The 69,952-nt window shown below is 53.9% G+C and overlaps 1 protein-coding gene across 1 annotated transcript; it reads left to right on the plus strand.

Moving 5' to 3' along the window:
- Positions 1 to 2,952: 2,952 nt before the first annotated feature.
- MDGA1 (MAM domain containing glycosylphosphatidylinositol anchor 1) lies at positions 2,953 to 59,376 on the plus strand. Its single transcript, XM_039235253.1, has 17 exons — positions 2,953 to 3,024; positions 33,049 to 33,188; positions 38,004 to 38,178; positions 40,774 to 40,970; positions 41,787 to 41,919; positions 42,162 to 42,431; positions 44,508 to 44,837; positions 47,204 to 47,500; positions 48,276 to 48,560; positions 50,192 to 50,343; positions 51,194 to 51,371; positions 51,627 to 51,650; positions 52,670 to 52,822; positions 53,319 to 53,453; positions 57,849 to 57,979; positions 58,173 to 58,281; positions 59,025 to 59,376. Exons 1-17 carry the CDS (start codon positions 2,958 to 2,960, stop codon positions 59,114 to 59,116), a joined length of 2,868 nt encoding a protein of 955 aa, XP_039091184.1. The 5' UTR covers positions 2,953 to 2,957; the 3' UTR covers positions 59,117 to 59,376.
- The last annotated feature ends 10,576 nt before the right edge of the window (positions 59,377 to 69,952 follow it).

The following is a 69,952-nucleotide window of genomic DNA, read 5'->3' on the forward strand; positions in this document are numbered from 1 at the left end:
GAGGGTATCCTGTCTGCGGTATCTGGCCTTATGATGGGTATCACTCCTCCATTCGTTTAACAAACCTTCAGCTGTCATCTTCTGGGTGCTCAGCACTAAGCTGGATCCCCTAACGCAGCCTTGGATCCACGGGAAAGGAAAGAGAGAGAAGTGGGGGAGGGGGGAGGGATGAAGAAGGAGCAATCAGTTGGAGGTGGGCTGGAGAATGAGTCTTCAGATGTTTCCGGATGGACAGAAAAGGAATTGAGGAGGTGTCAACTGATGGCAGCCCCCGCCCCATGGGGGCCAGGTATTCCATCCAACACCTACTGCCGCCGGGACACGTTCTCCGTCCTCCCGTGAGCAGTCCCTTGAGGGTCAGGGGAGGAGGGCCCTAGCAGGAAATGGACCTGGGGAAGCGGTGTGTTCTCATTTTTTTTAAGTGTATGTAGTAATTTACATGTTGAAAAATTAAATCTTTTTTGGTGTAAGTTCTTTGAGTTTTGGTAAACGCAGAGTCGTGGAACCACCATCACAGCCAAGATACTGAACAGTTCCGGAGGGTGGGGGAAGGAGGTTAATAATCTCCTCGCTTGTTAGCTGACCGCGCTCCCACGGGCCACCCTGATACAGTCCTCGCGCACAAGCCGAGATAAAAAATACGGCGACAGGTGAAGCAGGTGAGATTAGCAGGACCCGGGTAGGGGGACGCGGTCGGAGACGGAGGGGAGGCAGCCCTCCCGGCCTTGCAGCCTACGCCCCCTCCCTGCTGGCGTTTGGGAGGAGCGCTCTGCCCACCCCAGCTCTGGGAGGCGGGGTGAGGTAGCGGAGTTCCGGAGTGCCTGACGCCCGCAGCTGGAACGGGCCCGGGGCTTGGCTGCCGGAAGAGAGTGCGCCCCTGGGGCGCTTGGGGGCGCCTGAGGTCCTACGGAGAGGCAGGATGGGGAGCGAGAGGGGCGAGCTGGGGAGAATGTGGGTGGCCTAGGGGAGCTCCGGTGGCGGGGTCCTGCGGACAAACCTGTTGGCAACCTGTGGGCCCACGCTAGGGCTGGAGCTCTAAGCGCGCGCCCTCAGCCCGGGGCTCAGCCAGCTGCTCCGGCGGTGGCCCCCACGCCCTACGCAGGGAGAGGCCGAGGCTGCCTGGAAAGGGGCGGGGGCTCGGCCGGGGGCGGAGGGACTCCCGGGCCGCGCAGACAGCCCTGCAGACCCACAGCAGGCGGCCGGCTCGCGCGCCTGCAGGACCCCAAAAGACGCGGGCCCTTGGCCTTTCCCTCTGACCCCCGCTTTAGTTCCGACCACCAGAAGTGCAAAACATTTACAAAGTGTGCGGTGCCCCGCAGGCTTCGGTCCCCAGGGCGAGCGGCCGTGGTTGCCCCGCGAGCGTACTGGAATCGGTGTGCCCGGCTCGGCAGCCAGTCTGGGTGTGCAAGGGCGGGCGAAGAGCGAGCGTGCGAGCGCGCGGCTGCAGAGCCCGCGCCGAGACCCACGTCCCTCCGCCACTGTCTTCGGGATAGATGGATCCATTTCTGCTTTCTGACATTTTCCTGCCGGGGGGGTGGGGGGGAGGAGAGAGGGAAAGAAGGGGGAGGGGCAGAGAGAGAGAGAGAGAGAGAGAGAGAGGAGAAAGCAGAAAGCAGGCAGTCTGCTTCCCCCAGCCCTGTTTTGTTTTCTCTAATTGGTCCTGGGGGAGGCGAGGAAATTGGACAGAGGCTGGGCCGGGCGAGCTGGGCTGCCTTTAATTGGCTCCTTTTTTTAACTGGAGGGGAATCAAACAGGAGAGCGAGCGACAAAGGGTGGGAGAGCGAGAGACCGAACGAGGAGACGCGAGGAGGAGGGAGGAGGAAGGGAGGGAGGGAGGCGGGGGGAGCGCGGAATGAAAAGCTCCGAGGGGGGAAAAAGCAGCACAGCGAAGCCCAAGTTGCCGAGCGAGCGGAGCGCTCCCGCGGCCGCGAGCCCAGCGGCCGCCGCGCCCGGGAGCCCGGCCCGGCCCCGCCCGCTCGGGGCCCCCGCCGGCCGAGGCCGCCGGGCGGGGGCGGGGACGACCAACTTGGGGCGCGGCGCAGCCCGGCCCTCCGGAGAGCATCGAGCCCGGGAGCGCCACGGCCGCGGCCAGACGGCGGGAGCGCAGCGCGGAGAGCGGAGGCGGCGAGCGGCGCCCGCGCCGCAGCCCCGGCCTCGCCGAGAGCGCGAATATTTTTCAAACGACTCAAACTTTCCTCCTTTCCCCGCTTTCTGGGGTCTCTCTTGGCTGGAATTGCTCGCCTGCTTCCCGCCGGGCGCCGGGGCGCGATTCCTCCCCGGGGTTCCTCGGTGGCTCGGTTAACTTCGCGGACCTGGGGACCCGCGGCTCTCGCCTCTCGGCCGAGCCCAGCCAGCGCTTCTCCCCCGCTCAGGAGGGCCGGGGCCGGGGCTCCTTCGCCGCCAGGAGGGCGCCCAATCCGGCCCCCTTGGGTCGGGCTACTGAGACCCCAGCACCCGCAGCAGGACTGGAGACAGCGGATTAACCCGAGCGAAGCCCGGGCCTTCCAGCCCCCGCTCCGCGGAGGGGCGTCCGCTGGGCGGGGAAAAAGACAAGTTTGTCAGTCGTCGGTGGCCTGTTGGATCGAAGAGCCCCTGCCGCCGCAGAGGGGTCCCCGGCGCCCAGCACACAGAACAGACAGACCTGGGGACCCGAGGCGGATCAGCGGCCGGGCTCCTCGGGCCGGGGCGCTGGCTGCTGCGCCGGGCGCGCCAAGGCACCCGGGGCCGGGCCAGCGCCCCCTGCGTCCCCACGCGGGCAGCGGCCCCGCCGGAGGAGAAACCCGGGTCGCCGCCGCAGCCACCGCCGCCTCCTCAGTTTCCTGGTCTCCGTCGCCGCCCCCTCCGTCGCCTCTTGGGGAAAGGGGGGACGCAGGGGGCTTCGCGGGGCCCCGGCGGATGCGCCCCCAGCCACCTCTCGGGCTGCGCCGCCTCGCGGGGATGAAGCACGGGCCGTGAAGATGGAGGTGACCTGCCTTCTACTTCTGGCGCTGATCCCCTTCCACTGCCGGGGACAAGGAGTCTACGGTAAGAGCCCGAGTCCCGCTCCACGCTGGCTTAGCACCGCGCGGAAACTTTGCAAGAGGCGCAAAGTGCGCGCTGCCGGGGTTTGGTGGGGACCCCGGCTCCGACTCTGGAGTGGATGCCCGGGTCCCCGCCCTTTTCAGGGCGCGAGGAGATCGAGCTAGCGGTTTCAGAGCACGGAGACCGGTGGTAGGGTCTGGCGCGAAGTCGGGGATGCCAGGGGGTGGTGCCCACTTCCTCAAACCTTGCCAGGGGCAGGAGTGACTTGAAACCCTTGGGAGCACCCAGTGGGCTCGGGAGATCCCGACTGACCCCAAACCCGGGCCTGGGGCAGGGACTTGCACGGAAACCTAGTCCTACCCTGGCTCGGCCTCCGGAGTAGAAGCCGAGCGATGCACGATCCGGAGTTGCGCGCTGCTTGCGGGTGAGCTGACTGCCTGCACCGCGGTCGCTCGGCGGGCTCGCCTTCCCCGCTCTCGCCGCCGCTTCGCTTCTTTTACTCGCTTCTTGACTGCCAGAGCGGTTGCCAGCATCCCCTGGATTGGGCGCCTAAAACCCCGGCATCCGTTTTCGGATCTAGCCTGAGCCAATTCTTCCTGTACCCGGTTCCCAGCTACAAAACCCCAGCCCCACCTTCCTTCTCAGTGAGCGCGTACACGGACACATTCAGCCACCGTCCCCAGGAAACGCAAACACGGCACGCACCCATCGGGCTACGTGTTCAAACTCTGCCTCCTGCCACGCAGCTTTGCTTCTGCGTTCCTACGCCTCGCTCTCCGGCGCCAAGGGGACTCTGGCTGGTTACCCCTCTCCTGTCTCTCCTGCGGGTGTTCCGGGGAAACGTCCTGAGAGCAGGCATCATCTGCCCAGGATCACCGGGGCTCACCACTCTCAGGGACCCTCCCTCTGAGTTCTAGCAGGCTTCAATGCCCTGACCTTACAGCACAAGTCAGTCAGTCTCAGGGCCTGGTGGCCCTTACTCTTTGCCTTCTGACTGCAGGGTGGTCTGCGTAGGTCACTTTTTAATAATATATAGCTGGGTTGGGGAGGGTTCCCGTCCCTCTGTCGCGGGTGCAGGGCCTAATTGTTCATCTTTAGATCGGGGGAGAGTTTGACCTGTTCTGTTGGTGTGGAGGCAGAGGCATTGTCCTCCCAGCTGCCAGCCAGGGGTGCAGATGCTAAATGCCTTGCCTCCTGGTACCTCGCGAGAGGCAGGGGTGTCCTGAGGGGTGTCTGGGAGGTGACATGCTCCTGGCTGTACGCAGCTAGCTGGCTTGGGCTTAATTCCTTGGGGAGGCTGGCCCAGGCATCTGGCCAAACTCTGCTCTTAATTAGTTTGTGTGTCTCTTTCTGCCTGGCCCTTTACATAGGCCAGAAGAGGAAGGAAGGAGAAGAATGTAGCAGGGACCGAGAGAGGCTGGGTTGTGGGGAGGAGGCCACTGAGCTGGCCCCAGAAGTCTCCCCAGGGCAGAGGAAGACACGAGAGGTCTGGAGGGGGGGGGGGTGTCCTTTTTCTTCTTTCTCTCCAAGGTTTTCTTGTAGCTTCACTGCATCCTTAAGAGGTGGCCTAAGGATGAATGTCACTGAGGTCTTTACCTCCTCACCACACCCCAGGGTCTCTGAGAGTGACAGAGAGCCCTCACTATTCCTGGCGGTCCTCTACTCTGCCCCTCCCCCCAAGTGCCCTTGGGCAGATCTGGTGAACCTGTCTCCCCGGTCATCCCTCTCCTTCGTCACCTCTGCTTTTCCAGGCTTCTCGAGGGCTGCACAGGGTCCATGTTGGGGAAGCCCTTCTGAGCCTTGCCTGGAAACCCCAGCAATGAGGGCAGGGGTGGGGTGGGGTGGGGAATATGGGCGGTGGTGTCTGTGCACCCTGATTTCAGAGTACTGGGGAGGCCAGGATTGAGCCATTGGCTTCTCTGTCTCCCATTTTCTGTATTTTCTCCTCCGTCATGTGCCTGGAAACTTAGAGTAAATCAAGGCGAGCTGGGTGTACTGGGGCTCTTGGGGGACAGTCTTTGCATCTTCCCTTTGAGGCATTGGCTCCAGGGCAGGCTGGGGCCTCAGGGAAATTGCAGAGTGGAGCATCTTTATTGAGGTAGTTGGGGAAGAGGTTAAGATCTAGTATGAGAAGGAAGATGGCAGGAGGTTGCTGAGTTCTTTGTGATGCTAGAAGCTTTGGCCAGAAACAGCAGAAAGGGGAACTAGGTGTAGAACTGTAGTCCTTCTGCCCACGCCTCCCCCCACCACGGTTTCCCTCTCTGCCGAAAGCAGGTGAAGCAGCTTGCGAAAGAGTAAAGTGTAGGGGTGAGGGATGGCCACTTGTGTCCATCATGGTATCTTGGCATCCAGTGTGGTGGATGTGCAGGAGCTCGGCAAATGTTTGCTGTGGGAATGAAGGGCCATGGTTGGGGTTTGGGGGGAGGTTGAGCAATGCTTTTTGAAATTCTTTCTCCCCAAGAAGTCTGTCCAGGATGTTTTCCAGCAGGGTGGTTGGGGCACACTCTGAGGGGCTCTGCTTTAGGGAGAACCACAGAGTCCTAGGCTGGCAGCCATAGGGGGACCTCAGAGTGGAGGAGAGAGAAGAGGCTGAAAGCCCAGTGCTGCCTTGGCAGTGAGGAGGGAGACAGGTTTTAGTCAAGGCACAAAAGAAAACTGTGTGTCCTGGGAGGGAACCCCAGGCCCCTTCTCCTCTGGCCCAGGCCTGGCAGGTTCACATGGAGGTTGACTCGAGAGGGCAGAAGGACAGGAGGGCAAAGCCGGCACGATCTACCTTGGGCTGTCGGTCTCTGTTGAGGCTGGTAGGAGGCAAGTGTCCAGAGCCCTACATTGTGCTTCTTTCCAAGGTCCTGTTGCCGGGCTCTGAGGTCTGCTGTCTGCAGTAGGGCTGGGGAGGTGCTCTCAGTCTGGCCAGGTGGCTTCCCTCCTTTGGGGCACCGATGCTACAGCAGCCCAGCGATGGACCAGATGGTCCATTTGGAGCGGATCCCCTCTTCCCTCCCTGCCTCCCAATCTCCTGGCCCCGTTTGTTGTCCTCTGTGGTGGATCCTGCAATCTGTTTTCTGGCTGGCCAGGGGGGTGGGCTGGCCCCAGAGGACTACTTCTGGAGCAAAGGCAGTAGCCAGGTGATAGAGGAAAGGTATCCTGTGTGTGGATAGCATCAGAAAACACCCGCTCCTCCCTCCTGGCTTCCGCTCCTCTCTGCAGCCGCCGGACTCCCAGCCAGGGCAGGTCAGTGGGATTCCACTCCCTTACAAAAACACAGCAAACCTCTGGATTATTTAATATGCAGGAGTAGGAATTGACATTATCCTTAAGACAGGTTGTTTGCAACTTACTGGTGGAAGTCAAAATATTTCACCAAAGGTGTCATCAGAAACTACTATCCTATGCTAATTTTTGTGGGAACATGAAGACAGATGTTGAATAATTTGACAAGAGCAACATAGCTTACAGAATTATCACCAAGTCAGGTTTTTTTCCCTCCTCTGAGGGGTGCAGAGAAGGAATTTCAGGAAGTGTGTCTCCCAGTGCCATCTTCTGGGTGTTGATCCTGGCTGTGAGCACTCTTGGGATTTTTCACTAGAGTTTCTTCAAGTCTTGAGACGGGCTGTCCAGTTCGAAGTCTCCCCCTGGAGAAGGCATGGCATCAGAAAACGGGTCTCCTGGGGCTAACAGAAGGCTCGAGGGGTTTCTAAACGTCCTCAAGAAGGTTCCAGCCTCTGTCCTTCCTTTCCAGTTATAGAAACCGTATGAGAGAAGGAGCCTTGTGCCTGCAAGTCAAGCTGGTTTCTTTGCCTTGCCAGCATCGTCTCCCCACACCCCTGCACCTTTCCCCATTGAAGCTGATGTCGGCCCCTGGGCCAGCCTGAGAGGGCTCCCCAGGCCCAGCAGCGAGGCTGGAGAGCCCCACTTAGGGTCAAGATCTGCACGGTGTCCCGTCCTACACTGCAGGCAGGGAATGTGTGTTTCATGGGTGGATGGGGGGTTGGTTAGAGAGGATTTTATTAGCCGGGAAAGCACCCTTGAGGGAGTGTATTGGGGACATGGCAAGGGCCCACTTGTAATTGGCCAGGCTTGGCTGTGAGTTGCTGGGGCCGGGTGGCAAAGCCTCATTTAGAGCCTGGTATTAGCTCTGCTTTGCTAGAACAGGGAGGAACAGGCTGGGGGGGGGGGGGAGGGAGGAGGTTGGGGGGGTGGAGTGCTCCATAGGGAGAATGGAAGGAGCTAATCACAGCCGCCAAGGCCCGGCAAATGAATGATGCAGGAAATCAATACCTGGGGGCGGGAGTGGAAATCGGGCTGTGGTAACCTCAGCTTCTCCAGCTGCCCGGGAGGCGCGGGTGGGCCTGGGAGTAGTGAGACAGGCTGAAGTGTGAAGGACCCCTCTCTGCCATCTCCTCCTCCCTCCCCGTGACTTCTCTGCCTTTCTTCCCCCCAACTCCTACCTTCCATCTCCATGTTGGGTCAGGAGAAGGCCCCACCCCTCAAGGGCAAGGGGCCTGGGAGTTAGGGCCCCGGGCCTCTCAGTCCTGGCGGAACATTGCTCTGCCCCCTACCTGCCTCGGAAACCTGAGCCTGACCAGGCCCTAGGTGCAGGGAGTGTGTGTGGCTGCCCCGGGGGCCATACCCGAGGCTGCTGGCACTGCCGCTCCAGATGTGGCCAGCAGGGGGAGGGCTTGGCCACTACATTGCCTTTCCTGGGCTTCCTGGGCCTCAAGCCTCCGGTGGGATGAGCGTTATTCCAGTGCCTCAGCCTGGGGTCTATGGGGGTTCCCTAGGGCCTTCTGAAGCTCCAGGCCCCCTCCACCTCCTACATACCCACCCCAGTGTCCCAGGGCATTTGCCTGTGGCCAAAGGCACTCTTGCTGCACCCTTTGCCACAGGAGAGCTCTGCAGTAGGGCTCAGCTGGGTGGGATCCCGCGCAGGTGGGGCGGTGTGCAGAGCCGGGACCCTTTCCCTCGTAGAGCTGCCTCTTTGTGAACCTGGGGTGTGGCCCCTGTTCTTCATCTTCCTCCCCTTCTCAGAAGACTCTGCTTTGCAGGCACACATCTGCCCACGACAGGAACTAGGTATTAAGGGCCCCCACTGCATTTGAATGCCAATACAGGAGGCAAGAGCAGTGCTTAACACGGAAGAATCTTTTTTATTTATTTATTTTTAAATGTTTTATTCATTTCTAGGAGAGAGCGAGACAGCGTGAGCAGGGGAGGGTCAGAGAGAGAGAGGGAGATACAGACTCTGAAATAGGCTCCAGGCTCTGAGCTGCCAGTCAGCACAGAGCCCGACACGGGGCTCAAACCCACGAACTGCGAGATCATGACCTAAGCGAAAGTCGGAAGCTTAACCGACTAAGCCACCCAGGCGCCCCCGGAAGAATCTTTTTTAAACAATGGAATTGCTCCTCCCCACCTGCCCTGAGTCAGTGAGTACCACGTGCTCTTTGCAAAACAATCAGGATACAAAAAATCGTAAGGAAGAAAGTAAACCTCGCTTGACATCCCATCCAGCATTTGGTGATGCTTCTTTCAGCTATCCTTTATGCAAAGAGGAATGACTCTTTTCAGGAGAATCAACTGTTATTACAACAAACCCTCATAGGGAGTAAGTGTCACGTGCCTTACTCAGTGCTTGTATGCCTCTGGTTCCCGTAAGGTTCTGCATGTCTTGTTGTCCCCATTTAAGAGAAGAGGAGACAGAGATTCCAAGACTTTAAGTGACCTGCTCAAGGTTACACAGCTGGTAAGAAGTGGCCGTGAGACTCCATCCCCGGGGACCTTCTGATTTGGGGGTAAGAAAGATGGAGGGCTTATTGTGGCAAAGGCAGGGAGGATAAAGAACCCGGTCTGTGTGGGGAGTAATGAGTCTCTCACTTGGGCTGGAACACCGGTGGAAAAGGAATGGGCAGTTAGAGTTTGGCACAGCAAAGGAACAGTCATAACAACGGGTAAGGTTTACTGCCTGGGCTGAGATCACAAATGTGCAGTCACCACAACCCTTAGACTGAGTCATCATCAGCCCATTTTACCAAGAAGGTAAACTGGGGGCTCAGAAAGATGAAGTCACCTGTCTGAGTGCTAAAGCTGGGCTCAAACCCAGATTGGATTACGGAGCCTGTGTTTGGGAATCCTGGAATCCTGGGGAGGGGGAGAAGCTGTCAGGAAGGTCCTGAGAAGAGAAATGGGTTGATGTCAGCCATACATCAGGCTGCTGTGTAGCTGTGTGCTTTGAAGAGGATTTAGATGGTTAGGAGGAGGGAGACTGGTTGGGAGGTCCCGCGGTTGTCTGGGGAATTCATAGGGAGAACTCCATCCAGGGTGGTGGCTGTGAGAATGGGCAGGAGGGCATGGGTACAAGAACTACGAGGAGTAAAGACTCTGTATGGAACACGAGATATCTGGCGAGAGAAATAAGCTCCCAGAGTTTGCATTCACATTGAGGGGAGACAGATGGTAAACAATAAACAAGTATACAATGCATTCTATGGTGATGAGTTCGATGAAAACGGGGAAAGGAGCTAAAGGGACAAGGAGGGGTAGACTGTGGTTCAAGTTCACATACAGTGGCTGGGAGGCTTCCTTGTATAGGTGCCACCGGCACAGAGATCTAAAGATGCCGAGGGAGGAAACCCAGTGGATATCTGCAGGAAGTATACTCCAGGTGGGAGATTAGCCAGTGCAAAGGCCCTGAAGTAGGAGCATGCCTGGCCTGTTTAGCAACAACGAGGAGTCCAGTATGGCTGGAGCAAAGTGAGAGATGGGGAGGGGAGGAGGAGTTGGGGCTATAGAGTTAGTGGGGCCAGGCTGTTTGCAGCCTTGAAGGCGATGTAAGGTTGTTGGCTTGTATTCTGAGAGATGTGGGGAGCCACGGGAGGGTTTTGAGCAGGAGAGAGACATGAATTGACACCTTTTTAATAGAATCCCTCTAGCTGCCGTGTGGAGAATGGACTGTGGGAGGGGGCGGTTGGGCGTGGGGGAAGGGATCCAGTTAGAGATTGTTGGCAAATGCAAGAAATCAGACTGTACAATCATTAGCCTCCAAAAGTGCTTCAGGAAGAACACAGGCAAGAGCTGGGACTGAAAATGGCTCTGAGGTTTGACACACAAGGTCAGGGTCAAGGCCACCCAAGTCAGACCGGTTTAGGGCAATGGAGTGACGTTGTTACGAGCTTGGAATTTGGGGTAAGAAGCCAGGTCCAAACCCCGGCTCTGCCCTGCACCAGCCTTGAGGGCCTGAAAGGTTACATCAGCTTTCTCAAGCATGGCGTTTCTGCTTGTCAGGTGGAGAGAGTCGAACCCAGTGCATGAGTTTGTGACAAGCGTGCAGCGGGAGAGGGCCCGGGAGCCCTGAGCACTGTGCTCCGCACTCAGCAAGGCCTCCACAAGTCGCTTTATTCTAACGACAGTACCAGTGCGGTTCTGAACTCCGTGGGATTCTGGTGTGTGGTGTGTGTGGGCCATGTTGGTGGGGTGAGTGGGGTTCATGCTCAGGAGGGAGAGCATTCTGAAAGAGGCAGATTTGCACACGTGGATTTATGAGCACAGAGCAATGTGGGTTGAAATCATGAGTGGCCTAAAATTGCCGAGGGGAAGAGAGAGTGGAGTGAGGGCACTGGGCGGAGACCAGCACCTTGGGGGTGGAAGGGATGAAGAGACAGAGTAGGTGGCATCAGGAAGGAAGGGGGAGATCTAAGAGAGGACAGGGACCGGAAAGCCAGGAGAAGGGACGGGGTCTGTGGGAGGAAGGGCCATGTGAGGTGGAAGAGGAAACGGATGAAGGCCGTCTGGGGACTAGGAGGTTGGCAGAGAGGCAGCAGGGCTCCTCAAGATCCTCTGGGGATTTTGTGAAACTGCAGGTGCTGATTCAGGGGGTCTGGGGCTGGGCTGAGATTCTGCATTTCCAACAAACTCCTGGGTGTGATGCCCATGCCGCCGGTCCAGTCGCTCTTTGGAGAGCAAGGGCACACAGGACGAAGGTTGGACTCAAGCGGCAGACTTGGGCTGGAGGGCCAAGTAGGTAGCTTGCTGCCTGTGAGGGGCTGTGGCCCGGTAGCCTCACTTCCGAGCCTCAGTTTCCCTATCTGGAAGGCCGGTTTAGGCACGCTCGCCTCTTAGGATTCCCGGGAAGCCCGACAGTGATCATGCTTTGCAAGCTCTCAGGCGAACTCTGGGGACTCTGTTTCGCGAGAGCAGAGGGGGAGGCGGGCAGATGGTAGGGAGCCCCGGGTGTGGGTGGCGTGTTGCAAGCAGGAGGTGCGGGCTGCGCTTTTGAGAGACGTGGCGGGCCAGGGAGGGCCTCGACAGCATTTCCTGCTCCCCTTGCCTGGCCTTCCGCCTGTGGGAAGCCGGGGCTGCAGGGGTGGGCGATTTAGGTCAGTGGGTGGTGGCCTGGGCAGGCATGGGGGCACCGCTTGGCCAGCTTTGGAGATTCCACCCCCGGGCTCTTCTGGGTTCCTTTCCAGTCCCAGAAAGTCAGCTGAAATAGACTTTGATGATCTGGAGGGGCTGGAAGTGGTTCTCAACCCCAGGGGCGTGTCAGAACCGCCTGGAGAGCGTTTCCAAGGACAGATGCACGGCTCCACCCCCAGTCTCCTGAATCAGAAACTCTGCAGGTGGCATCAAGGCAGCTGTGGCTGTGAGAGCCCTCCATTTGATTCTTGGGCACAGCTGGTGGAGACAGTGCATCCGAAGGAGTCAGGCCTAAACAGATGTCTTCTTCCCCTGGGCTTTCTGAGGGCATTTCTGGGTTTTCTGGGTCACCGCCCAAGCTTTGTTTCAGCCAAGCTCATCTGGACCCTGGGAGTTGAAAAAAACAAAAACAAAAACCCTATGCTTATTATTCTGTAAATTATGAGCAGGGAGGCTCTAGTTTAATAGTTCTAACTGCCAAGTTCGGGTCATGATCTTTGGGAGACTGGCCCCTCCCCCTACTTCTGACAGCAGGATTTCCAGTCCCGAACCTAGAGAGCCTGGAAGAAACCACCCCAGAAATGCTGTTTTCATTGATTTTCAGTAGGTAAATTCTGTTACCATTTTGAAACGTTGCCCTTTTGTTTATTCTTTTCTCTCTTTGGTTTAGAGAAAAATGAAAATTTCAGAGCTGGACCACATCACAGCAATTCAGTATAAACCAAGCAAATATTTAATGAGTATCTATCTGCCAAGTGTCTGGAAGGGTGGTGGGTGCCGCGGCTGCAGGGGTGAAGGGCACCTACCTTCCCCCCCAAGGGAAGCTCACAGTGGAGCAGGAAAATGCAGCCTTTTCCCAAAGCCCTTGTTTTTCCAGATGGAGAAGTTTGAGTGACTTGCCCAAGGCTGTATGGTTAGCAGGTAGTGGGGTAAGGACTTGAACTCTAGCCTGCCCAGTGCCAAGTCTAGTGTCTGCCTGCTGCCCCACATGTGAGGTTCCTGAAGGAAGTATCTGGCCATGTTTTACTCCCCAGTATGTGTTGTGGAGGATGTGTTGGCTGAGGACCCTCAGTTCTGTATCAGATAGACCTCACCTTCTGTTGCTTAGAAATAAAGATTTGACTACAGAGCCTCTAACAAGTTAAAGCTGACTTTCTTAAGTGGAGAGGTAGACTATTCATGACTGCTATGGTGACTCCCTGATCAGTGGAGATCCATTCTCCTTCCATCTTACTGCTCTGCTCTTTACAATGGTGCTTCTCAAACTCTGCCGCATGTTAGAATTACCAGGTGGGGGCTTAAAAACCCTGATGCCTAGGGTCATACTTTATACCAGTTAAGTCAGAATGTCTGGGAATGAGACACACACACACACACACACACACACACACACACACACCATAAAGAACTCCAGCCTTAGAGCGGTTTGCCTCAAAGTCACCAAAGTGCTGCTGGAGCTCAGCCATCATGACACATTCCAGACAGGAGGAAAGGAGGAACCATTAAAAGGGTGGACCTGCCAGCTGAGTCAGCTTCTGTTAAAGAGCTTTTCCAGAAGCCGCCCCCCCCCCCGCCCCCCATGATTTCTGCTTGCATCCCCTTGGCTATTCTTAGCTGCACGGACACTGAGAAACGTAGTCTCTCAGATAGGCACATTGTCACCTAGGAAAATATCAGGTTATGTTAGAAAGAAGTAGACAATGGGTACCGGGTAGGTAATGAGTAGTCTTTACCACAAATCCTTACCTCAGGGCCAGTTGGCATTTCTTGAATTGAGAGAGGATTTAGGTGAATGTCAGTACTCCTCTCACCCCTCCCTGGAAGGGACTCTAGCTGCTTTGAGGATGCCCAGAGGGAACCTCAGAGAAGACTGAGAGACATAGGGAAAGAGACTTCCTTGGGGTCACCGAGACATTCATGAGGGGTCCAGCTTCTCATCTGCCAGTGCTTTTTTTTTTTTTTAAGTTTATTTATTTTGAGAGAGGGAGAGAGAATGAGGGAGAGGCAGAGAGAGAGGGAAAGAGAGAATCCCAAGCAGGCTCTGAACTGTCAGTCAGTGCAGAGCCTGACACAGAGCTTGAACTCATGCATGGTGAGATTATGCCCTGAGCCAAAATCAAGTGTCAGATGCTTGACTGACTGAGCCACCCAGGTGCCCTGTATCTTCCAGCGCTCTTCTTCCTTCCTCCCCACCCCCGGCCGGCACCATTCACGCTTGCCTGAAGTTGTTCATTTCTGCTGGTTGGTACCTCCTTCCACAAGCAGGTAGGTGTTTTCGCTCACAGCCACCAGGAGAGCTCTGTGGATTTTTAGACTAGAAACTGAAGGTCCATAACAGGGACTGGAGAGTACTGTAGAGGTGACGATCTAGCTCATCTTTCTCCCACTCAGGCCCATGCCCATCTGAGACCAGGCTACTCCATTACTGTTTGTTCAGTGTCTCTGATCCTTGTTGCTGGGAACTTCTTCTCATTGTCTGACCCTATGTCCACTTGCCTTAACATAATCTCTTATCAGAAAGACTTAGGAGCTGAGGCCTTTGAGCTGAACTTGAACATCTCTTTGGCCCTCGGACTTTCTCTGTGTGATTCTTAAGAAACTCTTAATGAAGGCACCTTTTCCCATCTCTGAGAGGGACATCGGAGGACAGAGGTAGGGACTCTGGTGGCCCCATCTACCTGTGTTTGGTTCTGGCATTTCAGTAAAATGCGGGGGGGAGCCTTGGGGGAGATCACTTTAACTTCCAGTAAAGTACATAAGCCCACATGGAAGTGGCAAGGCCTAGCTTTACTCTCCTTTCTAGAATAAGGCCGTAGAGTAGGCGGAGGGAAGGCCTTGAGATGGGGCCACAAGGTGTGGCAAGGGGTGAGCTCATCTTCCGGGCATTGGGCTTAAGTGACCCAGCAGCAGATCTTTGAGATTCAGTGCAAGAAGAAACTGAGACCAGTGAAGGTAACTGGCTTGTCAAGGTCACACAGCAATTAGGCATCAAAGCTGAAGTTAAAAGCCATGTCAAGGGACTCTATGCTGGATCTTTCTCGTTCTCCAGTATCACCTTGTAGGTTCAGGAGAAGCCAGGACACGTCTACATGCTATTTATATGTTCTTTTATGTCCATATCTTTATAATTCTCCCCCCACCCCTGTGAATGCATTTCTCATTTCCAGGCCTCATTGCATCTGGACTGCAGGATCTGGGGCTCATTCTGGGTCCAGGACTCCTGCTTAGATGTTAGAAGTCCTCAATGGAAATGTCAGGGAGCCCCCCCTTGTGGGTAGAGGAGGCAGTTGGCTTGGCAGTGTGAACTGGAGTTTGCTGCCAGTCCCCTCCAGGCCCAACATCCCTGTCCTACTGCCTAAGTCTCACCTCAGAGTTATTGACAAGTTAGCCAGCAGAAACATGGCCGCTGTTACCAGAAGGTTGCTCTGAGAATACCTGGCAGCCCTCAAGCCTTTCGCCAGTGGCCAGGTTGGTTGATCAGATGAGTTGGATCTTGAAGCGTTAGTATTCATGCAAGGAAGTTTCCAAGGAAGTCATGGGTGGAGGTAGGGAAGCATGGTAGGTTATTTGATGTTGGTGGGTGTGATTGCTGAGCAGTACGAGGGTTCTGGGTTGTGGCCATGTGAGAGATTTAATAGTGGACACCATGATGATCAGGATTGGCTTGGGCTCCCAGTCTTAGTGTGGGTTCCCCAGAAGCAGATGCTGAGATAAGGAGCCAAGTGAGGTAGTTTATTTGGCAGGTGAGCTTGGAAAACTCTGGTAGGGAAATGGAGATGTAAACCTCTGGTAGGGAGCCAAGCTAAGTGCATTGTCGTCAAGCCAGTCACCAACATGTCCCATTGTGGACCTCTGGGACACTATGTAAAACACTCTCCCACCATGGTGAAGGATCTGGGGCATGTATACACCAACTCTGTGTTGGTTGAAGGCTGCTCCTGGGGGTATTAATTTCCCGGTACTTCTAGCCCAGTACACATGCAGTGTAAGCTCTAGTGGCCAGAGATGGCCTCAGGCAGAGAGAAGCAGGTTCTGGCTGGTGTGCAATGAGGTGGTTAGGGGAAAGCATGTGGTGGGGAGGGGGGAGACACCGACAGCTTTACGACATCCTGCCTAAGCCATCAGATCTTGCTTTTTCAGATCTAGCCTGTTTTGCTGAGCTCTTTGTTCCTAGGTTTTTCTTTAGGACGCACATATAAGCCCTGACTCTGGAATGAAAACTCTCCCCTGCGGCCATCAGACCTGTGAGCTGCTCATTTACTTCCTAGGATTTTGTGGCCAGAACCCTAGCCCATCGATTTCTCCAAGACCTTCCTGATAGAGTCTAGGCTCTCGCTAAAGGATTGAAGGGGGCCTCACACTTGGGGAGGGCAGAGTTGGGGGATCACTGAGGACAAACCCAGAGTCTACAGGTCTTCTAGGCATTGCCACAAGAGGCATGATCTTTAGCTCCCCACCTGCTGAATTCAAAATTAAGAAAGAGGTGGGGACAGTCTCTGAGAAGGTCAAAGATAATGGGCTAAGAGGTCACCTTTCCCTAACTGCTCAGTGTTTAGAGGCAGAAAACCAGTAGCCAGAGGCAAAGAGTCACACCGGGCTAGTGGCATGGTTTTTGCCTGCCAGTGAATACCCTTCTCTCCTACATCTTTTCCAAGCCAGACTTGGGCTCTGATTTACTGAAGGGAGTGTGTGTGAGTGTGTGTGTGCGTGCGTGCGTGTGTGCGCACGCACGCACACACATGTGCCTGTGCATGTGTGGCTTCACGTGGGCTAGGGCAGCCAGCAGGAGCTATGAGTGGCTTTCTTGGGATCAAGCCATCTCACCTCCTTCTGGGGCATACAGAAAGCTCTCCCCTCCCGCCCCCTCAGCTCCCCCATACAGCCACGGCCCCTGACACCGCCCACTGCCGCAGTGGCCTCGCGCAGTGCCGGGAGGGTTCAGTCCTGAGGGATGCCCTGATGTGCCTGAAGCATCAACACCCCCACCTGCCTCACTCCCTTTCTCGGGAGCTGAAGGAGCAGGGACTGTGAGGCTGTCCAGGGCAGGGGTGGGCCGCATCCCTCCTCCCCCCCTCCTCCCCCTCATTCTGTTGGAGCTGGGGCAGGGGTAAGGGGTGGCTCCAGAGAGCCAGGCCGAGAGGTGATTGAGTGGGGAGCTAGCTCTGTGTGCTCGTGATCAGCGTGTGTGTGTGTGTGTGTGTGTCTATGTCTGTGTGTGTATCTGTAGGACCACTGGCATGAGATAAACGGCTCCCACTGGGCACCTTGATAGGAGCTAAAATACATCCCCACCCCCACCCCCATTCTCTCTACACTGTGCATGTGCACTTTACATGTATTTTTTGTGTACACTGGGACATACGTGTGCTGAAAGAGTGTATACGCATGGCGATGTACACAAGAGCCTGTGCAGGGGACCAGGTGTGCACATGTGGGAAGACTGCTGGCCTCTTTCAGGGCCTTCTCTGGGTCCACCTTTATCCCACTGCCTCTCAGATAGCCCTTGGCTCCCAGGCAGGGGGCAGGAGCCGGCAGCCGGCACTCTGGGCCATTAGCCCAGTACTTAATCCAGCCTGGGTTACGGCTGGCCCCCCCAACCCCGCTTCTAGGAGACCTGAAGTGGGGGCCAGAGGCAGGCCGAGGCTGGCCTAGAGCTCCTGGCTAATTTTCCCCGGCCTCCATCGATCCAGCAGCTTCTCCTGAGTCTATTAGCAGTCGGCGAGTGAAAATATCCCCCATTGCGAGCCCTGACCTGAGACAGGGAGGAATCCATAGCAATTTGTTCAAACAGAGGAAAGCGTTTCCTTCTGATTTGTATTCCAATTTATTCTAGGCAGGAAGGGGGTCAGGGTGGGGGGGTGAACCCTGGCTCCCCAGAGCTGGGCCCAGGCCCATCCCCCTCTGCCCCCCATGCCAGCCCGGGTGGCAGCTGGTGCTCCCCATGGTTCCTGGGTGGGGGCTGAGGAGAGAAGGGTGGGCCCCAGCAGGGGGACGGGAAGAGAGGCCCGCCAGCCTTCCCAGCAGGCCCTGCTTGGCTGGAGAGCTCAGTTGTGGATTTGGTTTTCACAAAATACAAAGCCGCCTGCTCGGAGCCTCTCTCCCAGGCACCGGGGCCTGTGCCAGGCGTGCGCTCACCCGCTGTGCCCGTGCCAGGATGGGGGCTGGGCCGGACCCGTGGACTGTGGCCCCAGCTGGGCTGAGTGGCAGGAGGGTCTATTCTTCTCCTGAAGGCCTCCCCAGCCAGCCTTGCGGGGCAGAGCCGCCCCGGCTCTGAGGGGAGCTGACGCTTTGGGGGACCCCCTCGCCCGCGGGAGCCCCGAGTGCATCCTCCTGGCGTAGCACTCAGGCTCCGTTCCTGGTCCCAGCAAACTGGGGCTCACTGCTCTTCCTACCCAGGAAGACTCTTTTGAGCACTTAGGATAATGACACTCATTAAGCACCTACTGTTTGCCGGGCACTGGGCTAGTGGTATCCGGTATCCAGTCCTTGCAGGTGCCAGGCGTCCTCCTGTGCCTCAGTTTTCCCATCCTTCCACATACTTCTGTCGCCCTTCTCACCCATCTCTGCTCAGTCTTTCTCACTTCCTCCTGAGAATCACCTTCCACTGAGGGCGGCCCTGGGAACAGGGTCTCAGGACTGACACCTCTGCAGCCCCCTTTTCCAGAGGGACCCCACGAACAGGCTAGCTCCTTTTCTTCCAGGTAGCTTTCCTCTGGCCCCACCTCACCCTCACCGCCAGGGCCCAGGCCTCTGCAGAGGTGGCGCCATGGCAACGGGAGAGGAGGATTCTGGGAAGGGTCTGCCAAGTGGTCCTACAGCCACCTCCCCCTCCACTGCTTTCTTTCCTTCTTGTGTCAGTGCCTGCGGGGAGGGGAGTAACCAGAGACGTTCTTCACACCCAGGTGTCAGCGGCTAACAGCTCTGAGGTCAGCTGTTGCACATGATTTGCCAGGCTCCATGACACCACCAAGGTCTAATTTCAGAAGCCAGCAACTAAATATACCAAAGTTGATGAATAGTCATCTGTCTCCGGTGGGAGTACGTGGCCTGAAGGAGTAGAGGCTTCTGAAACAGATCTGGGTTCAGGTTCTGCCTCAGCCACTCACTGGCTGTGCGGCCTGGCTGTGCTCTGCGCCTCATGCACAAGATGGCAATAATAGCGCCTTCCTGAGGGAGGGGTGGTGAAGAGGGAGTGGGAACGCATGGAAAGCCATTTTTTTTTAAATTAGTTTTGTGGGGCGCCTGGGTGGCTTAGTCAGTTAAGCGTCCGACTTCAGCTCAGGTCATGATCTGACGGTTAGTGGGTTCAAGCCCCGCGTCGGGCTCTGTGCTGACAGCTCAGAGCCTGGAGCCTGTTTCGGATTCTGTATCTCCCTTTCTCTCTGACCCTCCCCTGCTTGCACTGCCTCTCTCAGAAATAAATAAAACATTAAAAAAAAATTAGTTTTGAGAGAGTGAGCACAAGCAGGGGAGGGTCAGAGAGAAGGAGAGATGGGACCCCAAGCAGGCTTCGTGCCATCAGCACAGAGCCCATTGCGGGGCTTGAACTCATGAACTGTGGGATCATGACCTGAGCCGAGATCAAGAGCCCGACGCTTAATCGACTGTGCCACCCAGGCATCCCTAGAAAGCCATTCTTTGCCGGTGCCTGGCCCACGGGGAGTATGCAGGGTCGCAGCGGGGCCGGCGGCTGTTCAGAGGAGGTCCTGCTAAGTGAGTGACTCCAGTGCCTGGGCCTGGCTCAGGAAGCCAGTGAGTCACAGAGGCTGCCACCAGGGAAGTGGCAGTGAGGCTCTGTGTACAGGCCTGTGACACACGATCAGGGGAATGAGGGAGCAAGACTGAGACCCTGTCCCAGAAGGAGGGGTGGCAGAATTCCACCCCTCCTCGCATTTTCCTCCTGTGGACGTTTATAGCAACAACGTTCCCTCGGAGCCACTTTGTAGGTGGGGAGATAGCTGTGCTTTGTACCCAGCCCTTTACTGCACGACTGCCTATTCCAGACTCACTTTCCTCCTAAGAGGCAGCCCCCGCCCCCCAGCCCCTAGGAGCTTCCGAACAGCAATGACTTTTCTGCGTCTGGCTGTGATTGAACTCTGGTCCAATTGGCCTCCCCCATCCCCAAATCCTTCACTCTTCTCCCCCGACCTACTGAGTTCCAAATCGTTTACAAGTTGTTCGGAGGCTCAGCATTGTAATCAGATCCTATGGTGTGAGCCACTTATGTGGTTTCTACAATTTTAGCCAAAAAAAGGAGTGAAACCCTTCAGTGATGGAGAAAAAAACAATAATGAGGATACTTAACGGGGGGGGGGGAGGTGTTGCATTTCTTGATTTATAAATGTACTCCATGCTAAAGAAAATATGTTCTTAAACTTTGTGCTTCCTGAATTGACTCTTGGAAAAAAAAAAAGAAAAAAGATTGTTCATCCTTTTCAGGGATTTCACATGCTTTCTCTCCCAGGGGTGTTTGCCTTTTGAAAGGGACACAGAGAATGAATGAGTGAGTTTAATATTCAGGGTGTCGATGAGTGTCATGAAGAACACAGAGAGCAGGGAAAGGGATTGCAAGTGGCAAAAGTGGGGGCAGGCATGCCATTTAAGAATGGGGTGGTCAGGGAAGGCTTCTCTCTCTTGAAAGAGAGCTGAAGGAAGTGAGGGAGAGTGAATTCTGGAAATCTGGGGAAGGGCAATCTGGCAGCAGGAGCTGCAAGTGCAAAGGCCCTGAGGTAGGAGTGGGCTTGGCCTGCTTTGAAGAACAATAGGGAGAGCAGTGTGACCACAATGGAGGGTGCAGTGGAACCTAAGGGAACAGATGACAGGGGGCACGGTAGCCTGTTGGAAAGGCATTGGCTTTGACTCCACGTGAGAGGGAGGGAAGATGGTAGGGAAGAGGAGAGAAAGCAGAGGAAGTGTTGTAAAGGGCTCTCTTGGCTTCTTGTGGAGAATAGACTGTACCGGGCAAGGGAAGAAGCAGAGTAGACCTATCAGGAGGCTGCTATGGTAATTGGGGCAGAAGATGGTGATGGCTAAACTAGGATGGCATCGTCCAGGTCAGAGTCGGCATCAGTTTTTGTTTTGTTTTTAAATTCATTTTTGAGACAGTGTGAGTCGGGAAGAGGCAGAGAGAGGGAGAGAGAGAGAATCTCAAGTGGGCTCGGCACTGTCAGCACAGAGCCTGATGCGGGACTTGAACTCATGAAACCATAAGATCATAACCTGAGCTGAAACCAAGAGTCAGACGCTTAACGGACTCGCTGAGGCCCAGCCGCCCCTTCGACTTGGGATCAGTTTTGAAGGTCAAGCTGGTGGGGTTGCCGGTGGGTTGGGTGTGAGGTGTAGGCGAAGGAGAGGAGTCAGGGAGGACTGTTTCTTGCTGACCACAGGGGACAGTGTGTTTTCACTAATGGGGTTGGGGATGAGGAACGGCTCTTGGGCCTTGGAGTCCTGGGGCACAGTAAGTGCTGTCCTCCTGGAGAGAGGCATAAAGCCAATCAGGCCCTTACATCTCGGCTCCCTGAGTTTTGTTTTGTTTTTTTTTTTTAATGTTTTATTTATTTCTAGGAGAGAGAGAGAGACAGTGTGAGCAGGGGAGGGTCAGAGAGAGAGGGAGTCACAGACTCTGGAACAGGCTCCAGGCTCCGAGCTGGCAGTCAGCACAGATCCCGATGCGGGGCCCAAACCCACGAACCACAAGATCATGACCTAAGCGAAAGTCGGACGCTTAACCGACTAAGCCACCCAGGCGCCCCGTTGAGTTTTTTTTTTTGTTAATGTTTTTTATTTATTTCTGAGGCAAAGAGACAGCATGAGCAGGAGAGGGTCGGAGAGAGAGGGAGACACAGCATCTGAAACAGGCTCCAGGCTCTGAGCTGGCTGTCAGCACAGAGCCCGATGCAGGGCTCGAACCCGCAAACCGTGAGATTATGACTGAGCCAAAGTCAGCCGCTCAACCGACTGAGCCACCCAGGTGCCCCCCTGAGTTTTAAACCTCAGAGCTAATCTTCCTGCCCCCTCTGAGCTGGGGTGAAGGCCAGCCTGGAGGGCCGATGGAGAGGTAGCTTTGAGAGATTTGAAGCAGTGAGGTTGTGGCACCTGGAACTCCACCCCACAGCTGGGTGCGATGATGCCTGGAACCCCACAGCGGCCGGGGGTGGGGGTGGGGTCAGACTGCTGTCTGGCCGTGGTAGGCTCTGCAGAAACACTGTCCTTCCCTCCCTCGCTCTTCCATCCTGGGGTCTAAGGCCCCACCTGCTCTTTTTTTTTTTTAATTTTTTTTTTAATGTTTTATTTATTTCTAGGAGAGAGAGAGAGAGAGACAGCATGAGCAGGGGAGGGCCAGAGAGAGAGGGAGTCACAGACTGAAACAGGCTCCAGGCTCTGAACTGGCAGCCAGCACAGAGCCCAACGCGGGGCTCGAACCCACGAACCGCGAGATCGTGACCTAAGCGAAAGCCGGACGCTCAACCGACTAAGCCACCCAGGCGCCCCGGCCCCACCTGCTCTTAAGCCACGGGATTGATTTTGCTTTCAGGGTTGTTATTGTTATTATTACCCACTTAAACAACTTCATAGGAGGAAAAAAAAGGAACCCAATGACCATCAGACATTAACCGTTCATTCTAAATTCCCTGCCCATACCTGTCAATACATTGTTACATAGTGGTAAACAGTCGTCTCTTCTGCTTCGTCGGCCGACTTTATCTCCTACACACGTCTCCTGGTATCGACTGAGCCCTCGGACCTGTCACTTTAATGGCTACGGGGCACCCCCTGCATTGACGGTTTGGAGTCTGGTGACCATCTCTCTGTTGCGGAGTGTTTGGGCACGTGCCAAGTTCCCCTTCTTCTAAATAGCTCTGCCGTGAATATCCTTATGTGAATTACTTTCTCCTTTTAATTTATGTCCCTGGGGCCTATTCCCCAAAGTGCGATTGCCTGATAGGTCACAGGCTAGGAACACTTTTACGGTTCTCATTTTGTACCTCTGGGTCGTGTGACCAAAAGTTTGAGTCAGCTTTGCACACAGCCCAGCCACAGTGGATTCGATTCTCCTGATTTATTTCCACTGGTTTAATAGGTGCATTATGGCTTGTTTCTTAAATTCCAATGTTCACTTCCCAAAGCCATGTTTGGGTCTTTGAGCACCTAATAAACCTGATCTGTGCAGAACTTTATGGTTTACACGGAGCTTTCTGACATGTCATCTCACTTAATAAGGCACTACGAGTATAATGCTGTCCAGCTTCTGTTTTGTGTGGCAGACTGGGGGTTTGGTCAAGTCTAGTGCCATACCCAAACCTCCAACCAGTTCTCGTGGGTTTGATTATAAAGGATTGCCACCCACCTGCCACCTTCCCATTCCTTCTGTGGGCCCGGGGGCCGCAGACACCCATTTTGGCCCAAGTTCAGTGCTCTAACCCTGTTGTCTCCTCCCGGCTCCCACAGCCAGCATGGGCCAGGCCCCAGCCGGTGCCCTGTGCTTGCGGGTGGGATCTCAGCTCTGTGGGGCTTAGAGGAGGCCCCTGGATCTGGGGGTCAGGTGGGGCTTTGGGGGTCTTTAGCAAAGCCATAACTCTTTCCATTCCCTGGCCTAGTACTGGCCCAAGCTCTGTGTTCCGGGTCATGGGGCCTAGACCTGGCAGCGTGTCTCTGGTCCCACCCAGGATGTGCCCCAGGCCCGGTGTTGTACCGAACACAGGTGCACGGGAGCCTCAGGACCCACAGGATGGGATCACTCAAGGGGGCTGTTGGGGTCCACGTTGGAAGCTGTGACTCTCAGACCAGGGGGACCTTCTCACGGCAGACACACCCGAGTTGTGAGTTTGGTTTTATTTTGCTCCCTTCTAACTATAATTCTTCAGTATCTACTAGGCAGCATGTACTTGGTGGATTCCATTCTTACTGTATTTAACACTCGCAGTAGGGAGCGTGCTTATGCCCATTTTATAGACAGGAAACTGAGGCTCTAGACTAGAGGGTTAACGATTTGTCCCAGGCCACACGGCAATTACTGCACTGGTCTGGACAAGAATCCCATGCCCAGGGCTGTGTCTACCCCAGTAGGTTTGGATTCTTCCATGGGTTTGGGTCAATGGGTGTGGGGGCTTGGTCCTCTCTAGTGACTGGGCTCCTGCCAAGGTGGGGTGCCAAGTGAGCTACAGTGATGGGGTCCCCAGGACTGGCAGAGCTTGGCAGGGCTGGGTAGCTGTGACCCAAGCAGGAAAGTTTACACAAGTGACCCAAAGTCCCTGGGCCACACATCCCTGGGCCCGGCAGCTCAGGTCCTGGGTTCTAGAAGCCATTCTCTGCCCTGATGGGTGGCAGCTTCTCTCTCTCACCATCACCCTGTATGTTTTCTTGGAGAGATTTTTCCTTCCCATGATTACCTCCTTTAGCCCACCTTGCCGTTCTCATCTCTTGAGATCAGGGCTCTTGGCATTCTCCCTGAAGTAGACCTCCTCATCAGTTTTACATTTTCTTCTTGCAGGCCCTTCGGGCAGGTTCCCGAAGAGTCCCGGGCTGTATTATCAAATGGAAAAGGGACTAACATTTATTAAGCACCTACTAGTCATTGTGTTATGGACCCAACATATGTTTTCTCATTTAAATTCTTGCAACCCAGAAGTTATTTGCCCTAGTGCTTGAGGTGTATTTTCTCCATTTGCAGATTGAAGAAATTGAGGTTTCTGTTTCTTATAGTAATTAGATGAGAGATAGAGCCCTGCCTCCAGCCCCTCATACCTCACCATCCAGGCAGCCCCCCAGGCTTACATGTACAGCCTCAGAACAAGCAGTGCCAGACTTAGGGCATGTGCCTTTCTCCTGTCTTCCCTGAGCGTCCTGCCTTCACTGCTCAGAGCTGCCCTAGGTCCCCTCACTTTTGAGAGTTTTGATCCTGGTCTTTTGTGACCTAGGGAGAAGGTCTCTCACAGCTGTCCTCAGGGACCTCAGAATCCCCCTTTAGAGGGTTTTCCCCGTGGCCTGTGCCGACATCCCAGAATTCCCTAAGTGGTGTGCCCACCACACTTCTGTTCATGCACAGACAATGAAGAGTCTGGGAGCATAACCTGGCCCTCTCAACACCTGTGTGCCTTCTCATGAGGCCAGGATGTGGGTGCAAAGGTTCTGAACATTTCCTGGGACTGGGGCACAGGTGGACTGGCCACCGCTTCCAGCAGAGGACGTGTGTCAAGAGCGCCAGGCCCTGCCAATGGTATGAGGCCCCACGGTCAGTATCGGCTCCTGCAAACAGTGTCAGGCCCTACATCTGACCCCGGAAGCAGATCTTTTTCTGCTCAGCCACAGTGAGAGGGCGGCAGCCTGCGTGCTGGTCCTTCCTGCTATGGCTGCTTTTGTATTCAGTGCACCTTGTGCTTGGAGGTCAGAGACATGTACGCTGGGTTGGGCAGAGATATGTGTGGTCAGAGAGGAGGTCGGCTGCATGTGGGTTTGGTTCTGATGAATGAGAAAAGAGCTTGCGGCGGGGAGCAGACTCTAACGTGGTCTGCTGCAGAGCGAAGACAGGCTTTTCCCTGAGGATGCCTCTGCCTGCGTCGGCTCTGTGTCCCAGCGCTGGGGCAGGACGTTTCACACAACGGTGCTTAGGAGATACTGCAGAGCAAAGCAACGAATCAGTGGCAAATAAACAGGCTGTGTGTGTGTGTGTGTGTGTGTTTGTGCGTGTGCGTGCGTGCGTGTGTGTGTGTGTGGTTGAAGGGCTGGGAGGCAAGGAATGGGAAGGAGAGTGAGGAGGGACTCAGCATGCACTGAGGTCTAATGACCCAAGAGAATGCCCAGAAGGTGATGGCGCTTCACCTCAAGATGACCAGCATTAAGGTGAGGCCAGTTTCAGACTGGGTTTCCCAGCATAGAACTCGAGCCTCCCCTAGATGTGGAGTGCTCCTGAGGAGTCACCTGGTCCATACTGGGTGGGGAACAGAGGACAGGCGTTAGCCAGCTCCACAGACAGCCAGGGCTAAGGGGAGGGCAGGGCAAAGGCCTGTTTTGGAGAGCACAGAGGGGCCAATTTTCCCAAGAGGTGCACGGTTGATGGCCCATGGTTTGCTGAAGAGGTACATACATTGTCCCTGGCAGAAGGATGTCCAGGCCGAGCTGGCCAGGTGCCTGCCCTGAGAGCCTCCTCCCAGACCCTGGCCGCCATTCTCCGAGCAGCTAATTAAAAGAGAAAAAGCTGTTAATATTTCAGCGCTGTTAACTCTGCTAAATTATTAAGTGTCCATTTGCATTACATGCATAAAAGGATCGATAAACATGTGCGTACCCGGAGCTGGGAGGGCGAGGGAAGGATGGTTTGTAAGGATGCTGCCTCGGACTGGCCCAGGTAGCGACTTGGAGACTGTGTCCTGCACCCCAAGCCCTCAGTCGTCAGCACGGTGTCAGGCACTGGGGAACTGATGCCTGGGGCTCAGCATAAAAGTCAGAGAATCAGACTCTAAATCAGCAGGGCATCCTTGAGCAACTTAGTTAAGCTTGCTGAGCCTCTGTCCGCTTCTCTAGTACTGCCAGCACCGAGCTCCACACCTCATGCTCGTAAGGATGTGTTGACTGTCCAATGGAAGGCAGGACCGGAACACAGATCCTGATTCCATATGGCCTGGCCCAGAGCACTCAGTGGTGCTGTGGGCGGCTGTTAGGAGGACAGCATCCACCCTGTCTGCTGGTAGCTGCGCAGATAGGATCAACTCCAGGCGGGGAAGTCTGCAGCCTTCTTTTCTCTCCTCGCCACCTCCTCTGCAAGTGTCCCAGGCCTGCGGACACACACACTTTCCCTGAAAGCGTCAGGAGCAGAAAGAAGGACAACAGCCCCTACTTGACTATAATAAATCTTTCTTTTTTTTTTTTTTATGATTAACCTTTTTGGATGTGGGGTAGGGAAGAAACCTAAAGGAAAGCTGATGGAGCTTTAAATTAAGGTTTTCCAGGGGCGCCTGGCTAGCTCAGTCAGAAGAGTGTGTAGCTCCAGATCTTGGGATCATGAGTTCGAGCCCCACACTGGGGACTAGAGATTGGTTTAAAAAAATAATTAAGGTTTTCTTATTCATTTTGCTCTCTGCCTGCCCTATATGGCTCTACGTCTTATTGTCCAATCCTTGTGCATTTGATAGCACCCCCTGTACCCTGGCTAGTGACGGGAAAGAAATTCCCTTATGAGCGATGAGGTCCTTGATGAAACTTCCCTTCCGGGTTCCAGTGAGAATTCGCTTCCAAAGACCGGTGAGCGAGTTGGAATTCACCTTAACCTGAGTCCTGGAGAGTCTGTGGCTTCCTCACTGGGCCTGCTGGGTGCTGGCTGTCCTACCCATCCCCCACTTATAATTTGGGTGTATGATTTTTTAGGGGAAAAGGTGCGTGGTGACAGGCCAGAAGCCTTCTACCAAGGACTCACTGTTTCTGCCTCAGCTGTCCTCCTTAGGATGCTTCCCGGTGGGGGACATCTCTCATGCTGTCTTGGCTATCCTCAGACAGTGGCTGGGGAAGGCCACGTTCTTTGACTCCACAACCATTAGTCTCATACTGAGCTTTGGATCAGCATTTCTCCACTGGTTTTACACCACACTCCAACTCTCAAGGCACCAAGAGATCCCCTGTGAAGAAAACACTTTATGGTCAAATACATTTATTTGGAAAGCACTGGCTTAGCACTAAGTTGCATACGTGTGTTTACTGCAGGACTTTTCAGAGCCTTTAATAATATACATTTGGGTGCCAAGACACTCTGGGAAAGGGAAGGAAGACAGCATCAGCATACTTACTTCGCAGGGGACTATCAATGAAGACTTTATGGCACACAGCTTGGGAGATACTGTTTTCCTTTTCTGTGGGGGTTTGTTGCCAGATCTCAGGAGGGTGAAATAGGAAAAGTCTTATAGATCAGAGGCAGGGAAACATATTTGTTTCCAAACGCCTGCCCTGTTTTCTACCAGTGTGGTGTACAGCAGAGACTATCAAATCCAGCCTCCAGAATTTCCCAGGAGCTTGTTACAAATACCAACTCTGGGGCCTGCCCCTGAAGAGTCAGGGCTGGTGGCTCTGCATTGCAACAGGCTCCCTGGTGACACAAGATGGGGGGAGAGGGGGTCCATGGAGGACTGGGACGGTGAACCGACTGCCAAGCTAGCAGGTGAAAGGCCTGAGTTTGTGTCCCAGCTCTGCTCCTGTCCTGTGTCAGCGAGAGACGCGGACAGGGCATGGTTTTTTTCTCTGCCAAAAGGGGCTAAATAGGACTTGCTCTTTCTGCTTCTCTGAACGAGGCGAGGCGAGGAGCTTGGAAATATATACAGCGGACCACAGGGATGCATCACCCCTCATCATCTATGGCCGATAAGGTGGGGTCCTCTTGTGCAGAGGACTTGCAAGCCCCAGGGAGGTGGGTTCTTGAGAGGAGAACAGGATCGTTCCTAGAATAACGATGCCGACGTGTGGGTGGTTTACTGTGTACCAGATGCTGTTTTAAACACTTTGTGTGTGTTTGCTGATGTATTCCTCACAACAGCCCCATTTTACAAATGAGAAGATTAAGGCTTAAGTAACTTGCTAAAGTCACAAAGTACCGTGCTGGGATGCTAAGAGGGATGCTCAGAAGGGGCCTCATCTCTCCCCCTGATCCCATCTCCTTTGAAGCCGTGCACAGCCCTCGACATGAATTTTAACATATTCGTGAAATATCCCTATCGGCTTTATGTCTGTTTCGAGTGTTCTGCCCTGAGATGTAGAGGGAGCCACAGAGGGTGGCCTCCTGTCCCCATCTCTTGTCCCTATTTAATCATCAGGGGGGCGCCTGGGTGGCTCAGTCGGTTAAGCATCCGACTTCGGCTCAGGTCATGATCTCACGGTTCATGGGTTCGAGCCCCGCATCGGGCTCTGTGCTGACAGCTCAGAGCCTGGAGCCTGTTTCAGATTCTGTGTCTCCCTCTCTCTCTGACCCTCCCCTGCTCATACTGTCTCTCTCTCTCTCTTAGAAATCAAACATTAAAAAATTTTTTTTAAAATCATCAGGAGCTATCATTTTGTTTATTTATTTACTTATTTTTTAGAGAGAGGGAACAGGGGCAGAGAGGGAAGGGGAGAGAGAATCTTAGGTAGGCTACATGCCCAGCATAAGCCCAATGTGGGGCTCGATCCCACCACTGTGACATCATGACCTGAGCCAAAATCAAGAGTCAGGAACTCAACCATTGAGCCATCCAGGCGCCCCAGGAATTGTCTGGCCAGATGTTTTATGGATCTTGTACTAAACTCTCACACCAGCCTTGGGAGAAGGCATTTTTGTCCCATTTTATGAATGAAGAGGCTGAGGCTCAGAGAGGTTAAGTGATTTGCTTAATGCCACTCAGCTAGTGGGTAGCAGAGCCAGGAATTAGTCCAGATTGTTGACGTTTCCCATTTATCTCTCGTCTGCTCACTGTTCCCTGACGCCTCCCCTGCTCTAGAGACTCTTAGCACTTACGAGACTCTGAAACCACTCCATTCAGTTTTGTTCCCTTGTTTGCCATCCGTCTCCCGACAATGCTCTTTCATTGTTTGCTTTTCATGACGGTCCCTCCAGCACCCAGCACAGCGCCCGGCTGGGAACATTTGTTGTCAGACAGGCTGAAGGAAGGATTATGATGTCATGGTGCCTCTTGACACAGGCCCTGGCAAGGTTGCCTTTGGAATTGAAGACGCTGCCATTGGCAGTGCCTTCCTGGGGTGTGTGGGGTGGGAGGTTAGGTGGGACGGAGTACCTTTAGGGGCCCTGAATTGGTGGGAACTCTGTTGGTTCAGGGTCCAAAACACAGTTGTAGCCATTCCAGAGGTGAGCAGAGTCGGGGAGGCTGATTCATGTTAACAAAGCTCAGTGGGAGTTTATGGGGAGATTGAAATGCCAAGGCCAAGGGGGCCAGGCACCACTTGCTCCACGGGGAAAATCTGCACTTTGAAGAAGTCAGCCTTGGGAGACAGCTCATCAAGGAGTCAGAGCGAAGGGAGTGGTTAGTCGTAACGGTTAGTGTCACAGAAGGAACTGGGTAACCTTAATGGGCAATTCAAACAATTTTTTTTAATGTTTATTTTTGAGAGAGGGAGACAGAGTGTGAGCAGGGGAGGAGCAGAAACAGAGAGGGAGATGCAGAATCCGAAGCAGGCTCCAGGCTGTGAGCTGTCAGCACAGAGCCCAGCACGGGGCTCGAACCCACAAAGGGTGAGATCATGACCTGAGGTGAAGTTGGTTGCTTAACCGACTGAGCCACCCAGGCGCCCCATCAATGGGCAATTTTTAAAACTGAAGTGTAACTCGGGTACAGTAAAATCTTAAGCAAATAACGTGACACATTTTTACATCTATATCCACTCATATAACCACCATTCAGATTAAGATGTAGACATTTCCATCCCACCAGATGGGATCTCATCTTCTTCCCAGAAACTTCTTTTGTGCCTTCCCTGGTTAATAATCCCTATCCCCACCCAAGGGCAACCACTGTTTAGATCTCTGTTACTTTAAGATGGGTTTTTCCAGTTTTGAATTTCAGATATATGAAATCACATACTCTTTACTCTTTGGTGTCTGAGTTCTTCCACTCAAATTGTGCATGGAGATGTGAGATTCAACAGTGTCGTTGTGTCTATCAGTGTTGTTTTTTTTTTTTAACTTTTGTGTAATATTCCATTGTATGATTATACCAGACTTTATTTACCCATCCTAGTCTGAATGGACACATGGGCTGCTTCTTGTGTTTAGCTATAATGAAGAAAGCTGCGATGAATATTCTTGGACCTATTGATTGGTTATTATAAGCACTTGTTTCTACTGGGTACAACCCAGGAGTAGAATTGCTGTGTCATGGGGTGTACCCTTCAATAGCTTGAGGAAGTACTGCCAAATTCTCTTCCAAAGTGGTTCTATCATTTTAGAGTCTGATATTCTTAATAGTCAATGTCATGAAAGGGAGTTAGGTAATCTTAATGATGTCATCATCTGTAATGCCCCATCTCCAGTGAGGAAGCTTGTCAGGTGGCCAGAGGCCTTTGTCTGCTGCCCAGACCCCATTTTTTTCCTGGCCTGTCCTGTCCAGACCCTGAGAAAGTCTGGCTCTCCAGCTCTTTTTCAATATTCCTTATCAGTCACCAAACCTTCTGTTGTTACAACACTGCCTGGCTATTGGCAGTGTCTAGGATTACAGCTTATCCTCCTTGGAGCCTAGTTAAATCAATGTCTTCCTTGTTGAGAGGCACCCAGGTCTCTTGTAGACATCCATGCGACCTTCTGGTCTTATCAGCAACTGGCATGCGCATCATGCATTGGTGGGTCATTTCCTAATGAGGTTGCCTGGGGATCTTGGCCACAGATGGCTCTCTTCCATGCTGTAGTGATGTTCCTGCATTTTCATTGCAGGGGGGTGACAGTTTCAGATCCATTCCCCAGATTCTAGGGTGCATCTTCTATATGGACTATGCACTGATTACAAAATTCATAGGAAGTGTAAGTTGTAAAGGATCTCAGAGGTCATATAAACCCACTCCCGTGCTATATGGGTGGGGAAACTGAGGCCAGGAGTTCTGACTTGCCCAAGGTTGCATAGCTTATCCCCTGACAACTAGCCTGGGTTCATTCCTCTGTGGCGGCCAGGCAGTCCAGACAGTTGTCTGGACACTCAGAGTCTGGGTTGGTGGCCGCTGCCACTGTTTGCAGAACCCGCCGCTGTTTGCAGAGACTCTCCTGGTTAAACATGGCCCTGTATTGCTCCCAGTTGCTGCCTCACAAGCTTTTTGACCTACAGCCAGCCTGCCTCTATGGACCCATCTCTGACTGCCCCTGGTGTGTTGGCTGGAGAGCCTCTGTTAAGGTCTACTTGCAACAGCTCTAGAACACATTAGGGGTCTCCTGAGCACATGTCATTTCACCTGTGTTACTGTCACACTCACCCTTGTGAGTTCTCAGGCCTGGCAGCATTCTCTCTGTTTCAGAGATGAGAAAATGAAGGTCCAAAGACCACTAAGCGTTTACTCCAGGTAATATGTATTAGATGGGACTCTGCTCTCTCAACCTGCACAAAGTCCCTTATTCCCTGAGGCCTGGTTAGAAGGCTGTCTCTTCCATAGAGCCTTCCATGATTCTTCCTCTAGCGGACAGTGCTCTCTCTCTCCTCCTACCTCCTGGGCCATCTCTACTTCTCTTACGGCGCTTAGACACATCGGCATGGGATGTTCTTGTAAATTCATTCACTCAGGGTTCACTGAGTGCCCACTCTATTCAAGGCTTTGTGCTGGGAACATCAAGGTGAAACTCATGGTTGGGTAGGCAGAAAGACAAGAATCCTGAGTCTGGCAGACACACAGACTAATGCTTTGTTGTTGCACTGGGATAGTGGTAGATATAGAAGGAGAGAGGGTCCAGGTCAATCATGGGATGATTCCTGGAAGAAGTTACATAGCTTATGTACAGGCTTTATCTCACTTTTGTGTACCTCTTTAGGGCAAGGACTCTGTTTTCAGCCCCTGATGCCCCGGATTAGCCTTCCTACCTCCATTTTCTCCACCCTTAGCTGAGAGCAGACAGGTATGAACTCCGGGGGCCTTGCCCTCCTTTTCCGAGCCCAAACATTGCTGGGCTAAGGGCTAACACTTAGGGAGGGGCAATGTACTTTCCCAATCCAGTCATTTTCCCTTTGGGTGTCCCAGCCACATCCTAGCTCTGGTCTCCCAGCCCTGGTCACTCTGAGAAACGTCAGGGAGGAGCCAGTCTTTTGAGAGCTTCCAGACCCCTGGAGAGAGCTTCTGTCCCTAGAAGAAGAGGTTGGCCCAGGCTCAGGGAGCAATGAGGGAATAGTAACCAGCCTTTGGGTGAGGGGAATGAGCAGTCTGTGGGGCTGGAGAATACGTTAGTTAAGCTCTCTAAAAGTAAAGGTGGGGTGGTTGGTGGGGTATAGGTCAGGCAGGTGGTTTGCTGGGAAAGTGCTCTCAGGAGAAACTGGAAGGAGACGCAGCCGGGCAAATGTGGCTCAGTTGTTTTAGCCTCAACCTGTTCCCAGGGGGGCTCTGGAGTACAAATGGTGCCATAGTCACCCGCCAGGAGACAGGATCCGTCAGCCATTGGACTATGCGCATGTGTACTGGGGCAAGGGGAGACCTCCTGGGCCCCCCTGGCTCATGCAGCTCCCACTGGTGAAGGCCAGTTCGCAGGGGAAGGTGAGCTGTGTGCACCTAGTAGCTAACACTCATAGCAGCTGGGGGGTTGGATGTACCCGGCAGGTATGGGGAGCTGGGGGAGCGCCAGCAGCCTCCACTACAGAGGTGCTAAGACAGTGATGCTCACTGAGTGGTAACCAATCTGTATAGATTACTGAGCCCCTCATACTCATCAGCTCATTGAGAACACAGAGCTCCTGCAAGGAGGGTGGGATGAGGAGGAACTGCCCCTTTCCTTAGTCCTTGACATTTCTGGGTCTGCCCTGGGGCCCCGGGAGTATTCTTTCCAGATCTCCATGGGTCTGGCCTCTGAGGAATGACTTGGGGAGTTCTGGGGTGACACCTCCCCCTAACACAGTCAGAGGAGGGAGCCTTAGACCCCCTCTGGCCTTGGTGCCTCTTACCGAAACCTGCCTCCTCTCCCGCCAGCTCCCGCCCAGGCTCAAATTGTCCACGCAGGCCAGGCATGTGTGGTGAAGGAGGACAACATCAGCGAGCGCGTCTACACCATCCGGGAGGGGGACACCCTCATGCTGCAGTGCCTTGTCACCGGGCACCCTCGGCCCCAGGTAAGCCCCACCCTGGCCTCCCCTGCCCCTTACCTCCTCCTCACTCTGGGTCCCACTCTGGGCTCAGAGCTAGAGAAGAGGCAGCAGGAGCTGGGGATAAGAGGTGGATGTTGGCGAGTAAACCCAACACAGAAGGCTGGGGCTGGGAAATAGCTGGAAAATGAACGCTGTGGGGAAGAGCTGGAGTCTGTGAGCTTATTCACCTGAAAACATTGATGACTGGAGGGAATAATTCAATGTCAGTTGTTGAATTCTACTTCATTCGTGTTGTATCTGTTGAGCAGACGCTTCCTCACACACACCTTCAACCTCCGTTTGAGGGCAGACCATGTGCCGATGCTATGCTAGGTACTTCCTCCAGCGTTTTCTTGATGGAGCCTCACAACCATGCTGTGCGGAAGACATTAGGGCTTCCACTTCACAGCTGAGGAAATCAAGGCTCAGAGAGGCTGAGTAAACTCCCAAGATCACACAGCTCCTGTGAGGGTGACAGTAGAATTTGAATCCAGAACCCGTGTCCTCGGTAGCTTTAGTGCACCTCCTCCCAGTGAGTCCGTCTTTGGGCTGGGGGCTCCAGGAGTTACCACAGCATAGAATACACTGTCTTCTTCAGGAGGCTTCAAGTAGGCAAGCCCCATACTCCCGATGGTAAAAGCCTGAAAGCAATTAGAAAGCAACAGACAATGCGTAAAGTTCCCAGAAGCCAGGTAATTTTGTCACAGACCATGTATACGGTTCAGTCAGAAGTGTTGGCCAGTTATGTGTAGCAACATGGATGGACCTTGAGGGTGTTATGCTGAGCGAAATAAGTCAGGCAGAGAAGGACAAATATCATATGTTTGCATGTATAGGAGGATTAGGAGGAACTTGACGGAGGAACAAGGGGGAGAAGAAGGGGGGAAATGGTGGGGGAAAGGGAGAGAGGCAAACCATGAGAGACTCTTGAATGCTGACAAAAACTGAGGACTGATGGATGTGGGGGGGAGGGGGTGATGGGCATGGAGGGGGGCACTTGTGGGGATGAGCACTGAGTGTTATGTGGAAACTAATTTGACAATAAACTATTTGTAAAAAAAAAAAAAAAAAAGTGTTGGCCAGTTATCACTGAAGCTGGTGGCAAGAGGCAGGAACGGGGCTAGAGGAACGATGGAATTTGCTGGTGAGCTGCTGTGGCATTTAAGAGCAGCAGAAAGTTTTTCATTGGATCCTAGGGAGGACAGTGAAATGCAAAATCGTTTTTGGGGATAATCTTGGGAAGAGGCATGGCTTTGGTGGGTGTGGCCTTGAGACCAGCAGATGGACAAGGAAACCCCTAAAGACTCAACCTAAAACCATTATTACTGCTCGCTTCTTCTCAAAGTTTTTGTTTAGAAGTGACAATAATACTGCCAGCCTTCAGGTTAGTGTTTGTACCCGGCGTGATGTCAGGATGGTCCTCCCTCGTGCCAGGGAGGCAGCTGGGCCTTCTCTCCCTAAGGCTGTGCTGGCCATCTGCATGCGTCCCCTGGTGCATTGCGTTTTTGAGTTGTTTGTGTCTGTGGCTGTGTGCGCACGCACTCTTTTTTCTACTTCCATCCATGATTTCATTGTTCCTCCTGCTACCTAGGCCCAAACCCTTGGGTTAATATTCAACTCTGCCTTCTCATTTCCCACATCTATCCAGCCTCTGAGGTCTCTGTTTTTATGTCTCTCGCATGGGTCTTCTGCTTCCATTCCTCATCACCTCTGGAGGCCAGTCCTTCGGTCCTATCCCTTGGACCACTGCAGTAGACTAACTGGACCCCCATGCTTCTGCTTCGGGACCCCGTTCCCAGAATCATCCTCTCCAAACCTGCTCTATCCTATGACTCTCCTGCTCAGGCACCTTTGATGGTTTACGTATTATCCACCAGACCCACTTCAGGCTGCTAGGGGTGGAAGTGAAGACCTCCCCGCAGTCCGGCCCCACCTGCCTTTCTGCCTGTCTGACCTCCACTGCCATCCTCCTCATACGCCGAGCTCCAGTCACACTTACCCAAGTTCACCCTGTTCATTCCTGTATTAGCCGTTTCTGCTCACCTCTCCTGAAATGTCACCTCCCTCCTTGTTTGCTCAACACATTACAACAAATATTTATGGAGCACCTGCTACGTACCCAGCACTGTGATGTGTCCTGAGGATACAGTTACGGTTCCTGTTGTCATGGAGCACCCAGTCTAGTAGGGGCACAGGGGGGCAGCACCTCATGGCCCACTTTGAGGTCAGGATGGGGACTGAGTGGGCATGGAATTCCCCACTCCTAACAAATAGCAAGAGAGAGGGAATCTCAAGGGCCAAAATGAAGGATCTATAGCAATGGTGGTGAGCAAAAGGTGAAGAACCCCTTGGAGGGGCTTGGGCTGCATACTCACCTCAGGGATAGTGGTATTAATACACATATGGGGGATGTGAGTGAGGCCACAGGTTCATCTCTGCTTGGAGGCTAGACCTCAACCTCTACCTAAAGCAGGAAGCTTGATAAGGGCACCACCTGTGAATGGGGACCGGAAGAGCTCTGTCCCACAGCCCAGAGTTACAGCAGGGATGAGATTCTGCCTCAGGGCATGGGTATAAACAGAGTCAACTTCAAAGGAGCACAACCCTAAGGCTGTCTGTGTCTTGCACTATCCAAGTAGTGAGGAAACCCTAAGCGGATAAATTAATATAAAAACTAGTTGGAACCTGTGAACCCATGTGTCTTGGGCATCAGTGACCATAAAAGCTATACCACAGACAGGGCTGTGAGGGCCCAAGTGGGACTTCTGTGGAAGAAAACTCCCATGGAATGCAAGCCTGTGGAGTAAAGTTTTCAAACACATTTGAAAATACACTGCCAGGAGAGCCAGTACATAGACCCCCTCAAAAATTGAACAGTCCACATCTGAGGAAACAGAGGTAACACAACAGTCAGAAAGGATCTTTAAAATAAATATGATTAAAGTGTTTCAAGAGATAATGAAAGGAATATAATCCACAAAATAGATTATACAACCTGATCAGTTAGATATGGGGGAAAAACAAATAGAAATCCTAGAGATAAAAATAATACAGTCTTTTTAAAAACTTGTCCTCCGTGCCATAGAGATAACTAAAGAGAAAATTAGTGAATTGGATGATAGATCCAGGGAAATCAACTACAGTGTGGTCTAGAGGAGACAGAGATGGAAATGTGGAAAGGAAGCTGGGAGGAATGGAGGACAGAATGAGAAGCTCCAACACAAACATAAGCACTCTAGAAGGACAGACTAGAGAAAACTGAGAGAAGACAACATTCAAGGAGGTAAAGGCTGAGATTTGTGCTGACCTGAAGAAAGGTACAAACCCTCAGATAAAACAAAGCAAACCCAAAGCAGTTTGTAAACACATCCCATCTAGATAAACACAGTAAAACTGCAACATGTCAAATGCAAAAGAAAAAAAAATATTCTCCTGGCCTTGGTTTCTCTCCAAAGCACCCTCTGACCTAAGTATGAATTGCCCGAAATTGCCTGTAGCCTTCTGCAGGTTTTGTCACCTCTAGGTCCCTGAGGGAGACTTGAGGGTGGCGAAGGGATGACAGTAGCAACAATGAGGGCTGCAGTGACCCTTCTTTGCATGAGAAGGTTGCCCTTTACCCACTTCTCCTGAACCTTTTTGTTTTTATGGCCTATGGCCTGACCTATTCAACAGCATCAGGAGCCTTGCCCTATCTCAGTAATAAGCAATTCTCCCCAACTTGAAGATGGAAGCTTCCCTACCCCATCCTCCAGTCCTCAAGACATAATCATCTAGAATGCGTCAATTTTTCCTAAACTTCTGGTACTCTGAGGAATAGCTCCAGTTTCTTGTGTGATCCTTGATAGTTTCCCACAATCTAGGGCTATGTTGATAATGATGAGAATTTGTTGAGCAACTAATATAGGCCAGGGGCTACCTCACAATGACTCTACAAAGTGGGTATTATGCTATATAATAGTTACAGTTATCTATCGCTGCATAACAAATGCTCTAAGACTCGGGGACTTAAAACAACAGACACTTAGTGTCTCACAGTTCCTGTGGGACCAGAATCCAGGAGCCCCTTAGCTGGCCGGTTCTGGCTCAGGGCATCTCAGGAGGCTGCAGTCATTTGAGAACTGACTGGGGCTGGAGGACCCACTGGCAAGCTAACTCCTGTGGCTTTTGATCCGAGGTTTCCGTTCTTCCCCTGTGGACCCCTCCGCAGGGCTGCTCGCGACAGCCCAATGGCTTTCCCCAAGATGGGAGTCACAGTCTTTTATAACCTGGTTTTGGAAGTCACATACCATCATGCCCACTGCGTTAAACTGGTCACACAAACCAGCCCTGGTACAAAACGGAGGGCACCACAGAAAAGGACTAGAGGCGGGCATTACGGGGGACATCTTGGAGGCTGGCTACCTCAGAGACCCCTTTCACAGATGAAAAATCTGAAGCTGAGAGAGGAGTAACCTACCCAAGACCATTAAAAATTTTACCAAATTCTTAGTCTTACCACACTAAGGCATATGTAATCCTCTCAGTAACCCTAGGAGGGGGTAATGTTCTCTATTTTACCGATGAGGAAAGGAAGGCAGGAAAGATTGGGTAATTTGCCTGAATCCATGCTCTTAACCACGGCATTACACTGTCTTATTTAAAGCCTCCTCCATCGGACCCCCAGATTCCCCAGGCTCTTCCCTGAGGCACCCTACCCCATCTGTGTGCCCCCAGGAGTCTGTCTGGGCTAGCTTCCCAGGCCCCGGAGTGCCCCCCACCCTCACCGCCGCGTCTGACTCTGCCCCACCTCTGCCGGCCCAGGTGCGCTGGACCAAGACGGCGGGCAGCGCGTCCGACAAGTTCCAGGAGACGTCAGTGTTCAACGAGACGCTGCGCATCGAGCGCATCGCGCGCACGCAGGGCGGCCGCTACTACTGCAAGGCTGAGAACGGCGTGGGCGTGCCCGCCATCAAGTCGATCCGCGTGGATGTGCAGTGTGAGTCGCGGCTGTGGGCGCCCCTGGGCGCTTAGCCTGGGAAGGAGGAGGGCCGTGAAGAAGCAACACTTCCCTGGAAGAAGACAGTAGAGCCCTTATGTCTCCCGGACTGAAGAGGCATATCTGCTGTTCCTCCAATGTGTATCATCCTATATCATTGACACACACCCATCGGCAATCCATAAGAGCCTTGCAACAGCCCTCAGGTGGTCAGGGAGGGGCGCCTGGGTGGCTCAAGGGTTAAGCCTCTAACTCTTGGTTTGGGCTCAGGTCATGATCTCACTGTTGGGGAGTTCAAGCCTGGTGTGGCTGTCCGCACAGAGCCTGCTTGGAATTCTCTCTCCCTCTCTTTCCTCTTCCCTCCCTCTCTTGCTCTCAACATAAATAAGCTTTAAAAAAAAAAAAAAAAAAGTCAGGGAGGGCAGGGAAGTTTGGATTATACCCTTTTTCACGGATGATACAAGGTACCAAGAGTTTGTGTTTGTGACTTGTTCACCTGCAAAGGTGCTCTTGACTCTGGTCCAGTGTCCTTCCCACAGTACCTCATGTCTCTGCTTTGGTCCCAGGGGCAGCTCTGAATCTTCTCTACACCCACCACCTACATAACTAACCACCCCTCAGTCCCAGCTGCTGGCTGAACGGGAAGCCCCTGGTCCCTACCTGCCTTCCATGGAGATAGCCCCTTAACCCCAAGAGGCTATTTCACTGCTTTCCACCTGCCTCTGTGCTCACCCAGGCTGATCTTAGGCACCCAGAAGCTGTAGGGCCACCCCAGGGGGCTTCTCTGGCACCATCTTAATTTCTATGATGATCCTACCTATTAATTATGCCTCACACACCCCGAGTGAGACTCCCAAGTGGTGACCAATGGAACCTTAGACCCTTCTGTCTCCCATCAGCTACCCAAGAACCTGCCAAACCTTGGGGCTGAGGGTCATTTCTGGAGTTATTGGTGCTAGAAAGGGCTGGCAGGCATGGCTTGGGTGTCACCAATGCCTTATCTCCACCCATGGTCTTTGTTGTGACTTCTGTCCAAGTGGGCTGTGCAAGGAAAGAGTGGTGGGGTGTTGGAATGCCTCTTGTAGGATGTTAGACTGTGAATGTTGCTGCCTGTGGTTCACAACACTGGCTGTATGTTAGAATGTCTAGGGGCTCTTTTTTTGGCTTAATGTTTATTTATTTATTTATTTATTTTGAGAGAGAGTGTGTGTGCAAGCAAGGGAGGGTAGAGAGAGGGAGAGAGAGAGAATCCCAAGCAGACTCCATGCTGTCAGTGCAGAGCCTGACATGGGGCTCGTTCCCAGGAACTGCAGGCTCATGACCTGAGCTGAAATCAAGAGTAAGAAACCGTACTGACTGAGCCACCCAGGCGCCCCTAGGGGATCTTTAAAAAGAAAATACTGATGCCTGGGTCCTGCTTCCAGAGATTCTGATGTAATTGCGGGTGGAGCCCCAGCATTGAGAATTTTTCTTTTTTGTTTTTTAGTGTTTTATTTTTTTAACTTATTTCTGAGAGAGAGAGAGAGAGAGAGAGAGCAGGGGAGGTTCAGAGAGAGAGGGAGATACGGAATCTGAAACAGCCTCCAGGCTCTGAGCTGTCAGCACAGAGCCAGACACGGGGCTCAAAACCACAAACTGTGAGATCATGACCTGAGCCAAAGTCAGGCACTTACCCAACTGAGCCACTCAGGCGCCCCACTGGGAATTTTTCTTAAGCTTTTTTTTTTTTTTAAATTGAGGATGAACTTACATCCAGTAGCGTGTACTCATCTCTTTTTTTAATGTTTATTTATGTTTTAGAGAGAGAAAGAGACAGAGTGTGAGTGGGGGAGGAGCATAGAGTGAGGAAAACCGAATCCAAATCAGGCTCCAAGCTGTCAGCACAGAGCCTAATGCGGGGCTCAAAACCACAAACTGTGAGATCGTGACCTGAGCCAAAGTCGGACGCTTAACAAACTGAGCCACCCAGGTGTCCCTAGAGTCACTAATCTTAAATGTACAGTTCAATGAGTTCTTCTGTCTATGCATATGTAAACACCATCCAGTTCAAGAACATTTCCAGGACCCCTAACAGTTCCTTCATGCTCCCTCCCAGTTCAATAATCTCCTTAGAGGCAATCATTCTTCTGACTTCTGACACCATCAATGAGCTCTACCAGGCATTGGTAGTAAAAAGAAAATCTCCGTGTGATTCTGTCATGCAAACGGAGATGAGAGCCACCAGTCCAGTGCAGTTTACCAGTGAGGAAACAGACACAGGGAGAGAAGGGACTCACGCAGGCCACACTGCAAATTAACAGGTAACCTGGGGTTTGAACAGTGCCCTGATTTCCAGAGTGCACTGCCTCCTCTGTCCCATGATGGGAGGGTGAAGATAGACACCCCCATGCAGTTCCTGTGACGGACAGCGAGGAAGCCATTATGTCCATTCCCCTGCCCCTAACAGGTTAGTCAAGCTTGCAGGGCTGGGACAGCATCTGGCTCTCTGGAGGCATCCCTTGAGGGTGACAGCTTTCCTGGGGAGGCTGCCAGGAGCCCAAGCCCCCCACTGCGGGGTCACCCAGCCCTGACTTCCCTGGGGCCGTGTCCTTGCAGACCTGGACGAGCCTGTGCTGACGGTGCACCAGACAGTGAGCGATGTTCGAGGCAACTTCTACCAGGAGAAGACGGTATTCCTGCGCTGTACTGTCAACTCCAACCCGCCCGCCCGCTTCATCTGGAAGCGGGGCTCCGACACCCTGTCCCACAGCCAGGACAATGGGGTCGACATCTACGAACCCCTCTACACCCAGGTCAGAAGGGACAGCAGCTGGCCTGGTCTCCTTGTGGCTCACCCCACACTCTTCCTTGTGCACCTCACAAGGGAGGGGAACATGGGGACTGAGGCCTCATGATCTGGCGTTCCAGGGACTGCCCTTACTCTTAATAATTCTGTCCTGACCTCAGAAGCATGCATTCTCATTGGGCTGCACACAACCTGGGCCAGATGAAGTCAGGACAGAAAGGTCAGGGAGCAGTGGGGAGGACAGGAGAGTCCCCAAGGCATCAAGTCCCCCCGGAACATTGTGAGTTAGGAAAGCCGTCGCCATCCTCCCCCCCTCCCCCGCCCCCCGCCACCGCCACCGCCAGGGATGGGCGTGTCTCACCCCTGAATGCACATGCACACAAGGGCCTCCTGTTTAGGCACAGCAGGAGTTGGGGGCAGAGAGATGACTGTGCATCCCAGGAAATGGTATGAAGCTGTCCTGCATGGGGAAGTCTTTCAGAGGTGGCTATCCCAGGTGGCTGTCCAAGCTCCCCATGTGGACATGGCCTGTGGGCAGACAGGGCAGGCTCCCTTCCTTATCCTCCATTTCCCAGAGTGGGAGAACTGAGGCCTGGTCCTGGCTGTGTGTGTACCAGGACATCCGATCCAGAGAAGCTCAGGGTATGGAGAGCACAGTATCTGCCCCAGGCTCAGGCTTCCCGGGGATAAACCATGCGGATGGAGGCTGGAAAGAGGGATTAAAAATAGGACTTTGCTTCGGCCTCTGGTGCTGAGTGAATGTGTCGGGGGTCCCTGGAGACCCAAGCAGGCTGCTCACCCCGGTGGTGTACTGCTGCCCTAGGGGGAGACCAAGGTCCTGAAGCTGAAGAACCTGCGGCCCCAGGACTATGCCAGCTACACCTGCCAGGTGTCGGTACGCAACGTGTGCGGCATCCCGGACAAGGCCATCACCTTCCGGCTCACCAACACCACGGGTACAGGACTGCCCTGCCCTTGCCCACCTGGCTGACTCCCCAGCCAGGGGGCCGTGCCCCACCCCACACAGGACTCGAGGCGCGTCACTGTTAGTGCGTCCCCTCCCCCCATGCCTGCACCCTGACTTCTCCCCTCTCCCCCCCCTCTCGGCCTTCCCCAACCCCCTGGTGTCCCCCGCCCCCCTCCTCGCCCCCAGCCCTGCCTCACGGTCCCCTAAGACCCCACCTCCTTGTCCTCTTAGCACCACCAGCCCTGAAGCTGTCTGTGAATGAAACTCTGGTGGTAAACCCTGGGGAGAATGTGACGGTACAGTGTCTGCTGACAGGCGGTGATCCCTTACCCCAGCTGCAGTGGTCCCACGGGCTGGGCCCGCTGCCCCTGGGTGCTGTGGCCCAGAGCGGCACCCTCAGCATCCCTTCAGTGCAGGCCCGGGACTCCGGCTACTACAACTGCACCGCCACCAACAACGTGGGCAATCCTGCCAAGAAGACTGTCAACCTGCTGGTGCGATGTACGTGGGTCCGGAGGGGTGGGGGGGTGCGGGAGGCAGGCAGGGTCCCTGTCCTCCAGGAGCTGCCAGCCACCTGGGAGAGGGGCCTCACTGCTTCCTTTCGGTGGATGAGATACGCTGCGGAGGCGTGTTCCAGGCACTGTGATTCCCCTGCCATTCAGGTGTCTGCCTGCAGGCAGCAGGACCACGATTCGTATAAAGTTTTATTCATAATCTCCATTCCCAACTATCATCTCAACAACGGAAGAAGGGAGAAGGGCTGGCCTCGATGACCTACTTTTTTTTTTTTTTTTTTTTTAATTTCTAGGAGAGAGAGAGAGACAGCGTGAGCAGGGGAGGGTCAGAGAGAGAGGGGGTCACAGGCTGAAACAGGCTCCAGGCTCAGAGCAGGCAGTCAGCACAGAGCCCGAAGCGGGGCTCGAACCCACGAACCGCGAGATCATGACCTAAGCGAAAGTCGGACGCTTAACCGACTAAGCCACCCAGGCGCCCCGACCTACCTTTTTTTTTAGATTGGGAAACTGAGGCTGCAAAAAGCTAAATGTGGACATTCCAGCCTTCAAGAGAAATTTCCTGACTCTCCCATACAGTGGTTTCTACATTTTTAACGGAGTTAAAATGAAAATAACGTACATTTGCATATACCTCATATGCAAATCTTTATTAGCAAAGTATGTCAGTGTGTCTGAAGGTAATTGCTAAATGTAAAAATGATACACAACTTGGGGCACAAGTTTAGTACAAACACTTCCCTTGGGGAACTTCAGCCTCATTAGCTGCTCAGTATGGTCTTGATTTTGCTCATGTGTTTTAAGAACAAAACTTTAAATTCTTCTGACTTAGGAGTAACTTTAGGTTGTTTGTTGTTTGTTTATTTGAAAATTTTAAAACAGCTAAGGCTTGATCTCAGCTCTTTAGCATTTGAAAATAAAGTATAGCTTCTGTCAAATTCAGTGGAGAGTCTTCTGATGAGATGGACTCTATTTTTGTTCTTCCCTCACCAACCAGTCTCTGACTCTTCTCACGAAAAGAAGTCAGCTCTCAGAGACTTTTCACTTCACCAGAGCAAGGAAGATGATAGCCAGACTACTTTTTCCCTTGATGGCACTTCTCCTGTCAGATTATTTTTCTCCGCCCAATTCCATTCGGGGCCTTTAGAACCGGGGTTCGTGAGATTGTAACTCACATCAAATACGTAGAGTTACCTCTTAGGGTGACATATAGCCTGCTTTGCCCAGGCCAGTCCTGATTCATGGCCATTGTACCAAGGTCCTATTGAATCAGCACCCGATATGAAGAATGTTGTCTCACTCTTGGCTACGTCAGACAATATTCAGAGTTTTCTTCTTCTTTTTTTTAATATTTAGACTTTTCAAAGAGGCTAGAGCTTTTGTTTTTCTAAACTCTGTGTTTTTATGTAACATCATATAAAATGATCGTATTAGGCTTTTGTTACAAAAATGGCACAAACTTATTGCAAAGAATCAGACAGGACAAAAAGATAAAATGTGCAAATTAAAATGTCCCCTTGGCCCCACTCTTTGGATAGAAGCACTAATACATTCTGGCGCTTCTTTCCAGAATTTGTATTTTGCATAATCAAGGTTTAAAAAAGAACAAAAATAAAGCAGTGCTGCAGTTAAGAGCGTAGGCGGAGTTTGAATTCAAGGTTGGCTACTTCTTTGGGCAAGTCTGAGCCTCAGTTCTTTCCTTTGTAAAATGGGGACAGGAAAGCGCCTCACTCAAAGCCTGTGGGATGGGTTAAATGAGTCAACCCATGTAAAGTGCTTAGAACAGTGTCTCTCACACAGTGGATGTTCAGTCAACAGTGGCCAGAACAATTACTAAACCCACTTTTCCACAGCCAGCTTTTTTGAACTTTTAAAAATGCATCTGACCAAGCAGAACAATTTCCAAGCAAAGTGATGGTTTCTCTTGGGGGCGGGGTGGGGTTATAGCCCCCAACCTCCAGGAGGGTCCGGTTCAAGGAGAGAAGCTGGGTCTGGATGGAGGTGGGACATAGTGCCTTGGCTTTGGGCCAGCCCCAGCCACCCTTCCCTCCCCACCCCCTTGTAGCCATGAAGAACGCTACGTTCCAGATCACGCCAGATGTGATCAAAGAGAGTGAGAACATACAGCTGGGCCAAGACCTGAAGCTGTCATGCCATGTGGACGCGGTGCCCCAGGAGAAGGTGACCTACCAGTGGTTCAAGAATGGCAAGCCGGCACGCATGTCCAAGAGGCTGCTGGTGACCCGAAACGACCCTGAGTTGCCCGCCGTCACGAGCAGCCTAGAGCTCATCGACCTGCACTTCAGTGACTATGGCACCTACCTGTGCGTGGCCTCCTTCCCAGGGGCACCGGTGCCTGACCTGAGCGTCGAGGTCAACATCTCCTCTGAGACAGGTGGGCAGCTGAAGCAGCATGGGGTGTGTGTGTTTGAGGCTGCTGGAGAGGCCCACAGAGGGGAAGTGGGGACAGTAGCTTGGGAAAGGGAGGCCAGAGTGAGGGGAACACCATTTGTTCATGTTGCACACATTTATTAAGCACCTATTATATGCCAGGCATTGAGCTAGGCTCTGGGGTAGAGTGGTGGGCCACATAAGCTCTGCTTGCATTGAACTAAGCAGGAAGGCAAACACCGTTCAGATAGTCTCACAAATAAATATATGACTGCAAACTGTGATACATGAGAGTCAGGAAAGAGTTTCCTCAGATAGAATGTTTGATCTGAGGTATGAGGGAAGGGCAGGATTTTACCAGGAAAGGGAGAACGAGGGACAGTGGAAGAGAAAGGCCGGCCAAAGAGTCAGCATGTGCAAAGACACTGGGGCAGGTAAGTGCATGGGCCATTTGGAGCACTGAAGGGGAGTGCGACTGGGAGAATGGAGTGACATGTGAGAGAATGGAAGCGTCAGCAGGGGCAAGATAATGCAGGGATTTGGGTCTTTATTCCAGTAATAATAAATAAGAATAATGAAATAATGACTAACATTTATTGAGTGTTTACTATGTGTTCCGATGATTTCATATTTATGTCATTCACCTTCATGGTTTACCTTATGGGATAGTTTATCATCAGTTTTTAGAGATGAAGAAACAGGCTCAGAGAGTTTAAGAAACTTACCTAAGGTAGCAAACAATAGGTGGTGTGACTGGGATTCAAACTGGGGCAGTCTGACTTTAGAGCCACACCTGCAGGGTTTACATTTTATGCATGACAGAAGTTTGGGAGGGATGATTTTGGAGAGAGTTTCTAGAATCTTATCTCCAGCCCCTTGCACAGAGGAGCTGGCTGACTTTGGTTAAGCCTCTTTAACTCTCTGGGCCTCAGTTTCTCCTCTGTGAGACATTGGACCAGATGGCCTTGGAGGCCCCTTCCAATCCTGACTTGGTGTCCAGCGAGAGTGCCCCTTACAAGCGGATCCCATAGCTGGGACACAGGATGAGAGAGGGAAGATGAGGCGGGGATGGCAGAGACTGGAATAGGACCCTTGGGTTTGCAGACCCAACGAGTTTGAGCTTTAACCTGAGGGCACTGCAGCCTCAAAGAGGGGAGACAACAGCCCTTTAGCCTGTGAGGGCACAGAAGGCTGGGGAGCTGGGATGTTTTAGAAGCAGGGAAATCAAACGGGCACGGGGCCGTTGCCTCCATTTGGCTCATCAGCCTGATGCCTACAGTATGGATGCTTTTTAAGGGCCTGTGAAAATGATTTAGACCTGGAAAAATAAATTAATGGGCTCCAAAATGCAAAGAGAAAACTGTAAAAGTTAAAGCCAATACATGTATACATGTTTACAGCATATAAATTATGCTAACTAGATAGCTGGGCCTCAGCTTGCCTTGTAGAGTTATTTATAATTCATATTTAATGTCGGACACTTTAATTTGTGGGTGTGATGTGGGATGGGACCCATGAAAGTCTTTAAAAGACTCTCCAGTTGGGCGATGTGTTGGGTTGGATTAGGTCTGGCTGTGAATAACAGAAAAATCCTGAAATGCTACTAGTGGCTTAAATGCGGTAGATGTGTATTATTTTTTCTTGTAAAAGAGAACAGTCTGGGCTGGAATAATGGCTCTGCCCCACCAAGTCCTCAGGGCCCCAGGCTCCATCTTGTCTTGCTATTCTGCTATGCGTAGTAGGTACCACCTTGTCCACAATGGCAGTTCCAGCTGTAGCCACCAATCTACATTCTAGCCTTCAAGAAGAAGCGAGAGAAGAGGGGCACAGCCTCTCCCTTTAAAGACCGTTATTTTCTGTCACATCCCATTGGGCAGAATTTGGTCACATGGCCACAGCTAGCTGGCTAGGGCACATCATGGTTATTCTTGGCTGTGTGCCCTGCTCAACTCCAGAGTCTATTACTCTGGGAGAAGGGGTGAGGATGTTGGAGGACAGACCAGCGATCTGTAATAACACTCTAGAAGACAAGATGGAAGCTTTAATTCGAGCAGGGCCAGTGGGCAGGAGAGAGGGGGTTGAGGGAAGAGATCATTTGGTAGAACTGTTTAAAAAGTGGAACCCCTTTTTGTTGGGGTAAAGAGAAAGAAGGAATAGGCCAGCATGACTTCAGCTCTCTTTCTGAGTTGGGAGAGCCCGAGGTGGAGACCCTACAGGGTGGAGGTGGGGGAGAGTACTGGGGGAGGTGAGTTGTGCTTTGGAGATACTGCGGGATCTTTGGGACATCTGGGAGGGGGAGGGAAGCAGAAGCCTCTGAGCAGAGGCCAGCGGGGAGCTCTAACCTTGCTCCTACCCGCTTCCCCACCGCAGTGCCGCCCACCATCAGCGTGCCCAAGGGTAGGGCCGTGGTGACAGTGCGGGAGGGCTCGCCCGCTGAGCTGCAGTGTGAGGTTCGAGGCAAGCCGCGGCCGCCGGTGCTCTGGTCCCGCGTGGACAAGGAGGCGGCGCTGCTGCCCTCGGGGCTGCCCCTGGAGGAGACCCCGGACGGGAAGCTGCGGCTGGAGCACGTGAGCCGCGACATGAGTGGGACCTACCGCTGCCAGACGGCTCGGTATAATGGCTTCAACGTGCGCCCCCGCGAGGCCCAGGTGCAGCTGAACGTGCAGTGTGAGTCCCATCGCCCCGCCTGGACCACCATCAGAGCTGTCCCTCCCTCTTCACCCCTCTTCACCCCTTCCTACACTCCAACCAACCCCCTCCAAGCACTGCGGATACCCCTAAAACCTTGCCACCCCCGTGTTCTAAGGTGGGAGGTCTGTGACCCTTGCCACACTTCCAATACCAAGTGCCCCCCGCTCCCATCTTCATTCCCAGGGACCCAGTGAGCAAAGAAATAACTGATTTTAACAGGTAGAAACGGAAGCTTGAAAGACCTTCAAGGGAGCACTTTGTGTCTGATACTGTAATGATGAGAGTTAGCTCACCTTGTGCCAAGCACTGCTCTAAGAGCATTTTAATGCATGAACTTATGTAACCCTCCACAGCCCTATAGACTCTATCATTTTACGCATAGAGAAACCGAGTCCCAGGATAAGTAACTTGCCTAACGTCTCGCTAGCTAATTTGAGGCAGGGCGGAGATTTGAACCTAAGGCAACTAGCTCCGGGGATCATGCTCTAAACCCCGACGTTATGCTGCTTTTCACTACATGGCGGGGTGAGGGGACTCCTTGAGGCAGGACTGAGGGCCCAGTCTGGGAAGAACGGCTGGAGGAAAGGGCCGGGAGGGGGTGGGTATCTGCACACCAGGGGGTTATGAGCGTGCATCCGCTCTGAGATCCTTCCAGGCTGCGGGGTGCGGGAGCAGGGTCGAGTGCGTCGCCTTCAATGGGGCCGCTCCTCAAACCCCACTCGGCCCCGCTGACCGCCGCCCCCGCCCCCAGTCCCGCCGGAGGTGGAGCCCAGCTCCCAGGATGTGCGCCAGGCGCTGGGCCGGCCCGTGCTGCTGCGCTGCTCGCTGCTCCGAGGCAGCCCCCAGCGTGTCGCCTCGGCCGTGTGGCGCTTCAAAGGGCAGCTGCTGCCTCCGCCGCCTGCTGTCCCCGTCGCCGCTGAGGCTCCCGACCACTCCGAACTGCGCCTCGACGCCGTCACCCGCGACAGCAGCGGCAGCTACGAGTGCAGCATCTCCAATGACGTGGGCTCGGCCACCTGCGTCTTTCAGGTCTCGGGTGAGCGTCCCGTGGGTCCCGCCCCACCCAACCGCGCCCACCTGGGACCAGGTTCCGCCCCAACTCCAGCCCCGCCCACCCCCGGCCTGGGCCCCGCCCCTTTCCAGTTGCGGGTACTGGGTTTAGGCCCCTGCCTCTCCAAGACCCGCCCATGCCAGGTCTAGGCCCCGCCCATGCCGCCCGGACCTAACCGTGACTTCGTTTACAGCCTTGTCCCCTCCAGACAGGCTAGATCCCTTCGCCCACGCCCACTCCAGGTGTAGATCTTCTCCAGGTCGGCGTGTAGGTGCCCTAAGCCCCGCCCGTTTCAGCTCAGCCCCGTTCCTTGGCCTCGGACAGCCCAGCCTCTTTAAACCTCTGCTCCCCCAAGCTTAGGCGTCGCCCCTCACACCGCGCCTAGGCACCAACGGCCCCACGCAACAGGCTCCACCCCTTCGAGCCTCGTCCAATCCTAGCTCTCCATTTCTTGCCCCCCCCCTTTTGTTTGGTAGCCCGTACACTCCAGCCCCGCCCACACCAGGTTTAAACCCGCCCACTCAAGTCCTGGGCACCGCCCCATCCCAGCCTTCACATTTCAAGCCCCTCCGCTTTTGTCCGTGCTCCCAGAGGCTGCGGATGGAGGACCCCTCTTTTCGTGACCGCAGGCCTAATATGAGGGGCCTGAGCTGTAGCTTAGAGAAGACGACGCTCAGCAACCTCTGTGGAACGTCGTGGGTGGCCCTGGTCCAGCCAGCACACATTTCCTGAGCTGTCACCCCAGAGATTCAGGCTCCTCGGGGCCAGAAATCCCTCTCAGTCCACCTTGTCATCAAGTCACTCCCGGGTGGGCTGTTTGGGGCTGCAGGCGGGCCTGAGTGATTCAGAAAGGGCCGTGGTGAGGGCCGAGGGGAGTGCATAGGGGCCAAAGGAGTTGCTGACCCCCCCCCTTCATGAGGGAGAGTTGGTTCCCCGTCACTAGAGCTGCTGGCAGCACCCCAGGAGCCACGGGTGTTCCTGTCCCCCCTTCTACTGCACCCCCAGCTCTCCCAACAGCCCCGACTGACTGGGTGCCCCTTTAGCCCTTGTTTGGATTTCCTCACTCAACAGCAGGGGACCAGGGCCACAGGTCACTTCCCAGCACTTCCCCACCCAGCCCTGCCAGCCAGAGGCCCCTGTGACATTTCCCACCTCCTTCCCCTCTCCCCTGTTCTCCCACACTTTCCCTGTCTCCCCACCTTTTTGTCTCTCTCTATCCTTCTCCTTTCTCTTCCTTGTACTTCAATATCCTTACCCTTCTTTGTGTCTTTTTCCCCATCCCCTTTCCCTGTGTCTTCTCTAATATCCCTCCCCTGTGTCCTCCAAATTTCTCTTTTCTCTGGCTTTCCTTGGCCTTTCCTCTCTGTTCTCACCAATACCACCTTTCGGATTGCCCATCTCCCTTTTCTCCGTTTCCCATCTTCCCTTCTACTGCCCCTCATTCTCCTCTCCCACCGTCTCCTCTTGTCACTATATTCCCTTTCTCTTTGTCTTCCCATGCCCTCTCTCTGTTCCTCACCATCCTCTCCTGTCTCCCTTTCCGGTGCTCCCTGTCTCTGTGTCTCTCCCCATCCCCTCCCCTCCCCGGCCCCACGCCCCCCTCCCCACCCTCTCAGCCAAAGCCTACAGCCCGGAGTTTTACTTCGACACCCCCAACCCCACCCGCAGCCACAAGCTGTCCAAGAACTACTCCTATGTGCTGCAGTGGACCCAGAGGGAGCCCGACGCTGTAGACCCCCTGCTCAACTACAGACTCAGTGTCCGCCAGGTGGGCCAAGGGGACAGGGGCCCGGGTGCAAGCTGACCCTGGGAATGTCCGTCAAGTCATGGGAGGGGGATGGAGGCAGGGCTTGGCTCCCTTATAGACAACTCTTCAGATCTAGAAAGTGTTCTGGACACAGCAGCAGAAACTGGGAGGCTCTGGGGACCTGCCTCCTCTGGACCGATGCTCTGGGCACAGTCTGGGGAACTGGGCTCGGTCTGCTGGGTTCAGACAGGAAAAAGGGCAGAGCCACTAGCTCTGTTCCCAAAACATAGACTCTACTCTTGGGTCAGGAGCTTAAGGTGGGGTGTAGGGTCAGTCTCATCCACAGGATCTTTAGAATGCAAGGCCAGAGCTGTGCTGATCTTTTGTGTAGTCTAAGTCTGTGTAGTTCTGCCTAAGGGGCAGTAGATACGAAGGGTAAAAGTGTGGCTCTGGGGCAGACTGCTTAGGCTAAAATCCAGCTCTGTATGAGCTAGGGCAAATGACATCTGTTTGGCCTCAGTCTTTTCTCTGTAAAATAGGAGTAATTATAATGTTTCACCTCATAAGATTGTTATTTTGGGGAGCAAATGAGTTAATAATGGTAAATTACCCTGAACAGCATCCAGCACACATTTGTTGTTCAATACGTGTTGCTATCGTTTACTAAGACAGCCCTAGGAGGCAGGCATGGAAGGAGTGATTGTCCTATCTCACAGATGGGGAAACTGAGAGTCTGAGTTCTTAGTCCGTTATTCCTTCTGCACCCTGACACTGCCCCCCACCCCACCCTCCAAGTGTCATGGGGGCCTGGGCTGGTGCTCAGGTAGAGGGTGTGGCCTGCTGGGCATCTGGGAACTCCCTGTATCTGCAGTTGAATCAGCACAACGCCATGGTGAAGGCCATCCCAGTGCGGCGCGTGGAGAAGGGGCAGCTGCTGGAGTACATCCTGACTGACCTCCGTGTGCCCCACAGCTACGAGGTCCGCCTCACGCCCTACACCACCTTCGGGGCGGGTGACATGGCCTCACGCATCATCCACTACACAGAGCGTAGGTGGTGGTAGTGGTGGTGGTGGTAAGGGTGGGCCCATCTCATACGCTGGGGATCCCTTCCAACCTCCCCACATGGGTCCAGAGCTTGCCCCCGCCACCACTGTGTAGTGTTCTACTCTGTCACTGCAGCCTGGACCCCTCTGGCCACCAGTCCTCATTTCGGGAACCCTGTCCCCTGTTCCCAAGCCTGGGCACCCTTTTGTGCAGTCCCACACCTCAGTTCTGACTTGGTTTTCCTACTTTCGTTCTCAGCCATCAACTCTCCCAACCTGTCAGGTGAGACACCTCCCTCCCACATCTCCTAGCCTTTGGGGCCACGAAGACTTCTGCGGTGGGAGGAAAGGACCCTGAGAGACGCTCAGAAAATGGGTGGAGGCCAGCAGCTGGAAGGAGAAGCCAAAGGGAAAGGAGCTGGGCTTGGAGACATGGGCACCCAGGATTTATTGTGCTTACAGGTGGGGGCGGAGCAGTTGTGGAGATGTCTCAAGCTCAGGGCCTTTCCTCCTCAGTCACTAAAGTTCACAGTCCTTAAAAGAAAAACAGATCAGGCTAATCCACATCCCCTGCTCTCTCTGGCTGGAGTACTGAAACTGAGACCCATAAAACGGTCTCCCCACGAAGGATCTGTGTATAGATAGAGTTCAGGGGGGTCCATGACCCTGGAACATGGAAGGGCATACAATTACTTCTTTATTTTCCCTGACTTCTAGCAGAAGTTTAACATCTCCTTCAGTGATGAATGTAGGCGACAAACCACAGTAGTAACATCGCTACCTGTGACTTTGTCATCAGTACAAACCTGATGCTTTCACATCACCTTAAAGTTGTTGCAGCTATTTCTAAATATCATTAACATTCATTAGAACTTCAAAATCACAGCAGTTATTAGACCCAACACTAGATCTTGTTATTTAATTAGATAATAAAGAAGCCCACTTATTATTAAATCACAAATTTGCTTTTTAAATATTTTGACAGGTGTATCTCAACATAATTAATTTCCTTTGTAACCTTGTGTATTTCGTTTCATGCATCTAAAATTATTATTCTGAGATGGAGTCCTTAGCCTTTACTAGGTGACAGAGGGTCTTTGGTACACAGAAGTTAAGAGGTTCTGTTCTGGGAACAAATTTGTCAGGAGCCCAGTTGTCTGGTTTCTCAAGCCCTGAGATCCTGGGCCCACTGTCTGGATGCATGGGACCCGCCTCGGGGTGGGCCAGGGAGGGCAGAGCTGGGTCAGGGGACCCAAGGAGCCTGACCCTCTTTGTCTCATCCCCACCCTCACCCCAAAGCAGACAATACCTGCCACTTTGAAGATGAGAAGATCTGTGGCTACACCCAGGACCTGACAGACAACTTTGACTGGACACGGCAGAACGCCCTCACCCAGAATCCCAAGCGTTCCCCCAACACTGGTCCCCCCACTGATATCAGCGGCACCCCTGAGGGTGAGGACATGGCCCACTGCAAGGAATGAAGGACAGCTTCAGGGAGGGGTCTAGTGCCAGGGAGCCCCAGTCTAAGGGGGGAGACACAGCCCTGCCTCAGGGAGCCCCAGTCTGAGGGGAGACACAGCCCTGCCCCAGGGAGCCCCAGTCTGAGGGGGGAGACACAGCCCTGCCTCAGGAAGCCCCAGTCTGAGGGGAGACACAGCCCTGCCTCAGGGAGCCCCAATCTTAGGGGGAAACACAGCCCTGGCTAAATGAACCCTAATTTGTGGGGGAGACACAGCTCTGTCTTCGTGGGGATTCAGCAGAAGAGAAAGTACAGGAGAGCTCAGAACTGGCCCAGACTCCGGTGCTGTGTTGTGAGGCAGGGGGGACGAGGTGCGATGGGTGAGGCAACTGGGGGTCAGATGAAGTTAAGACAGTGAGGGAATCGGAGGGGAAGGGGCCTGTGTGGGGTGAGGTGGAGGCTGTTGGTGCATCTCCCCCTCCCCAACAGGCTACTACATGTTCATTGAGACATCAAGGCCCCGGGAGCTGGGGGACCGAGCCCGTTTGGTGAGTCCCTTGTACAATGCCAGCGCTAAGTTCTACTGCGTCTCCTTTTTCTACCACATGTATGGGAAGCACATTGGTAAGTTGGGGCACCAGGCGGTCTGCCCAAATGTTGCTGGGGCTGCGAGGAGAGAGGGAGTCCACGGGAGGCTGGGTGCTGGCCCATGCGAGGCCTGGTTTTCCCAGCCTGGCCGAAACACATATCCTTGGAGGAGGTGTGGGCAGAATCTGGGCAAGGGAGGAAGCCAGAGCCAGCTTGTCTGAGGTTTTGAGATGATGAAGGCTTCCTGAGTCTGCAAAGAAAACGGCCCCAGCCGGACAGCATGCAAGTCTTGGAGGAGATGGGGAAACAGGTAAGAGGTTGCGTGTATTGAGTGCCTGCCAGGTGCCGCGTGCCATTCTGGGAGCTCTGTCCCCATGGTCTCATTATCTCTTACAATCAACAGGTGAGGGCAGTGTTACCATATAACTCAGAGAGGTTAACCATTTTTGCCAAGATCACACAGCACCCCGAGTTGTCTTCCTCCCCTAAGCCCTAAACACAGGGGCTGGGAGGGGACTGCTTTGTGAGCAGTGAGGGGAAGTCCTGCTTCCTAAGTGTGGGCGTGCATTTGCCCTTCGGGAAGAGAGAGTAGGAGAGTCACATTAATCAACGAATTCACCGCTCAGCCGTCACTCCCGGAGTTCCTGCTCTGTGCCAGGCGTCAGGTGCTTCAGTGAACAGGCCCGACCAGTTCCCATCCTCCTGGCACCTACAGTCAAGTAGGAGAGAAAGGCATTAAACAGCTAATTGCAGCAGATAAGATTGAGTGACCACTGTGACACATGTCCACAGGAAGACAGGGGCCAAGGCAGCTGGTAACGGACCGACCGTGGGGGCTTAGTTATGGAAAACTGCTGAGGAGGTGACAGCTTTTAACATTTTATTTGTTTGTTCCCTTATGTATGGGACAGGCTATGTATTTTATGGGTCACAAGGTACAAAAGGTGCCTAATGAGAGTCCCTCCCCCAATCCCAGTCCTCTTGCTGCCTACAGCCCTTCCCCACAAGCAATCACTGCACTTTGACTGGGGGCAAGTTTCCAGAAACATTTTATGGCTACAGAAGCCAGTACATGCATGTTCACTTTGCCCCCTTTTGTACACACTGTTCTGTGTCTTGCTTCTCCCTCTGAACTGTTCATCTTGGGGATCATGCCTTTTCAGACCACAGGAAGTTGCACAGTAGAGGAAGTGACTTTAAGCAAGAGTAGGCCTAATGGCTCTTTACGGACAAGTCTCCAGAGCTAAAGTTGGGGGTCCAGCTGAGCTCATGAGCCAGGATGGGATGGGATGGAAGGTTCTGCATCCGCTGGGGCTTCCAGACCATCTACTCAGACCGTTGTGCTCACGGTTGGGTCTGGACTTTGTGGGAAGATTCCTGTGGGTTGGGTGACCAGTCCTGCCCTGCCCAGGCCTGTCATTCCCATTTGGCCTCCCCAGCTAGGGCGACCAATTCAAACCAGCTGTGGTTTGCCTTCACCCGTCCCAGGTGTCACACCAAAAATCCCACAGCCTAGGCAAACCAGGACAGTTGGTCACTTTGTCCTCAGCTCAGGAGGGGCCCTGGGGACCCGGCGGCCAAGAGGAGGGCCCCAGACAATCAGGCCTTCTGAGCTGGGATGCCTGGGGGCCTGAGAGCAGAGAAAGCCCCAAGGAAGCAGTCTGCGCTCCAGAGCACGCTCAGTGTTTCCCCGGGAAGCAGAACAAGCCCCAGCCAGCGAGAGCCTCCCAGAGGCAGATTGGAATTCTACCTGAGGAAGACCCCATAAGCGTCAGATCTGCACAGGAGGGCTTTGCAGTAGGGATGTCGTGAAGGGGGCCCCGTCCCACGTCATGTTACTCCCCTGCTCTGCCCCCTTCATCACCATCTTCTCTAGGCCTCAGTACCTGATCCAGTCCTACTCAGCTTGAACATACTGGGCTCCTTGCTTTTCTTTCAATACTCAGGGCAGGCTCTTGCCTTAGAGGACTTTGCTCATGATGTTCCCTGGACTGGAACATTCTTCCCCTCCTCTCATTCAGGTCTCCTCTCCTCAGAAATGTTCCTGAAAGCCCCAACCAAATACCTCTTTATTCCTTTCCCTGCATTATTATCTTTATAATGCTCAGCGCCAATAGCATGTCCCAGGAAGGCAGGGGTCTTTGTCTTATTCACTGATGTATCTCTAGTGTCTAGAAGAGTGCTTGGCACACAGTGGTGCTTAATTAGTTGAATGACTGACTGAGAGGGCGGTCTGAGATTCATGAACCCCAAAGCGACTTCTAACCACGGGCTCTATGAAAGTCCTTTTTCAGCTGTGAGGACAGTCATGAAAGTTTCTTCGGTCGGCGTTTAATTCTTGAGAACCAATGCCAGTTGGGTGCAGACTTTCCCTCAAAGAGTCAAATGGGGAGGAGACGTGAATCCCAATAACGATCACACAGCAGAACACAGAGTGGTCTGGGCCTGGAGGGCTGAAGTTTAAGGAAGTTCACAGGATGCATAGAGGGCTCCCAACTCAAGCCTAGGAAGGTTTCTTGGAGGAGATGACATTTCAGAGAGGCCTTGATCAACAAGAAGGATTTGGCCAAGGGAATGTGGTCAGGAGGGAGTCTCAGGCAGTTGGAGAAGCCTGAGTTAAGGCCCAGAGGCTGGAAAACAGGGGTATGTCCAGGCTCCGGCATGCGGTCCACTTGGGCTTTGCAGGGAGCACAGAATATAGGGAAGAAAGTAGTGAGCAGGCCCACCCTTAAGGGAGGTAGAAGGTCTTGGGCCCTGGCTGATCCCTGTAAAAGGTGGTCCGGAAGCCCTTGAACAGGGGAGATCCTGGAGATGATGGGGTGCTTAGGGATGAGGATGGAAACTCAATTTTTGTTTGGGTAGTAAAAGGAGGGGTTCCTCGTTAGTGTCCTTGGGGCAGGGCGGTGGAGGAAGAAGAAAAGGTGGGGACTGAGGGGGAGAGGAACAGGGAAGAGCTCCAGGACAGGGGAGAGAGAAAGGCCCCTTTGGGGCTGGTGAGGAGCCTACGAGTTATCAGGACTTGGGCCTGCGAACGTGTGTGGCACCTCCCAGCCCACTGGGAGCTGGCTGAAGCCCTCTCATGGCCCCATCTGTCGGTGAGGGCCCCCACCCAGGCCTAGCTCTGCTGCTGGGGAAGGGGGTGTTCCTTGCTGTCTGGTTCCCTCCTCTGCCCCCCTCTCCAACCGCACCTGGCAGCTCTGGACACCAGCTGTCCCCGGACCTGTGTCTCCCTGACTCTCCTCAGTCTACGCCAACTCCTTTCATCTCAGGCAGGTAACATTTGGCGGCTCTCCCCCACCGGGGGTCTCTCTATCTGGCGTCACAGATGGTGTGGCTTTGTCTGTGGGCAGCGCCATGCAAATGCCAGCCACCGGGCACTGTCTAAGATTGATTCTCCTCCTCTCTGAGCCAGGCCTTTCACATCAGTGGGGGCTTGAGGTGGGCCGGAAGAGCTGGGAAGCAGCATGACATTGCCTGGGTGCTCTGTGCCAAGCCATGATCCCCTCCCTCTTTTCCAGGGCTCCCAGCACATCCAGGATTGCAGCCCCTGTGGCTGTGGGCACATGGGCTCAGGCCCTCAGGCTGATGCCCTCAAAATTTCACTGTCACTGTTGTTTACCTTGGCTGTAGCACAAATCCTAACGTCTCTCTTTAAAGCAACTCACCCCTCTTTCTTAGCTTTGTCCTAAGCATCAATAGTAGAGAAACGATGAGTCTGAAGGACTAGCTTTCTTCACTTCTTAAAACGTACATATAAGTACTGGACATTTTAAAGTCTGTCCCCGTGCCTCCAGAAACCATCCCATGTTTCATGCCCCACCAGGGTATGCACTGTGTGCTCTGGGAATCCTCCTCTGTGCTCAGCCAGAGGCCCTGCTGCCCTGGGATAACTCCGCTGTTGAGAGGAGGAAGGTGTGTGTGTGTGTGTGTGTGTGTGTGTGTGTGTGTGTGTGTGCGCGCGCGCGCGTGCGTACGTGCTGGGGTAGGGGGAGGATTAGCTGATTAGAATGGAAGGGAAGAGGGTCACCTGGAGGGCACAGTCTGTTAGACGTCCAACTTCGGTTCAGGTCATGACCTCATGGTTTGTGGGTTCAGGCCCCACATCAGGCTCTGTGCTGACAGCTCAGAGCCTGGAGCCTGCTTCAGATTCTGCGTCTCCCTCTCTCTCTGCCCCTCCCCCGCTCATGCTCTGTCTCTCTCTCTAAAAAATAAGTAAATAAACATAAAAAAAAAAAAAAGAAGGGAGGGAAGAAATGAACCAAAATGTGCAGGTTGTCCTGATGAATTGAGGCCCTGCTGCTGTCTTGTCTTTCCCGTGTGGGGGTCCCTCCCATGGGATGATGGGACAGTGAACCAGTCTGGGATGGTGCTGGGGGCAGTGGCGGAGAGGAGGGGAATGTCACTGCCCACCTCTCTTCATGCCCACCACAGGCTCCCTCAACCTCCTGGTGCGGTCCCGGAACAAAGGGGCCCTGGACACGCATGCCTGGTCCCTCAGTGGCAATAAGGGCAACGTGTGGCAGCAAGCCCACGTGCCCATCAACCCCAGCGGGCCCTTCCAGGTGAGTCAGCGGGCAGGGCTCCCCGGATCCCCAGCCCTGGCCAGGGAGCTCTTAGGAAGACTCCATGCTCTTTCTGGACTGCTGGGGAGAAACTCAAGCAAGGTGTGGGGGCTTCTGAGTGGGCTGAGGGGAAGGGATTGGGGGCTCTGTCTGGCAGAACACCCCTAATTGCTGCTCTCTGACCCTGCCCCAGATTATTTTTGAGGGGGTTCGAGGCTCTGGCTACCTGGGGGATATTGCCATAGATGACGTCACACTGAAGAAGGGAGAGTGTCCCCGGAAGCAGATGGATCCCAACAAAGGTGCCAGATGGGATGGGCCGGGGGAGCCGGATCTATGGGGGAGCTGTGTAGGGAGGCACCTGTCTGTGGCAGAAGGAGGTAATGGTGTCTGAATGGGGGTTCAGAGTGCCCAAGTAGCGGGATGCGTGTGCCAGCACCTACGTGAACAGGTGTTGGTGTGTTTGGTACCCACCTTGGGCTCCACGTTGCCTCAGGTTATGGAGCATATGTAGGGCAATGAGAAGACTAAACTCTGCCCTCCTGTGAACTTACTGAGTTATTTACAGTATCCGAGTGCCTCCTGTGTCTGCATCTGGGTATGTGTGGGTGCAGAGGTGAACGTGTGCCCCAGCCCCCAGGGCCTGGTGTCTGCAGTTATAACAGCTGTAATTTGCTGAGTGATTACCATGTACCAGGCAAGGTACAAAGCCCTATGTCTACCCGATCTCATTTAACCCTGATGACAGCCCTCTGGGGTAACACTTACTATTAGACTCATTTTACAGATCGGGAAACCGAGGCCCACTGAGGTCAGTGCATTGTGCTGTGTCTTAGTGAGCTGCAGAGCCAGGATTTGGACCCTGGCAAGCTTAAAGTTAACCCCTACCCCACACCATCAGGCAGCAGTGGTTACAAGCATGTCTGTGCGCAGTGAGGGCAGGGTCTACCTTTAGGTCCCCCAGAGAGAGAAGCCAACCTGCTATTCCCTGCCCTGCCGAGCTGATCAGAGCCCTGGCCTGTCTCCCTTTTCTCTCCTGTCACAGTGGTGGTGATGCCGGGCAGTGGAGCCCCCCGCCAGCCCTACCCACAGCTCTGGGGGCCCATGATCATCTTCCTCTTGGCGTTGCAGAGATGATGAGAGCTGCGTGCCCCCCCTCCGGCCCCCGGCACACCAAAGTGTCCGCATCGTACCAAAGACTGACCCCCACCAGCCAGGGTGCCCAGGGGCAGGGCTGGCCCACCAGGGAGCATTGGCTGCGAGGATGAGCAGAGAACGAGGACAGAGGCCGGGCGCTGAGGCCCTGGAGACGGTCGTTCGACACACGGACACACACACACACGCACACACTCACACTCAACACACAGAGATATATTAAAGCACAAGTTTCTATCCGACCTGCCAGCACCTTCTTTTCTGCGGAGACAAGGGACTCGCCCGAATGGCGTCTGCCACCCCAGGGACCTCGGCGCCACGTGGGCCTCATCCAACTGCACCTGTGGTGTGTTTCTGACCTTCCCACATTCCTAACTCAAGGCCGAGCCCCAGCCCAGCGGCTTTACCAGAAGGGAGCCTACAGAGGACCAGACTCAGGAGCCCCACCCTTGGCTGGACTCTGGGACTCCCCGGGATGGGGGAGGCTGGGGTCAAAGGAGGCCAGGGGGTACTTTGTGAGCTCCATGAATGTCCCTGTGCAGGTGATGGCAAGGCGGGTGAGGCACCTGTCGCACACACCTCTGTTGTCAGGGCGAGAGCTGGAAGGTGGAAATCCCAGGTCACTCTGATCCCTTGACCTGTTCCTTGGACATCATAGTTCACCTCGCTGTGCCCCTTTGAAGGGACCCAGCCCAGGGTCCTGGGCCTGGGCAGTCTGAAGACTGACACCTTCCCTGGTATCCCCTCCAACCCCCACCCCACCCCACAAGGAGCTGGATTCCTGAGAGCACAGTCCCCACCCTAGTCAGCTGGCCTGAACTCAGCCCCCACCTGCGTCTCCAAGGAGCCAGGAGGGATGGAGGCCAGCTCTTTTTCTGAGGTGAGGCTTGACTTTGAGAGAGGCAGAGGAGAGAGCCTGCTTTTGCGAGTCTGTGCCCCCCGGGCATTTGGGAGTAGAGTGGAAACTTCATTTCTTATATACTTGGCGTGAAGGAGTGCCCTGGATGGGAGGGGGTGCCCCTGCAAAGCACTGTCTAGTTGGCTGTTCCCTGCCCTGCCCAGGGTCAGGGAAGGGGGGTGGTTTGTAGAGCGGCAGCAGGGGGTGGGGCAGTTGCCGGCCTCCATGTTGCCTGGGAGCCGAGCTCATACCCTGATCCATGGAAGAGCTCCCTGTCCTCGGGGTCTGGGCTGGGAGCCTAGATGGGCCTGGGGGACCCTAGACCTGTCCTTCTCAACATCACCCTTAAGACCACAGCTGCCCGTCTATGGGAGCAATGAGGCCCAGCCCTTTCCGGGGTGAGTCTTCATGCTTGTGTACGCGTGGCTGTGTGTGTGCGTGTGTGTGCACCTGCGTGGGCCTCTCTGTGTCTGTGTAGCACTGTGGGTACATCTCTGGGCAGGAGTGTGTGCACATATGAGTGTGCATGTGAAAGCACGCACATCTGTCTGCGAGGTCGGGTCTAAACCCTCATGTCGGTGAGTGCCTGCAGACGCCACCACGCATGGCCTCCTTCAGGGGGGACACAAGTGGGGGAGGCCTGGCCAAGTATACCACTCCCAGCCCTAGTCTGTAGTCTGAAGCCACCTGCCACCACCCAAATTTCTACCTTTCACCCCTCTGAATGACAAGGAGCTTACAGACGACCCTATTGAAATGCAAGCACCTTGGGAGCAGGTGTCACAGGGACTCTCCTGGAGCATTCTGGGGGACAGTTGCTGAGAAAAGGCAGCCACTGCAATGCCAAGAGGCAGGCCGGGAACCAGTGCACAGGCTGCCATCTCCCTACTCCGTCCGCCAGAGCCCGTGTGATCATCATCACAACAGCTGGCGGGTGGCCTGGCCAGGCCTGGAGCAGAGCCTTCCAACGCCTGACCAGCCTGGCTGCCTTCTCGGCCCAGCCAAGGCCTCAGTCTGAAACGAGTGGCTCCGGGTTCCCCGAACACACTTCCATCATGCCGGCTGGGTATTGTTCCTTAATTGTCCCATCTGTGCAGGGTCTGCTGCCCCAACTAGACTGTGAGCTCCTCCTCTGAGCCTTCCAAACTTCTTCCCCACCCCTTCCCAACCTCACACCCAGCACAAGTGGGCCTGTTACGGAAACCACAGCGGGCTTTGCCCAGGGGGATGGATGGTACAAACCCGTGGTTCCCAGACATGGCTGCATAAGAGAACCAGAGAGCACTGATGCTTGGGTCCTGCCCCCAGCGGTTCTGATTTGATTGGACTGGTGTGCAACCTGGCATCAGAGAGGTTGAAAAGCTCCTCAGAAGAACCGGGGAGTGGGAACCACTGGCCCGTCACCTGCCAGGTGCTTCCTCTGTGCCCTTGCTGGGGTGGGTATGGAGATCCAGAGATGAAAAGCATCAGGCACTTCCTCCTTGAGGTCCTGGATCCTCATGGATGGGTGAGGCTGGTGTGTGTGTGTCTGTGTGTGCAGGCAGGTCTGCAGGGAGTGTGGGTGTCAGTGCGTACTGGCATTAGTGTGTGCTGAGAGTGCCTAGAGTGTGCCAGTCTGTGTGTGTGTGTGTGGGGGGAGTGTCTGCAAGGACTGTCTTTGTGTATCTGTGCGTGCTTGGGAGTCAGCACCTCTGTATCAGCATCACTGTGCTGTGTGTGTCTTTGAGTGCCCGTGGGTGTCAGCATCTTTGTGCTGGTAGGTGGTCCGTGAAGACCCCCAGCCCAGGGGAGACCAGACTGGCAGGATCCAGTGCATCTCCCCCTGGGGCAGTCTCGCCCTCTGGGTCAGAGTGGCTGATGCATTTTGTGGCCTTAAAACAGGGAGTCCAGGGTCCGCTCTCACGGTGTTGGGGTGTGTTCACCCCTATTGCCCCTGATTTGATGTTTTGGGGAGACCCCTAGGGCCAGGCGCTGTACAGTTAGGAGAGGAGGGGGAGTCTCAGCTTGGCTGTCCTGCCCCCTGGGACCACAGACAGCCCTCCAGGGTGCCCAGCTAAGCTTGTGGACCCCACCCATACCCCTTGGGATGCCCCTCCCACCTTGCCTTCTCTGGGAAATTCTGCCACCTCTTTCCCTTTCATTGTCCTTTCTCCCTGTGCTCAGTGAAAGCCCCTGGCTCAGGCTATCAGGCTCTCACAGCCAGGGCGGCCTCAGAGGTCTGAGCCCCTCATCTTGTAAATGAGATGGGAGCAGGGGTGGGGGGTGCAGGCTGGCCCAAGGTCACATGGCTAGCTGGGGTGGAGCCAGCCTTGGAAGCCATGTACTACAGCCCCGAGGGTGTCACACTGCTGGCCACTGAGTCCTGCCTGGCAGCCAAGCTGCCCTGCTCTGGCTGCTGGTACAGATGTGACTAGGCACCTGCTCTAGAAGAGGTGCTGTCCGCCTGCCCCCGATTCTGGCCTCTCATCCCAGGCCACTGCCTCTCCCACCCTAGATCAGGCCTGGGTGCCTTGTGGAAGCTGCCTCCCTCTGCCCACACTGGCTTTTAAAAGGCAAAAGATTTATACGATCTGAAGAGAAACCAGAGTATTGCCCACACTGGCTTTTAGCCACTGCCCAGGCTCCCAGACAGAAGGGACTGTTCCCCCTCCCCTGCCCTCTGTCTTCACATGAGCCTGGGCTCAGAGTGAGGGTCAGTGTGTCCTGGTGTCCTCATCCTGTGGACTTCCCCCTAGGGACCAGGAGGGCAGGGGTGAGAGTGTACAAATTCTCTTTCTTCTCCTTGGACTCAAGGTCTGTCCCAAGGAATGGGGTGAATGAGCCTGCCCTGGGGAGTCCCTGGGGGCACCTGGTTGAGGTTCTGGGTCCTGGGGATCCCTCCTCACTTCCACAGGCAAGATAGCACGCCCCTCTCTGTTGAATCAGGGCTGTGTGTGAGGGTGTGTGTCTGTGAGGGTGAGGGTGGGGGTGTGCGTATGAATGTGTATGTGAGGTGTGTGTATAGGTGTGAGGGTGTGTGCTGGAGAAGAAGGACCACTCCTTCCTAGCGATCTCTGGACCCTTAGAGCTGGACAGGACCTCAGAGACCTTTTAATCCAGTGCCCACGCTACACAGGTGGGAGAGCTGAGGTCGGAGAGATGGCACTTGCCCACCATCACCCCTCCCTCATGTCACCTGCACTCATTTCCCAGGGGCTCCACTAGAAGTGCACTCCCTCCTGGTACCTCCCCACCCCCCACCAGCCACACCCATAATCACAATCTCAGCTCAACTCTGCAGGGCCCTCTGCCCCCGCAGCCTCCAAGCACCCTTCCTGCCCCAGGTGGCCAGTTCACCAAGGCCTTTATCCCCAACCCAGAAGGGGAAGGGGAAGGAGGGGACGGCTCCGGCCTTGAGGCCTCATAGACTTGAGAGACAAGCCAACCCCTCCATGCCCAGGCTCACCCCACCACCAAGGTAAAAGCACAACAGGAGACCCTCATTAATGGGTGAAAGGTATTGGGGTTGTTGTAGTCACACGACCCCGTCCTCACCCCTTTGCCTTGCTCTCTGTCTCCACCCCAGCCTCTGTCCCCCTCTTTGTTCCTATTTCACCCCCAAGCCCCCCAAATGTAACCTCTAGTTGCGGGCGCGGATGTTTCAATAAATAAAGCTGCAGTATTCTAGTGCTCCGGGTCCGGCTGTGTGTGAGCGGCAGGTGGGCCAGGAGGGGGTGCTAGTGAGCTGTTGGGGTTCTTTACAGGTACCCGCCCCCCCCCCCCCCCCCCCCCCCCCCCCCCGCCCCACCAAGAGTCTTTCTCTTTGACTCCTGCCATCATGGGTCCTGCTCTGCTTCCCCAACAGTGGGAACCTGCACTCTGGTCTCCAAACCAATGAATTTGATGTCCTCCTTCATTTATCCCTTCAAGAAATACTAGCCAAATACCACCTTCGTGGAAGCTCCTGCTAAGTGGGGGAGATAGACACTAAGCTAATCATTACACCAGGAAGCACATCATTATGAGTACAACGAAGGCTGTGAAAGAAAGTAAGAGCAGGTTTTTATTTGAGTTGGAGATTCAAGGATGACTTCTCTAAAGAAGAGGCATTTAGGAGACACCCAAAGAATGATTGGGGTTAGCCTACCAGGGGCAGAGGGGGTCTTCCAAGCAGAGAGAACAGAACATGCACAGGCCTATAGAGATGGAAAACCATAGAAGGCTCAAGGAAGGGGGAGAAAGATGAAGAAGGAGGAATAAAGTTGGTCAACCCCTGTATGAACCTGGCTTTTTGCTTCTCAGGACCCCAGCCCACCATCCCTCCTCTGCTCCCCTAGACAATGCCCTCACAATCCTCCCCTCACAATCTCTGGGTTCCTTCCTGACTCCATAAGCCCCACGCTGAACTCCAACGGGGCTGCCTCCATTATTCACCATCAATGAGCTGCCTGACACTTGCCCCCCAAACCATTTTGTACCAACATTGTCCTTTTCCCCAAACCCTCCCAGAATCCTAGAATTTCAGAACTGTGAGGTCCTTATAGGTCACTTATTTCAACCATCTATCACTGTTTTCCTTGGCAGAAATAGCTTGCCTCAATCACGGGGCACATTTGTGCAGCGACCCCAAATCCAGGGCATGGGTGTCATGATACAAACTACAGCAAGATCAAGCAAATGACAGGAAGAGTCTCACATAACTTGGTTACGATGACTCAGGTAGGTAGAACAGATAGTTTCATTTCCACGCTCCAGATGGGGAAACTGAGGCTCAGAAAGGTGAGGGGTTCCCTACCCCAGCTTTATCAGAGCACATCTTGGGTAACTTTTTGCTGCCACACTTGGGATTTTTATTCTAAGAGCTTAGGACCCACCACTCCATTACATTGGCTCATTATGTACAAGACAAGAGAGACCCACTCTAGCTCACTCAAGTACCAGGAGCCTTATTGTAAGGATATACATAGTGAAGGGAACAGCCACTCTCAGAAATCCAAACACGAGAGGTGTGGGAGGGATGGGATTCTTGAACCAGATGGCATTCTGGATTCAAGGTAGATCTACGAGTTTATGACCCTTCACCTGTAACAATGGCCACAGATCCTTTGTTATCCTACCTATAAAGGGGAAGTCTATTTCCCTTCTTCTTGAATCTGGATTAGTCTTAGTGACTTATTTGGCCAGTAGAATATGAGATTCTGAGATGAAGATGCCTTGAAGTTTCAGCTAAGTCCCCTTAGGACATTCTCTCTGGGAGCCCTGAACTACCACGTACGATGTCCAACTCCCCTGAGACCGACATGCTGGAGAGGCCACATGAAGGGCTCCAGTTGACCACCCCAGTGAAGCTCAGACTTCCAGCCATCCCTATGTCCCCTCAAAGCACCAGCTATGGGAGCAGAGCTGCCTTCGACCATTCAGAATGGCCCTTCCACCAGCTGAATACCTTTGCCAATGCCACATGAAACAGAAGACTCGTCCAGCCAAGCTTTGCCCAGATTCCTGACTCACAAAGTCAAGGGATATAAATAAAATAATTATTATTTAAAGTCCCTGAGGCTGGGGTAGTTTGCTACAACAGCAATAGATAAGCACCCTGGCGTGACACAGCCGCTTTCCTGTCTTCACTTTCTGCCCCACATCCTTCCTCTCCCGACACATTAGCCTCTCCAGCTCCGACAGTCCTTCACAGCTTTCCAATGGCAGCTCCCATCATCCCTGTTCACTGACTCAGCCTCTCTAGAGAAAGGGCCGGTTAGACCGGCCCACCATTTTGTGCCTAGTCATACATGCATCATTGGGCAACCAGTTCACTGGCCACCCTGGGGTCTGTCCTGATCCAATCAGCTGGGTAGGAGGAATCATGGCTGCCTACCTCCTGCTGCTTCTAGAAAGGCTGAGAGTTGGTCCCTTTTGGAACAAAAGGGAGGCAGGCACCATAAATGTACCTCCTTGGTTCTCCCCTCTGTCATCTCTCCTCTGATGACCATCTGTTCCCAGTTGTGCAGTGTGTGCACCCGGAAAGTGACCCCACCCAAAGGCAGGTCCTAGTGTAAACTATACAGGTAGCTCAGGTAACTTACAACAACAGTGTCTTGCATTAAACTTATGATAAGGCAGATCTATTTATTTTTATGTTTAGAGATGAGGAAACTGAGGCTCAGAAAGATGCTGTGGCTACCCAAGCTCATAAACTTAGGGAGGGGGAGAACCTGGAGACAAAGCTAGAGGTTTGGCTTTGGGTATTGTGTCCATTCATGTCAACCAGCTTCCCTCCTCCTCTTCCTCCCCATTTGGGGTCGTTCTGCTTTTCTCACCAGCTCATCCCCAGACGTTGGGAGAAGCAGGGCCCCTTCCCAGGCAGCCCTCCACTTCAGATGGAAATTGTTCCTGGTCCTGACTTTCTATTTCTAGCTGCCTGACCTTTTTGCATATGTCCTTTGTGGAAAGCTACTATAACACCTTTTTAGAAAGAGGTTGGGTATAAATAAATCCAAGAAAAAAGTCGAAACTCTGCTCCTTGAAGTCACCCTGACCCTGAGTGGAAGCATCTCTTCACACCGCTTCCCAAACCCCTGCTCCTAGACTCATCTTTCCAGAGCAGGAGGCCCTGTCAGCACCCAGCATGTCTCCCTGCTCTGAGGTCAACTTGGCAAGCCCCCCAAATGCAAATCTTACCACTGAATCCGTCACCCTGTCTCTTTAGCAGTTTTTGGTCTTTAAAAATGTTTTGAGTCTTCCATTTCCCTCAGGCCCCATGAGACCCAGCCAAAGCTCCGCTGAGTGGACTCAGCACTTTGCGAGGCCTCATTCCGTCTACACATGCTGCCCTAAGTGGAATCCTGCTCTCAGTGCTCCCACCCCCATACCCCCCCAAAACCGCCCACCAGTCAAATCTCCTCTGCCAGGCAGTGAGAAGAAGAGTGAAACATGAGTCAGAGAGGCCGAGGGTGCCAAATGTCCACACAGTGGGTGTCTCTGCTGCCATTTAGAGATGTCCATAATATATTGCTGAGACAAAAGGGCAGATAAGGGAAAAAATATGCCTAGTACTATTTCATTTTTTTATATAAAAATATCTGTGTGTATAAGTGTGTGCATTTTTTTAAGCCTAGAAGAATATTCACTGGATTATCTGTCGTTATTTCAGTGATGAAATTTCAGATGCTTCTGACTCACATTTTTAGATTTTTCTGTATTGCCTGAATATTTTTATATGAACAGGTATTATTTTTAATAACCAGGAAAAAAATCTATTTTCTCAAGAAAAGAAAAGCCAGAAGTCATCAAGGACTACAGATTAGAATTAAAGGTCACTTTCTGTTCTTAGCATTATTTTTATAACCATACATCACAGAGATGGGGAAAGGGCTTTGAACTTAGGCCTTGAAATCTTTTCCTGCCGATTTATTCAAATACAAGTACTCAGACAATTGGAAGGAAGGAGGGTTGTGTTGTGTTGACTAGGGTTGAGGAGGTGGGGATATCAAGCCAAGTCGTGAGGAAGAGAAATCCCAAGGAGAATAACACGACTTCTGGCAACAAATACTAACATTTGAGATGTGCGCGACATCTGTGCGTGCGCGGAGGGGTGCGAGCGTGCACGGGTGCTTGCATTCGTGTGCATGTCCGTGCATGCCCTCTTTGGGACACCTGTGTCATTGGCAGGCCCTGCCCAGCACTGGCGTCTCCCTCCCTCTCATGATTTTAATGAGGCCTCACTCCAGCCAAGGTGAGTGTGTGAGCGAAGGTGTCAGATAGTGGCAAGTGGGAGGGCTGTCTTCAGCAGCCACGTTGAGTGCCTGGGGGGGAGGGGCTAGATCTGTGGTTGGGCCCTTTTCAGACTCCTCGCAACCCTCTGTCCCCACCAGGCAGGCGGACCCCCTTGGAAACTCAGACTCATGATTAGAAGCCTCCAGGCCTCTGCTGATCGCTCCTAACACTGGTGAGCGGCAGAGAGAAGGGATGAGGAGAGGTGGAAAGACAGAGATGGAGCCCACTGGAAAGAGCACCCTAAGGAGAGTGCCTGGGCCCAAATTCTGGCTTGTGACCTGGAATAAGCAGCCCCATCTGGGCCTCAGTTTCCCTGTGAAATGGGGGAGGGGTGGAAGGTTTGAACTTGAACATTCTTTCAGCCCTGGGATTTCATGAAATGAGGGGCTGAGGTTTTCCAAAGCAATGCGGAGAAAGGGGACCCCCCCCCAAAAGAAATGGAAATCCCAGCAACATAGCCCTGTTTCTGTTTGTGGGACTGAGCCTTTGTCTGTCTCTATCCTGCTCCCCAGCACTGGGGCCACCAGGAAAAGCTGGTCGATCTCGTCTCCCCACATCCCAGTCCCTGAATTGGGCCCCACCCCCGCCAAGAGGCGGGCAGGTGGCAGGAACGAGCGAGCGCAGCCCGAGCCCGGAGAGTCCTGGCCAGGCGCCCGGCGGCAGGGCGGCGGGTGTGGGCGCAGAGCGCGACCGTGGCGGCTGAGGGACCGCGGGGGAAGGGCGCGCCTGGCTCCGCGCCCGGGGTGGGGGTGGGGGTGGGGGTGGGGGTGGGGGCGGGCAGCCTGCTGCGCGCCAGCAGCGCAGGCCTGGGAGATGAGCGGGACTGCGGGGGGCTGGCTGAGTCCATAGGGAGAGGGGGTCTTGGCAGCGTCGGGTGGGTGTCAGGATCACCAGAGGCTGAGCCAAACACAGAGGAGGAGAGACCCACCGTCTGCAGAGAATGGCTGGCGGGCCCTGGGAGGCTGCATGCCGGCCTGGATGGTGGGGGATGGCAGCTACTAGAATGGGCAGGAAGGTTCCACTCTCCATAGCTCCCAGAGGCATCGGGAAAGTCCTGTTCAATCTGGGCGGGGAGGGGGCAGCCCAGTAAATCCAGAAGGTTCCCAGAGGGTCTCTGCCCGCTGCCCGCCCCCCGCCCCCCCAGACATCCTCTCCTGGAGTGAAGGTGGAGGTGGTCGGAGGTGGGGCCTCATAGATGTCCCTTTGCTCCCTTTACCCTGAGTCCAGAGATAGGGACAAGATGAGGTGCTGTGGGGGTAGAAAGTCTCCCTTTCCTCTCCCTCTTTGATGGGAATTCAAAGCCCTTTTCTTTGTCTAAAATTTGAAGAGCAAAGTTTCTAGATGCGATTCCCCTGGGGACTCTGGGAGGAGGTGTGTGCTGCATCCCAGTGACGCGGGGCCTGTGGAGTGGTGATCGTGGGGTGGGTGGGTGGTGGGGGTCCAAGTCTCTTCTCTCAGTTCAGATCCCGGACCTGCTCTGAGGAATTGGTGCCCCCTCTTCTGCTGGCCCGGACTGCCCCCCTGTCCCTGGGGCCTGCTTAGCACAGGGCCACACCTTTAGAGGCCTCCATGGATGTCTCGTACCTACCTGTCCTCATGGGAACAGCCTCCAGGGCTGGCAGAGGTGTCTGTTGCCTCCAGATCTGAGCAGGGCCCGGCCCCTTCGGGTTAACGAGAACTGAATCAGCCTGGAGATGTCACCAAGCGTTTCAACCCGGAAGAGGACCTCTGGCCACCTTCTCCAATGGCCGGCCAAGTCCTCCCCACAGTATCTGCCAGATGGCTTGAACTGTACCAGTGACCAGGAACTCAGCAGGCAGGTCATTCCCTGTTGGCCGACTATTATTCCCACCCAACCCTCTGCATCCTGTGTGACAGGGCTGGGGGAGGCCCTGGCAGAATGGGATGATGGGGGTTCAGTTCTGCACCTCCAGTGTTCCAGAATGGGCTGGGGAACTCCAGGCTGTCTATCTTGAGTCACCCCATGGAGGCCTGGCTCTATCATGAGAAATAGCGTAACATCCCATGGGAAGGGCAGACACTGAGGTCCCGGAGTCTAGGTTCTGGGACTTTCTTTTGTTCTATGTATGGGCAAAATGGAAGGAGTTTGGGTTGAATGGTTTCCTTAGGGACCTTGAGCTCCCACTTTCGTGCTCTGTGTTTTACTT

The sequence above is a fragment of the Hyaena hyaena genome, unplaced genomic scaffold, assembly GCF_003009895.1.
Source record: "Hyaena hyaena isolate Hyena2069 unplaced genomic scaffold, ASM300989v1 scaffold_96, whole genome shotgun sequence".
In the NCBI taxonomy this organism is placed as follows: Eukaryota; Metazoa; Chordata; class Mammalia; order Carnivora; family Hyaenidae; genus Hyaena; species Hyaena hyaena.

Excerpts from the sequence above, each read along its gene's own strand:
- MDGA1 (XM_039235253.1), top strand. The coding sequence starts at position 2,958 with ATGGAGGTGACCTGCCTTCTACTTCTGGCGCTGATCCCCTTCCACTGC. Across the intron at positions 42,432-44,507 it reads TGTCAACCTGCTGGTGCGAT|CCATGAAGAACGCTACGTTC; the intron begins GTACGTGGGTCC and ends ACCCCCTTGTAG. Across the intron at positions 58,282-59,024 it reads GCAGATGGATCCCAACAAAG|TGGTGGTGATGCCGGGCAGT; the intron begins GTGCCAGATGGG and ends CTCCTGTCACAG.